The sequence below is a fragment of the Rana temporaria genome, chromosome 12, assembly GCF_905171775.1.
Source record: "Rana temporaria chromosome 12, aRanTem1.1, whole genome shotgun sequence".
NCBI lineage: Eukaryota > Metazoa > Chordata > Amphibia > Anura > Ranidae > Rana > Rana temporaria.
The window spans coordinates 51,523,627-51,586,879 of NC_053500.1; the positions used below are offsets into that span (position 1 = coordinate 51,523,627).

At 44.7% G+C, this 63,253-nt stretch overlaps 1 protein-coding gene across 1 annotated transcript; it reads left to right on the forward strand.

Moving 5' to 3' along the window:
• Nucleotides 1–27,782: 27,782 nt before the first annotated feature.
• On the forward strand, nt 27,783–60,426 carry SP6 (Sp6 transcription factor). The gene is made up of 3 exons (XM_040331637.1): nt 27,783–28,331; nt 29,773–29,807; nt 57,666–60,426. The coding sequence occupies exon 3, from the start codon at nt 57,696–57,698 to the stop codon at nt 58,704–58,706; it is 1,011 nt and encodes a 336-aa protein (XP_040187571.1). The 5' UTR covers nt 27,783–28,331; nt 29,773–29,807; nt 57,666–57,695; the 3' UTR covers nt 58,707–60,426.
• The last annotated feature ends 2,827 nt before the right edge of the window (nt 60,427–63,253 follow it).

The following is a 63,253-nucleotide window of genomic DNA, read 5'->3' on the forward strand; positions in this document are numbered from 1 at the left end:
CCAGGACATGTACTTTCATCTCTCTGTCCTGCCCCAGTAAACCCCAGGGAGGGTTCAATCCAATCCAATTGCATGTGGTGTGAGCTGTATGAGATTATCTCTCAGCCATTGTTTTTTTCAGGCTGATTGACTATTTTTGTTAGGGGTCCATATAGAGAATAGCCTACCTCTGATTCCACTATTTTTAGGCGACTTAGGCAACTCATCATTCATGCCTTGGGAGTTAAAGTGGTTGTAAAGGCAAACATTTTTTTTAATCTAAATCCTGTGTGCAGCAGCCCTCCTCAGCCCTCTTAATACTTACCCGAGCCCAATCTCGATCCAGTGATGTTGCACGAGAGACTCGACTGTCTCGCCCTCCTCATTGGCTGAGACAGCAACGAAGCACCATTGGCTCCCGCTGCTGTCAATCAAGTCAATGAGCCAAAGAGGAGAGATGGGGGGCCGGGCCGCGGCTCTGTGTCTGAATGGACACACGGAGCTGCGGCTCAGGGTGCCTCTATAACAAGCTGCCTGCTTTGGGGGCACTCAACAGGAGGGAGGGCCAGGGGTGCCAAAAAGAGAACAGAGAAGAGGAGGATTGGGGCTTCTCTGTGCAAAACCAGTACACAGAGCTGGTAAGTATAACATTTTTTTATTTTTAACAAAAAAAACGAGACTTTAGTATTACTTTAACCACTTCCCGCCCGGACAATAGACATTTGACGTCCGTGAAGTGGTTGTGATATCCTGACTGGACGTCTATTGACGTCCAGCAGGATAACATGCCGGCGCGCGCCTGTGGGGGTGCGCAGCATGGCGATCGTTGATGCGAGCTGTCGGTCTGATACCCTGCATCTCCGATATCGCTAAAGAGCCTTCGGCTGATCACGATGTAAACAAGAAGAGCCGTTGATCGGCTCTTTCTCACTCGCGTCTGACAGACGCGAGTAGAGGAGAGCCGATCGGCGGCTCTCCTGACAGGGGGGGTTCGCGCTGATTGTTTATTAGCGCAGCCCCCCCTCGGATGCCCACACTGGACCACCAGGGAAGGGGGCAACAATAAAAAAATTAGCACAATAGATGCCAATCAGTGCCCACAAATGGGCACTGACTGGCACAAACTAGTAAATAAACAAGTGATGCCCAGCAATGCCATCAGTGCCACCCCCTCTGTGTCCATCAGTGCCACCCCTCAGTGTCCATCAGTGCCACCTCTCAGTGCCCATCCATGCCCAGTGCCCACCTATCAGTGCCCATCTGTGCCGCCCATAAGTACCCATCAGTGCCGCCTATGAGTGCCCATCAGTGCCGCCTATGAGTGCTGATCAGTGCCGCCTATGAGTGCCCAGTAAAGCCTATGAGTGCCCATCAGTGCCGCCTATGAGTGCCCATCAGTGCCACATACCAGCGGCGCCTTTCAGTGCCGCCTATCGGTGCCCATCAGTGCCACCTCATCAGTGCCCGTAATTGAAGAAGAAAACTTACTTATTTACAAAAAAATTAACAGAAAAAAATAAAAACTTTATTTTTTTCAACATTTTCGGTCTTTTTTTAGTTGTTGCACAAAAAATAAAATCTCAGAGGTGATCAAATACCACCAAAAGAAAGCTCTATTTGTGGGAACAAAATTATTTTGAGTACAGTGTAGCATGCCCGCGAAATTGTCATTTAAAGTGCGACAGCGCTGAAAGCTGAAAATTGGCTTGGGCAGGAAGGTGTGTAAGTGCCTGGTATGGAAGTTAAGGACAAGGTTATGCCTTTCCCTGTCAAGGCGCACTCTAGATCAGTAAGCGCTTCTTGGGCTTTTCATCATCAAGCATCAATTTACCAGAGTGCAAGGCTGCCAGCTGGTCTTCCATTCACATATTCTTTAAGTTTTACCAGGTGGACATATAGGCCATAGTTTGTGCAATAAGGACCTTCAGGCAGCTCTTTGAGCTGCAAGTAGCTCCTGGGGGCTTGCTGTCATTTTTAATGTTGTGTTTCTCACTCCTTGGATTTCTTTCGGACATCCCATAAATCTCAGAATTACATTTACCCTAAACGTATTAAACAAAAACATGGATTTTTGACCTAGAAATCCTTTTCTTAGATTTTAATAAAGGACACGTGTCCCACCCCTCTGTCCTATGATCACTCCTTCTATTACATTTTCACAAAACTAAGGCACAATGCGGAAGGTAACAGATTTGTTTGCTGCTGTCAAATCTCCTATAGGTGGCAGTATAACCCATACTTCTCAGAATTGCTTCTTTCCTGTGTGTCCCTTAATGAACGCCTAGAAAAGGATTTTATTGTAAATCAAAAATCCTGTTTCTTGCTAGAACATAATTTGGTATTCAGAGGAAACTGCTTCATCTTATTTACTCATTTTCAGCAACCACTAAGTAATTCAATCCCTGTATTTACAAATCAGTAGTTTTGACTTCACTGACTGCATGCTTGTTCCAGGTCAGTTAGTATTAGAATCAACCAGTATCTATAGACTAATGCTAGCCATACATGGCTTAAATCCTCTTGTTCAGCCCCGCGGGCATCTGATGCTACTGGAATTGCTGAATGCTGAGGAGTCTGACTGACGGTGAAGCGCTTGAATGGAGACAATGGGCCAGATTCAAGAAGCAATTGCGCCTGTGTAACCATAGGTTACACGGCGCAATTGCTTACTTGCTCCGGTGTAGCGAAGGCTCCTGATTCAGGAACATCGCTACGCTGACTGCAGCCTAAAATCTGCACGGCATAAGGCTCTTATGCCACGCAGATTTTAGGCTGCATTCTAGCGAAAAACCGCTAGGGGGCGCTCCCATTGTGATCTGTGTATAGTATGCAAATTGCATACTAACACCGATTCACAAACTTGCGCGGGCCCTGCGTACGCAAATTACGTAATTTGCGTACGTCGGGTTTCACGTAACGTTACACATCCTAATAGCAGGCGCAGCCAATGCTATAGGATGGCCACGTTCCCGCGTCGCGACGTTCAAATTTTACGCCGTTTGCGTAAGTGGATCGTGAATGGCGCTGGACGCCATTCACATTCACTTTGAAGCAAATGACGTCCTTGTGACGTCATTTGCCCCAATGCACGTCGGGAAAGTTTCCCGACGGAGCATGCGCTCTACGCTCGGCGCGGGAGCGCCCTTAATTTAAATGATTCGGGATCATTTACATTAGGCGCCCTTACGCCGGGCAAGTTAACACAGCGCCCCCGCAATTTACTGAGCTTCTGCTCCGTGAATCGCGGGCAGCGCAGAAAATTTGCGCTGGCGCAGGGCAAAAACGCTGCCCTGTGCCTGCGTAAGAAAGGCGCAGATTCTTACTGAATCTGGGCCAATGTAAGAGACACTTGGGCACTTGCTCTCCGATAGGTGCGCAATATAGCTCTTCTATTGCAGGGACCTTTCGTCTGGATTATTTCTTAGCTTTACAAGTCATTTACGCATAGGCTCACACCTATGCGGTGCAGCAAACGCAGCGATCCCATTGCGTTTGTGATCCGACGCGGGTGTCAATACAAAGCTAACAACACTGCAAATGCATTGCAAACGCAGTACCGTTTGCCTGCACTGGATCGCATTTTACAAAATGACCGTGCAATCAGGTTGCAGTGCGGCTCCAAGAAAAAAGGTGCCTGCTCTTCTTTATGCGATGCAGCGTGATTTTAGCCTATATAAGGGCTCAAATTGCACTGCTCTTAATCGCATGCAAATTGCACAGGAATGCGGTGTGATTTATGTGCAATTCACATGTAAGTTATATAGTGTAACCCAGTGCCATGTAATATTGGCAAGTTTGTATCAGAGGTCTCTGATTTTTTACTCTGGTGATTTGTAGCTGGATACAGTGTTACTGCTGTAGCTTGTTTACTGTAGGCAGATACATATTACTGGCGTGGCATGGTCATCAGCATATGTAGCTTCTGAAGTTGGCAATTCTGTATCTGGATAAAAAAACTTTGCAAAAATCACTTGAAATGTCTTCAACAGAAATTTTTCATTAACTTTTAGGCCCCTTTCACAAATGCGGACTGTTCAGGTCAGCCTGTCAGTTTTTTAGGCGGACCTGAATGGACCCTCCATACAGTTCTATGGAGCGATGGATGTCAGCGGTGACATGTCCGCTGACATCCAATCCGCTACGCTAAATTCACATGGATAGAAAACCCTATTTTCCATCCATCTGGCGGATCGGATGAAAATGGACAGGCGGATTCGTTTTCATCCGATCCCCCATAGAGGAGATCTGACAGGTCCATCTCTCCACAATGAGCAGAGACATACCTGTCATCCTCTGGCTCAGCGGGGATCAATGGAGCAATACCCGCTGAGCAAATGGAGTCTGCCAAAAACAGACATTGGCCCAGATTCAGAGAGCAATTGCGTCTGCGTAACCATAGTTACGCAGCGCAATTGCTTACTTGCCCCGGCGTAACGAGTTCTCCTGATTCAGAGAGCTCGTTACGCCGACTGCAGCCTAAGATATGCGTGGCATAAGGCTCTTATGCCCTCATATCTTAGGCTGCATTCTTACGTTGGCCGCTAGGTGGCGTTCCCGTTGTGGTCAGCGTATAGTATGCAAATTGCATACTAACGCCGATTCACAACGTTACGCGAGCCCTGCGTACGCAGTTTACGTCGTTTGCGTACGTCGGGTTTCGCGTAAGGCTGCACATGCTAAAAGCAGGGGCAGCCAATGCTAAGGATACCCGTCGTTCCCGCGTCGCGAGGTTTGAAATTTACGTAGTTTACGTAAGTGAATCGTGAATGGCGCTGGACGCCGTTCACTTTGAAGCAAATGACGTCCTTGCGACGTCATTTACCGCAATGCACGTCGGGAAAGTTTCCAGACGGAGCATGCGCTCTACGCTCGGCGCGGGAACGCGCCTAATTTAAATGATTCCCGCCCCCTACGGGATCATTTACATTAGGCGCCCTTACGCAGGGCATTTTTGAAGAGCGCCCACGCAAATTACGTGGCTACTGCTTCATGAATGAAGCGTAGCGCAAATAATTTGCGTAGGCGCAGGGTAAAAAGGGTACACTGCGCCTCCGTAAGGAGCGCGCAGCTGTACCTGAATCTACCCCATTATCTGTGAAAGAGCCCTAATTCATTTTTTTTCTTCCCTTAAAGCGGGGGTTCACCCTAAAAAAAAAAAAATTCTTTATGTACCATCCCATCAAGCATACTTGTGTCAGCTATAGTATGTTTTTAATTTTTTTTTTTTTTTGCCGCTGCATTTACCGTTTAATCGTCCCGTTTCGTTTCAGACTCCGGCGGGGAAATAGGCGTTCCTATGAAGAGGGGAACATGTTTGACGTCCGGCTATGGCGCGTCACACGTTCCGAAAATAGCCGAAATAGGACTCAGATATATACGGCGCCTGCGCAGTCAGCTCCTAGTCTGTGCGCCGTATAGCGCCGCGAAGAGCCGAGTCCTACTCCGGCTATTTTCGGAGCGCGTGACGCGCCATAGCCGGACATCAATCATGTTCCCCTCTTCATAGGAACACCTACTCCCCGCGGGAGTCTGAAACGAAAGTGAAGGATTAAAACGGTAAATACAGCGGAAAAAAAAAAACATACTATGGCTAACGCTAGTATGCTGTATGGGATGGTTCATAGATGTTTTTTAGGGTGAACCTCCGCTTTAAGGAGAGATATTTTGAAGCAGCTAGAAGTTACTGCAATAGAATCACCAGTGCGACAAAGGCCTGAGTTCTGCAGTGATGTCACAAGCTAGCTCCGCCCAACATGTCAACAAAGGCCTGAGTTCTGCAGGCCTTGGATGGTGCCTACTATGAACATATCAGGTCAGTTCATGCAATTTGTTGTTTAAATCTGACCTCCAGACAAAAAAACGTTAATTTAAATATATGGTATAAATCTACTTTGTGTGCATCAAATGCCATCGCAAACCTGAATGTTACAGTGTTAAAGTAGCAGTGACATAATCTATCTCTGTGCTGCACATAGCCTGTGCAGAGAGCAGAGCTGTGGGAGGGACCCAGCAGACTCCACCCACTACAGGCACCCTGCAGAAAACTACAGGAGGGGGGTGGAGACCAGACCAGTCACCCTGCATAAGGAGAGAGGCCAGCAGTGCCTGGTCTATATTACAGGAAGCTCCTGCACCAGCAAACGTTTCACACTGCATTGCTGTACAAATATGGAAGAAATACAGCTCTCGTAATTAGGCAAAATGGAAATTATCTATAGTTCAGTGTTAGAGGGTTGTTCACCTTTAACCAAAATCTGCCTATTCAGATAAGGGATGTCTGTAGATAAAAACAAACTGTGCAGCTCTGACTAAAGTTGAATAATGGCCTTATTATAGGTGTAGGTTATTCATTTACATACTCCATGAAGCCTGAATGGAAAACTCCCAGGATGTTACTAAGAGAGGACCAGCTGTTACTGTTCACCCTCACCTTCACAGGAGTGAGCTCTCAAACACTGAGCTCTGCATCAGGGGAGAGGACGAGCATGTGAGGGGGTTTGAATTAGAGGACAAGCTCACTCCTGTGGTGGTGAAAGTGAACAGTAACAGCTAGGAGTTCCCTGATGGTGTGCTTTACCAGGAAACATGTTGGGCGGAGCTAGCTTGTGACATCACTGCAAACGCCACCAGCTGAACGGTGTTGGCTGTTACATGCTGTTTTTACATGGGATGTAGGTGAGTAAATTTTTGTCTTTAATAAATCCTGCTGAAAATCAAGTATTTCTCACAGAAAAGTATTGCAGTAACACATGTTTTGCTATACATTGAAGGTGGTGGTTCACAGTGAAGATTCACAGCCCTGTGTCATTATATACAAGATTTCTTAAAGCGGAGTTCCAGTCCCCCTAATAATTTTCTTTTAAAGCTCCTCCATGTTTGTGAGCACATTAACCGTTTAAGGACCGCCGCACACAGATTTACGTAGACAGAATGGCACCTCGCCTTTAATTTGCCGCCATGTGGTCACGTGCGGCGAGGGGGTCGCGTTTGCGACCCTGTCGCAAACTCCGTGCCCGTGGGACCCACGGACTTGTTGTCTGCCGGTGTCCCGCGATCGTGTCACGGAGCTGAAGAAATGGGAGATGTCAATGTAAACACAACATCTCCCCGTTCTTCCTAGAGACATGTCACTGATCAAACGCTCCCTCTCATCAGGATCAGTGACGTGTTACTCATAGCCACCCCCCTAACAGTTAGAAACACTCCCTAGGACACACTTAACCCTTTCAGTGCCCCTACAGGTTTACCCCTTCACTGCCAGTTTTGTCACAGTCACGATAAAAATCGCTGATCGCCGCCATCACTAGTAAAAAAAAAAAAGATTAATAAAAATGCCATAAAACTATCCCCTATGTTGTAGACACTATAACATTTGCGCAAACCAATCAATAAACGCTTAGTGCATTTTTTTTTACCAAAAATATGTAGAAGAATACGTATCGGCCTAAACTGAGGAAACATTTTTTTTTTTATATATTTTTTGGGGATATTTATTATAGCAAAAAGTAAAAAATATTAATTTTTTTTTTAAATTGTCGCTCTATTTTTGTTTATAGCGAAAAATCTAAAAACCGCAGAGGTGATCAAATACCACCAAAAGAAAGCTCGATTTTGGGAAAAAAAGGACGCCAATTTTGTTTGGGAGCCACGTCGCACGACTGCGCAATTGTCTAACTGACAGTTGCGCAGTCATGCGACGTGGCTCCCAAACAAAAACAAAGCAACACAATGTCGAATCGCAAAAAGTGGCCTGGCCTTTGGCCAGTCAAATGGTCCCGGGCTTAAGTTGTTAATATTGCATACTGCCCTAACTGTCTCCTGTAGTCCCTTGGACTACAGGAGAGTCAGGATGCCCACTAACACACAGCTCCTTTCTCTATCTGCAACGTAGAGAGAGTCCTGACTCTCCTGTAATCCAAGGGAGGGGGCGAGCACAACACTCCACACCAGGGAGAAAGCCTTGCATTACTGTGTGGAGTTACAGTTCTGTGTGGACAGAAGAACAGGAAGTGAGAATTTCTCAGAGAAATAAGGACATTTAAAAGCAAAATGGAAGGATGAGGTAAGTGAAGGAGGACTGCACTAAGGTAAAGGAAGCTATTTAGAAAAAATTACCTTTACAACCCTTTAACTTTGTATTGAAGGGCAGTGTGAACTGCCTGTGGGGAAATGCGTTGCGGTAACCGGCACTAGAATCGCACTGGTTCCCGTATCGCATATGTGTGACTCCAGGCTAGGTTCACACATGTGTTTTTTTTGCAGTTTGAAGAAACGCACTACAGTCCATTTAGCATGGAATGTCTTCTGGTACAGGCATTAGGCCCCTGGGTCTTGGAGAGGAGAAGAATGCAGAGTGTTAGGGACTGAGGCTAATAATAGTTTTGTAGAATCCCCTTCTTCTCTCCAGGGACAGGAAAGAGATAACTGTCTAGGGAGCTTTCTCTGTTAAAGGAAGCTATTTAGGAAAAAAAATTGTACCTTTACAACCCCTTTAATGCTAGTTACTTTTATATTAGTAATATCTTACATGTTCTTGGAAGCAGGCAGAGGCCATCTTGTGTGTCATTCCGGGATTGGGTGCAACTGGCTACCCAGCATGCATCTTCCGATCTCGCACTTGCGCAGTAATCCATGGTGTCCAGAAAACAGGCTGCACTTCCAGGAGATCCGAATCTTCCAAAATTCTAAATTCCATCCCGGTCACATTATTTCCCGTCAGCAAATACTGCAAGATATCGTTATTAGGCTTCCCGAAGACTCCTGTGATAGATGACACTGATATCAATGGGCATCGCCTAATGATATAATCGCCTAGGCAGCTGGGACAGGAAGTGCCGCCTGAAGATATGAATAAAAAAAAAAAAAAAAAGGTATCTAGAGACCCCAAAAAATTAAAAACGTTTTAAAGACTTGAACTCATAATTAATTAATTTGTGTTGCACATGAGCCCTTTATGGATTGGTTACAAATGCACATTGGCACTTTGTTTAAAAGGAGAGTCCACCTTTAGACCCCTTTCACACTGGGGCGCCTCCCATTCATTCAAGGGTGACCTTTCACACTTGGGCGGTGCGCTTGCGGGACGTTTCAAAAAGTCCTGCAAGCAGCATCTTTGGGGTGGTTTGGGAGCGCTGTATTTAGCGCTGCCCATTGGAATGACTGGGGAACACTTCCGAAGCGACTGAAAATCGTTTCGAAAGTACCGCAACACAGAAGTTTTTAACCCCTTCTTTGGGGTTAAATGCACCCCGCTAGCGGCCGAAAAGCACTAAAACAAGCAGCGCTTCAGCGCTAATGTGGCCGCGGCCCGCGTGTAAAAGGGGTCTTACTTCAAAATTGCCTATGTGGATAAGGGGCATCTGTAGATAAAAACAAACTGGGCAGCTCTGACTAAAGTTGACTAATGCCCTTTCTATAGGTGTAGGCCATTTATGTACCTTATGAAGCCTGACTGGAATACTCCCTGAACGTTGCTTAGTACTCCCAGAACATTGCTAAGTGAGGCCTAGTCATCACTATTCACCTCCACCATCACAGGAGTGAGCTCTCAAATGCTGAGCTCAGAGCTACTGCATCAGGGGAGAGAAAGAGCATGTGAGGGGGGATTGAATCAGAGAAAGAGCTTGTTTCTATAATGGTGGAGGTGAGCAGTAATGACTAGGTCTCACTTGGCAACATCCTGGGAGTACTTTGCAACGTCCTGGGAGTATTCCAGTCAGGCTTCATAAGTTATGTAAAGGCCTATACCTATAGCAAGAACAGTATTTATCTTTAGTCAGGGCAGCACAGTTTGTTTTAATCTACAAACATCCCTTTTGTAGATTGTAAAAGTGAACTATCATTTTAAGTAGACATATCTGAATTTAGTATTGCACATGAGCACTTTGTTTTGTGAAATGTTTGTTTATTCATATGTTTGAATTTAGGCACTTTATGGTTGAATTTAAAGGGACAGCGCCTCCTGTTTGCACAACAGCTGAGAGTGTCTTAGCAATGTTCTGGGAGTTTTCCAGTCAGGCTTAATGAAGTACTGTATGTAAATGGCCTTTACCTATAGTAGGGGCATTATACAATTTTGATCAAAGTTTGTTATTATCTACAGACGCCCCTTATCAGCATAGGCAGTTTTTTTGGAAAAAGTGAACTATGCCTTTATCCATTTACCGCCCGCCATATAGCAGAATGACTGCGGCAAAGTAGTTTAGTTATCCTGATCGGACGCGGCGATCTGAGGTGCTGTGTCTGACACACAGAAACTCCGATTGTGGTATGACGGCTCTATCAGAGGCTTCTTACCACGTGATCAGCTGTGACCAATCACAGCTGATCATCGTGTGAACCAGGAAGTGGTTTTATCAGCATATTTATTATCAGCACAGCCCCCATCAAAAAGTGCCAAAAATGCCAAAATTATGGGGACACCTGCCAGCCTGTCCCCATAATAAATGGAGGCCAGTACTGATCAGTGCCCAGAAAAGTGCCAATCAGTGCCCCATCAGTAATGCCTGTCAGTGCCACATCAATGTGCCAATCAGTGCCACTCACTAATGCCTGTCAGTGCTGCCTATCCAGCGCCACCTATCAGTGCCGCCTTTTTTTGTTTATAGAGCAAAAATTATAAAACCAAAGAGGTGATCACCAAAATAAAGCTCTATATGGGAAGAAAGTGATAAAAATGTAGTTTAGGTACAGTATTGCCTGACCGCGCAATTGTCATTCAAACTGCGACAGCACTGAAAACTAAAAATTGTCCAGGGCAGGAAGGGGGGAAAGCGCCTGGTATTAAAGTGGTTAAAGGACACCTCTAGGAAAATATAACACTCCATACCTATTCTATATATTTTTTATTTAAATAAATCTACCCATAAGCCCCAGTTTGTAAACCTTACCTCAGGGTCCCGGATCTTCTTTTTTTCTGGTTTATAGTGTGGGAGATTCCCGACCACAGTGCCACATCAACTTCTGTTAACATGGATGCTACCCATTGACTGCCACAAGCATCCAGCACAGAGTGCTCACAGGGTCTTGTAGATTGCCAGCACAATGCCATGACAAGGGGTGGACACAAGACCAGTTGGCAGAGTAGCGGAGGAACCTCTGATCACGGGTCACTACTCCTGTAAGAGGTGGGTCCATAAATTCAGGATTAAAAATCAATTGAAAGGGTGCAGATGGGGTGGTAACAGGAGATGTGTTTTGACCGACTGCAAATATTTCAGTTTGTGTACCCAGGCGAGTACTTTTATATGCATAGTTGTGAGTTTTATGGGTGTTTTATTACCAAATGAAAGATAATGGGTTTCTTTGGAATAGTGGTCCTTCCAAACCAGTTTAGACAGTCAAGTCCTAAAACATGGAGCCAGTGCTTTCTGGCCTTTATTTCCTGGGCATCCATGTGAATGTACCATCACAACAGTTAATGCACTCTTATCATGTCTCATTACTCAAACTCGCACACTTAGTAATAAAAAAGTTCTTGCCAGACGTGACGTTTTTCCAGCAATGGGCAGTGATGGATTATATTATACGTCTATGATGTTTGCTAACTGTATTGACTAATACTGAGTATACATACCATAAAATGGCAATAGATGGATAGTCAATATTGAATTGGCCCCTCCAGTAGTGAAAGAGCTCTTATCACCACTAGGGACGATTTATTTCTGTAATACCAAATACATTCTAGTATGGGAGGGACACATAATGATTAAAGCTTAAGGAATTCAGCTCCTTTGTAAAAAGTGAAGGCACACCATGAGTTAAAGGAGACGTTTAGCCAAAGCTCATAGCAGTTCCTTCTGTGCTCCTGTGACCCGTTTTCAGCCAAGGAAAGGGATAGTCGGCATTCAGGACGACATCCAAAATAATATTTCTTTATTAAATGCATGTACAAAGCTGTAAAACAGCCTACGCGTTTCGGACGCTAGTCCTTAGTCATGGCTGGACGTCACAGAGCCGGTTCAGGTTTTGAAAAGATCCCAACCAAATGGTTGGAATTCGTCCAGAAGCCTGGACCGATAGCTGGCTCAGCCTCTCGGCAATCTGCTCCCACCCCCTCCACAGCTCAGCGCTCCAGTGAGCACTGGAGGGGAGAGCAGAGAGTCGCTGACTGACGTTCACCATCTGTCAGGGATCGGATGGGAGACTGAATTGATGAGGTCGGCCTCTCTTATATCTCCTGTCCTGGCTCCGCTGAAGGTGAAACAGAGGAAGCCGAAGGACAGGAGGGACACGAGTGCCTGGAGCCGGGGGTCCCGGGAGAACAGCTTGGCAGGGTTCAGCGGCCTGGAGTAGTCCGTGATGAGTTGCTTATGAACAGGTGAAAGCCAGGCAGGTAACCGAGGGTTAACAGTGACCAGGGGCATAGACAGGAGCAAGGTCTCAGGGTTAGCCAGGTTCGTCAGCAAGCGGGCAGTGAGGTACCGAATCGTAGACAGAGCCAGAGTCAGGAACGGAGCCGGGTCAGAATACTGGGAAAACATACAGGATCAAGCAGGATTACAGAAACAAGCTGAAGATCAGTCAGCAAGGGCACAAGAGCCCAGACACCCTTTAAATAGGCTGTCTGGCGCCAAACTGAATTAGGCTCGTACGTGTGCGCGCGTGCCCGTATCTGTGCGCATGCGTGCCCGCAATTGCGAGCTCTGGCGCGCATGCGCGCATCTGTGAGCCATTCTATGGCAAAGACTATGCGCTTGCGCACGTCTATGTGCAAAGCGTCTTACGGGAATTCCCTGACATTGCCCCCCCCTTAGGGGCAGCCTCCGGATGCCCACAAGAGACCGTTTTTCAGGATGAAGCTGGAGGTAGGCCTGTATCAACCGGGGAGCATGAACATTGGAGGCTGGTTCCCAGGAATTATCCTCAGGACCATAACCTTTCCATTTAATGAGGAACTGAGTCCGACCTCCCCTCTTCCTACAGTCCAGAACAGCCTCAACCTCATATTCTTCACTTCCTTCAACCAGTAGTGGGGCAGGGGCTTCGGTGCCACGATTTGGGAAGGGGTTAGAGACCGTAGGCTTGAGCAGCGAAATGTGGAACACAGGATGGATCTTTAAACTGCTTGGCAAGGATAATTCAAAAGCCACAGAATTGATCCGTTTTTTTATTGGAAAAGGACCCAAAAATTTTGGCCCAAGTTTCTTTGAAGGGCATTTCAGTTTTAGGTTAGCTGTGGACAGAAAAACCCTGTCTCCTGGCTTCAAGTTCAGGTTCCCTCTTCTCTTCCTATCAAAAAACTTCTTATTAGTCGCCTGTGACTTTAGGATCGTTTCTCGCAAGAGTTGATTATTGGTGGAAAAAAAGTCTAGTCTCTCTTGCACAGCTGGTACAGAAGTCTCCATGGGTACATCGGGTAGAAAGGAAGGGTGATACCCATAATTAACATAGAAGGGTGACTGTTTGATAGCAGAATGAACAGAATTATTGTACGCAAATTCCGCCAAGGGGAGTAGGGACACCCAATCATCCTGAGAGAAGGATGAGAAACACCTCAAGTATTGCTCTAGGGACTGATTAGTCCTCTCAGTCTGACCATTGGTCTGCGGGTGATAAGCAGATGAAAGACATAGTTCAATCCTCAAGGCTTTACATAGGGCCCTCCAAAATTTGGAGGTGAACTGTACCCCACGATCTGAGGTTATACTTGCTGGAATGCCATGCAGTCTCACGATCTCCTTGATAAATACAGAAGCGGTTTCAGAGGCAGAGGGGGTTCCTTTCAGAGGTACAAAATGGGCCATCTTTGAAAAACGATCCACTATAACAAAGATGGTGGTGAATCCTTCGGACGGGGGGAGTTCCACAATAAAATCCAAGGAAATCATGTTCCAAGGTTTTTCAGGTACAGGAAGGGATTCTAGCAACCCCCAGGTCTTGGCACGATCAGACTTGTTTCTGAGACATACGGAGCAGGACCTGACATAATCTCTACAATCTTTCAATAAATCAGGCCACCAAAAGGAACGGGACACTAGGTCAGAGGTTTTGTGAATTCCAAAGTGACCGGCAAGTGGATGGTCATGGCATTTCTTGAGGATGTGAACTCTAAACTGCTCAGGAATAAAAATTTGCTCCTTGTGGAAGAAGAGCCCATCCTTTGGTTGAAGGTGCAGATCCAGAGGAGGGGGATGATTAGCAAATGCCTCCTTGATTTGGGACATCACATCTGCCTGCAGGAGTAGAAAGTTTTTGGCAGGTAATATAGTGTCAGGTTCAGGAGATGAGGCCGGCTCGGAGAACATGCGCGAGAGCGCATCGGGTTTACCGTTCTTGGATCCGGGGCGGAAGGTAAGATGAAAAGTGAAGCGTGAAAAGAATAGTGCCCACCTGGCCTGTCGGGGTCTTAGGCGTTTGGCAGTTCTTAAATATTCCAAATTCTTATGATCGGTAAAAATAAGGATAGGATGCGCAGCCCCTTCCAACAGATAGCGCCATTCCTCTAGGGCGGCTTTGATGGCTAATAGTTCACGATCCCCCACGTCATAATTCTTTTCAGAAGAGTTCAGTTTCCTAGAGAAGAAGGCAATTGGATGGAGTAAAGATTTAGCCCCCTGTCTTTGGGATAGTATAGCCCCAACTGCGGTTTCAGAGGCATCTACCTCGAGCACATAGGCCAGAGCAGGATCAGGGTGTCTTAGAATGGGGGCAGAAGTAAACAAAGTCTTTAATTTTTCAAAGGCATCCTGTGCCTCGGAAGTCCATTTGAAAGAAGTATGTTGTTTAGTCAACTGGGTGACAGGAGCAATGATACCGGAAAAGTTTTTAATAAATTTTCTATAAAAATTGGCAAAGCCTACAAAACGTTGAATGGCTTTCTTGTCTTCAGGAGCAGGCCAATCAAGCACAGCAGCAACTTTTTGCGGATCCATAGAGATGCCTTCTGCAGAAATAACAAGTCCCAAGAATTGGATAGAAGGTCTTTCAAAGTCGCATTTTTCGGCTTTAGCGTAAAGATGGTGTTGTCGCAGTCTTTCAAGCACTTTCTTTACATGACACCTGTGAAGATCAAGAGAACTGGAAAATATAAGAATATCGTCCAGGTAGACGACAATGAACAAGTCTAAGTAGTCCCGGAAGATGTCATTCACCAGATGTTGGAATGTGGCAGGGGCATTGCAGAGGCCAAATGGCATGACAAGGTATTCATAGTGTCCAAAGCGTGTTCGGAATGCAGTTTTCCATTCGTCCCCGTTACGAATTCTGACTAAGTTGTATGCACCCCTCAGATCTAACTTAGAGAACACTTGTGCCCCTCGCAATCTTTGAAAGAGTTCTGGAATCAGAGGAAGTGGGTACCGATTCTTAACCGTTATCTTGTTAAGATCTCGATAATCCACACAGGGTCTGAGGGTATGATCCTTTTTTTCGACAAAAAAGATGCCTGCCCCTGCAGGGGATGTGGAATGTCGGATGAAGCCTTTCTCCAAATTTTCGTTGATGTAGTGACGAAGGGCTTCTAATTCGGGCTCAGAAAGAGGATAGATGCGGCCAAACGGAATCTCAGCTCCGGGCAACAGTTCTATGGGGCAATCATAGGCCCGGTGAGGAGGTAGAGAGTCTGCATTCTTCTTGTTGAAGACATCGAGAAATTCGTGATAGACTGCAGGAACAAGTTTTGAGGTTTCTGGATCAGGCTGGATGGCCAGGAGAGGTGTAGTGGTGCGTACTTCGTGCGAAATACAGTGTACCAGGCAGTAAGGTGAAGAGAAAAGGACCTCCCCTGTAAGCCAATTGATGCTGGGATTATGTGCCCTCAGCCAGGGCATACCCAAGATAATAGGGAATAATGGTGACGAGATGACATCTAGACGTAGGAACTCATGATGACTGGTAGAAGAAAGGCAGAGGATGGGGACCGTTTCCTGTGTTACTGGGCCAGATTTTATATCAGAGCCATCAGCAAGGTGTACCACGAACCCTTGTTTTTTGGTATTAAGAGGGAGATTGTGTTGAGCTGCGAAACTAGAGTCCACAAAGCAGCTGCAGGCACCAGAGTCTATGATTGCAGAGACAGAAATTGTTTTCTCAGCGAGCTGTAGATGGAAAGGAAGGTTTAGGTGAACCCGGTCAGGTCCGGGTGGATGCAGCGTGTGGATCCAGTTAATAGGGGATTTGTGTGGCCATACAGGACAGCTGCGCAAATAGTGACCGGCATCACCACAGTAGAGGCACAGGTCAGAGTGCTGGCGATGAAGGCGTTCGGCTGCGGACAGAGGCGACCTCAAAAAACTCTTCCGAGAAGGAGCTCGGGGTGAGCTAGTCGTGTCACTGGAGAGACAGGTAATGGCATTCTTGGATCTGCGATGGGGAAAGTCTCTGTGGGTCTTCTCAGACTGGCGTTCCCGTAACCGTCGGTCAATCAAAATGACAAGTTTAATCAGGTCCTCCAGAACAGGGGGTACTTCCACTCTGGCAAGTTCATCCTTAATAGCATCAGATAACCCACAGCGAAACTGGTGACGAAGGGCTGATTGGTTCCACTCTGTATCAGTACTCCAGAGGCGAAAGTCTGTTACGTAATCCTCCACAGGTCTCTGGCCCTGCTGTAGTTTGCTGAGTTCTTGTTCGGCAGTCTGCCTACAAAAGGGGTCAGCGTACAGCTGTGACATGGCGGAGAAAAAAGCGTCCATAGAGGCTAGGGCTGGATCAAGCTGCTCACGAAGCTGAAAGGCCCAGGATTGGGGCTCATCCAGAAGGAGGGAGATAACAAATCCCACTCTGACATCTTGCGTGGAGAAAGTTCTTGGGAGGAGAGAAAAATAAAGTTTGCATGCATTACGAAAATTCCGGAATTTCCTGCGATCTCCAGAAAAGCGTTCGGGGATAGGCACTCGGGGTTCAGGGATAGGGTAGGTTCCACTGAATATGTAGGCCTCCGTCTGAGTAGCAACATCTGTAGCATCAGAAGGACCTAAAAGTGGCAAAGTCTCTGCGTTAGTTGGTAACTGATTTTCCATGCGACTTAGATCTGCTTGCAACTTTTGCACGATGTGCGTTAATGCAGCGATTGATTGCAAAAAGTCCTTGGGTGGAGAGGCCTCCCTTTCAGACTCCATTATTGGCTGACTGATACTGTCAGGGATCGGATGGGAGACTGAATTGATGAGGTCGGCCTCTCTTATATCTCCTGTCCTGGCTCCGCTGAAGGTGAAACAGAGGAAGCCGAAGGACAGGAGGGACACGAGTGCCTGGAGCCGGGGGTCCCGGGAGAACAGCTTGGCAGGGTTCAGCGGCCTGGAGTAGTCCGTGATGAGTTGCTTATGAACAGGTGAAAGCCAGGCAGGTAACCGAGGGTTAACAGTGACCAGGGGCATAGACAGGAGCAAGGTCTCAGGGTTAGCCAGGTTCGTCAGCAAGCGGGCAGTGAGGTACCGAATCGTAGACAGAGCCAGAGTCAGGAACGGAGCCGGGTCAGAATACTGGGAAAACATACAGGATCAAGCAGGATTACAGAAACAAGCTGAAGATCAGTCAGCAAGGGCACAAGAGCCCAGACACCCTTTAAATAGGCTGTCTGGCGCCAAACTGAATTAGGCTCGTACGTGTGCGCGCGTGCCCGTATCTGTGCGCATGCGTGCCCGCAATTGCGAGCTCTGGCGCGCATGCGCGCATCTGTGAGCCATTCTATGGCAAAGACTATGCGCTTGCGCACGTCTACAGGGAGTGCAGAATTATTAGGCAAGTTGTATTTTTGAGGATTCATTTTATTATTGAACAACAACCATGTTCTCAATGAACCCAAAAAACTCATTAATATCAAAGCTGAATATTTTTGGAAGTAGTTTTTAGTTTGTTTTTAGTTTTAGCTATTTTAGGGGGATATCTGTGTGTGCAGGTGACTATTACTGTGCATAATTATTAGGCAACTTAACAAAAAAAAAATATATACCCATTTCAATTATTTATTTTTACCAGTGAAACCAATATAACATCTCAACATTCACAAATATACATTTCTGACATTCAAAACAAAAACAAATCAGTGACCAATATAGCCACCTTTCTTTGCAAGGACACTCAAAAGCCTGCCATCCATGGATTCTATCAGTGTTTTGATCTGTTCGCCATCAACATTGCGTGAAGCAGCAACCACAGCCTCCCAGACACTGTTCAGAGAGGTGTACTGTTTTCCCTCCTTGTAAATCTCACATTTGATGATGGACCACAGGTTCTCAATGGGGTTCAGATCAGGTGAACAAGGAGGCCATGTCATTAGTTTTTCTTCTTTTATACCCTTTCTTGCCAGCCACGCTGTGGAGTACTTGGACGCGTGTGATGGAGCATTATCCTGCATGAAAATCATGTTTTTCTTGAAGGATGCAGACTTCTTCCTGTACCACTGCTTGAAGAAGGTGTCTTCCAGAAACTGGCAGTAGGACTGGGCGTTGAGCTTGACTCCATCCTCAACCCGAAAAGGCCCCACAAGCTCATCTTTGATGATACCAGCCCAAACCAGTACTCCACCTCCACCTTGCTGGCGTCTGAGTCGGACTGGAGCTCTCTGCCCTTTACCAATCCAGCCACGGGCCCATCCATCTGGCCCATCAAGACTCACTCTCATTTCAGCAGTCCATAAAACCTTAGAAAAATCAGTCTTGAGATATTTCTTGGCCCAGTCTTGATGTTTCAGCTTGTGTCTTGTTCAGTGGTGGTCGTCTTTCAGCCTTTCTTACCTTGGCCATGTCTCTGAGTATTGCACACCTTGTGCTTTTGGGCACTCCAGTGATGTTGCAGCTCTGAAATATGGCCAAACTGGTGGCAAGTGGCATCTTGGCAGCTGCACGCTTGACTTTTCTCAGTTCATGGGCAGTTATTTTGCGCCTTGGTTTTTCCACACGCTTCTTGCGACCCTGTTGACTATTTTGAATGAAACGCTTGATTGTTCGATGATCACGCTTCAGAAGCTTTGCAATTTTAAGAGTGCTGCATCCCTCTGCAAGATATCTCACTATTTTTGACTTTTCTGAGCCTGTCAAGTCCTGACTAGTGTAGTCCAGATATGACACAATAACCTTCGACCATTGAGACCCCATGTACTCCACCCCTTAATTGTCCCCCACTTACTATATAGTAAAGAGACCACACCTTTGCTTTGGAGTAAACTGGCCACAACAGCCTATTTTATTAAACATAAATTGCAATAAAACTCCAACTTAAATGAAACAGTAAATATCCAACGTCAAATGACATACAGTAAACCCCCACTCTGTTGGTCCTTTCTGGCAGCACACCCATTCTCCACCATTTTACCATATACCAGATGAACAATGCACTGCGAGCAAACATTAAACTTTTTAGGCCTCCAGTCCGTGTAGTACGCTCGGAGACAACCCCCGCCCGCAGTGCAAACGTTACAGTATCCCAACTAACCTTTCGCTGGGATACACTTTAAGGGGCCCATATATTGATGAGCCCCCCACCCCCGTTTTCACACGTTTTCTACTGCCACCATAAAGGACCAACAGAACTAACCGCCAACCCAGCTGTCGTGACGACCGTCCAACACCGTACCTGTAAAAGAAAAAACACCGGCAACAACTGGTAATGCAATAAGGGAGGGAGGGTGGGAAAAGCTGCTTCCTCGTTGCTCTCCTGACTGCAAGTGCCCGCCTGGCCCCGCCCCACCCTTTTATAGGGTAACTCCCCTGACACCAGCAGCCAATCCTGCTCCTCCTCTGAACTTGCTAATACTAACTCCCCCGCCCCTCTCTACACCAATCCTGCTCTTCCTACCTCCAACCCCCCTAAGCTTAACCCTTCCTGTGTCACTAGACACTCTGTCATGCCCGGCCCTCTGCTAGTCTTTGCTGTCTTTTGCTCCGGGCCTCCCTTGACTAGTGTAGTCCAGATATGACACAATAACCTTCGACCATTGAGACCCCATGTACTCCACCCCTTAATTGTCCCCCACTTACTATATAGTAAAGAGACCACACCTTTGCTTTGGAGTAAACTGGCCACAACAGCCTATTTTATTAAACATAAATTGCAATAAAACTCCAACTTAAATGAAACAGTAAATATCCAACGTCAAATGACATACAGTAAACCCCCACTCTGTTGGTCCTTTCTGGCAGCACACCCATTCTCCACCATTTTACCATATACCAGATGAACAATGCACTGCGAGCAAACATTAAACTTTTTAGGCCTCCAGTCCGTGTAGTACGCTCGGAGACAACCCCCGCCCGCAGTGCAAACGTTACAGTATCCCAACTAACCTTTCGCTGGGATACACTTTAAGGGGCCCATATATTGATGAGCCCCCCACCCCCGTTTTCACACGTTTTCTACTGCCACCATAAAGGACCAACAGAACTAACCGCCACAGCCCGAAAGGATGACACCTCCACCTTTAAGGGCCCCCACCCAACCTCAACGCTCTCTGGATCCCTTCTTGAATCCCCATCGACCACAGCGCAATCCCCACATCAGTCAGGTGGACCCCGTCCCTCCTCAGATACATGCCTACATTAGTCTCCAATTCCTGATGGCGTACCACTAGCCCCCCAAGGCGTGCCAAAAATTTACCCACCACCCGGTTAACCCGAGTCCTGGCTCTGTTGAGCTTTGTAACTGACCGAGCCTTGCGCCACTGTGTGCGGGCGACAATCTCCGACCACACCAGCACCGTCCCCGGAAAAGCCGCACGCAGCCGCTCAAAGTCCGCTTTGATGTCCGTAATCAGAGCCCTGATTTTCCGCACACCAAAATCATTCCCCCCCGCGTGTATAACCAGAACATCGGGGGGCCTGTCCAGTCGGGCGTACCTCTCGACCTCTGGTAGCACCCTACCCCACATCATCCCAGGTATCCCCAACCACCTCAAAACCGCTTCCTTCCTGGAAATACCCAGCTGCCTGCCTTCCGGCTTCTCATCAGCCCTTCTTGCCCCCCAGCAAACGTACGAATGTCCGAAAATCCAGACGAGGCGTGTAGTCCCTCCATCTGAAATGAAATAACAATCCACAATGCTCACCAAACAGACACCAACCCTAGCAAAAACCCCCCCCCATTTCATCACTCCCTTCCCCATCAACCAACCACCAACTGAGGCCGCACGTATGACCGGAACCTCCGTGATTCCCACCTCCCGATCTTCCGTACTGCCGCCTCGTTCATCCCGCACCTGGCAGCTTCGGTAGCCGCCCCGATACGGAAGGAGTGAGACGAAAACTCGGACTTGTCCAAGCCCATTTCTTGTAAGCAACTACGAAAAACCGCCACAAATTGGAACTTTGACAAGAAAGACCCATCTTCGTGCCTAAGCAACGGCCCGCCCCCTTCCGGCCTGACCCCCAAAAATGCCTTGAGCGATGCCACCGGACATACTCTGGCCCCCGGCAGGGAAAAAAGAACCACGTCCACCCCCCTGCCACTCTGGTCGGTTTTTGATCTGCGCAATCGAATACCCACCTTATCCTCCGATATCCACACATCTTCCCTCATCAGCCCCCCAGCCCTCATGCGAGAAGGGCTAACCAATTCACTGATGCGGAACGCGCCGTAAAATGCCAGCGAGAAAGCCGCCGCGAATAACAGGCATTCATACTGCCCCGTGCACACCCCGTCCAAGGCCTCCCTGATACTTACCAAATTGGCAAAAGAGACAGGCCTCCTGGCATCCTGCACCTTACGACCTTTCCTGTAGCCCTTCACTGCCTGTCTGACCCAGAAGTCCTTGGTCCAATCCACCCCACCCATAAGTTTAAAAAAGAACGCTAAACCCGCCAACTTTTTCTCAATGGAGGACACAGACACACCTAGCTCCATGTTCCTAGATACAAAATAAATCACCTGCAACCGCTCCTCTGGCCCCCCGCTCACGACCCCAGCTTCGGCACCCAACTCCAACCATTCCTTCCATACCTTGGCGTAGGCCGACCATGTGGCCGTGCAAACGGACCGCTTAATCCACGAGGCGGCTAATCCAGCGCCAGCTCCCAAATCCAGCCTGGGCACGGAACCCCGACCGCCTCCGCGGCCGGGGCCAGCTCTCTGAACTTGTCCCACTGAAAACGAGACAATGAATCAGCCAGCGTGTTCTCGACGCCCGGGATATGCACGGCATAAATGAAAATGTTCAGTTGCAAACACCTCAACACTAAATGCCGCATGAGCCGAATGACCGGTTGTGACGACGCGGACATGCGGTTCACTACCTGAACCACTCCCATGTTGTCACAGTTCAGCCGGAGTTTCAGGTTGCTGCAGGCCTCCCCCCAAAGCTCAATGGCTAACACCACCGGAAAAAGCTCCAGCAGCACCAGGTTCCGGAGAAAGCCTGCCTCCACCCAAGACTTCGGCCAAGGCTCTGCGCTCCACCGCCCCTTGAAGAAAGCCCCATAGCCCGTGGACCCCGCTGCGTCCGTTACCAGTTCCACGTCGAAGTTACTCACCGGACTGGACTGCCACATCGACCTGCCATTGTAGGATGACAGGAACTCATACCATACCTTCAAGTCCTCCCGATGCTCCTTAGACAGACGAATGAAATGATTGGGGGCCTTTGCCCCCGCCGTAGCCGCCGACAGCCGCCGGCAAAATATTCTGCCCATGGGAATGATCCTACAGGCAAAATTAAGTTTTCCCAGCAGTGACTGTAAAGTCCTCAGCTGCACCTTCCGCAAGCCCTGAAACTCTCTAACTTCCGCTTTCAAGGCCTCGAGCTTATCCCTGGGAAGACGGCACTCCATTACTTCCGAATCGATCACTATACCCAGAAAACTAATCTCCGTCGTGGGGCCTTCCGTCTTGTCAGCCGCCAAGGGCACGCCAAAACGTCCCGCAATGTGCTGCAACGTTGACAGTAGAGTCGCACACACACCAGAGGAAGGCGGCCCCACGCAGAGGTAGTCATCCAGATAGTGAATGATCGAGTCCAGGCCCGACACATCCCTGACCACCCATTCCAAAAAGGAACTGAATGTCTCAAACAGTGCGCAGGAAATAGAGCAGCCCATGGGTAGGCACTGGTCAACATAGTATTGGCCCTGCCAGCAACATCCCAGCAGCCTAAAACAGTCAGGATGCACCGGCAACAACCGGAAGGCGGATTCGATGTCCGCCTTCGCCATTAAGGCCCCACGTCCGTACCGCCGTACCCACCGTACCGCCGCGTCAAACGACGTGTAGGACACCGTGCAAGCCTCCGGATCGATAAAGTCGTTGACCGAACCCCCTTTTGGGAATGACAGGTGGTGAATAAGACGGAATTTGTTCGGTTCCTTCTTAGGCACCACCCCCAATGGAGACACCACCAGCTCCGGCAAGGGCGGGGCCGAAAACGGCCCGCCCATCCGTCCTAGTGCCACTTCCTTGCCCAACTTTTCCCCCACCACCCCCGGATTAAGGAGAGCCGATTTCAAATTTCGTGCCACCGGCGGCACCACCACCAGCGAACACGGTATCTTGAAACCGTCCCTGAACCCCGAGGACAATAGTTCTGCCGCTGCCTTGTCCGGGTACCTACTTAGGAAAGGTAGCATCCTTTCCCCCTTCACCGGAGTCGTCCCTTTTTTGAGCAGCGTCACCGGCACGCTTTCCTTTTTTGAAACACTTGGCCGCGGGGTGGGAGCCCCCACACCCTGAGCACTCGTGCTTGAATTTACATGATCCTCCGAATTTGCAGGCGTTCTCATTGAACTGCCAGCAAACTCCCCACTTCTTACCGGCCGACGGTCCTGAGGAGGATGTACCCCCGGCCCCCCCGTGAAAAGACTGCGCCGGGGCCTTAGCCGCCGACATGAGCCGCATCCAGAGGCTGATATCTTTCTGATCCCAGCGCAGAGAGGGCCTAACTGCCCGCCGTTGCCGAAACTGCTCATCGTACCTGAGCCAAGCCGACCCCCCGTACACCCGATGCGCCTCCCCAATTGAATCCATGTACCCGAACAACGCCGAGCAATGTTCTGGGTTCTTTTCCCCAACGACGCTAGCCATAATGGCGAACGCCTGGAGCCAGTTCACGAAAGTGCGCGGAATCAACCTATACCGCCTCTTCTCCTCATCCTCCTTTTTAGAATCATCCGGCTTCACCCTGTCGAGGTTGAATTTCTCCAACGGCAACAGGGAGAATATCTCTACATATTCGCTCTTATAAATTTTTTCCTTCACCTCCTGCTTTAAATGACCCCCCAGAGGACACTCGTAGCATATATAAACCTCGCCCCTTGCCGCATCCGCAATACGTACCAGATCGGAACGAGTCACCACCTCCGGGGCCCCCCCTGACTTGTCTTTTCCCGTCCCCACCTGTCCTGCCACTGGGGCCACCGGGGGAAGCTGCGAAACCGCAACCCCCCCTCCGGCCGTAGCATCACCCCCAGTCGCGCCCACAGCCGCAGGTGCCCACGGAGCCACCTGTGGCGAAGGGCCCTGTACAGCAGCCACCCGGCCCAAAAGCTCCTTGAGGCCTCCCACCAATTCCGTCAACAGGGCGTCAGCCCCAGAGGCGGCAGGCGCAACGCCCGCCACCACCGGTGCAGCCACCGCCACTGGCGGCGGAGGTGCTGGAACCCCCCCCCCTCCCCACTCCCAACAATTCACACAATGCGTCAGCTAAAGAGGATACATGTAAAGTAGTGGACTTACCAGGCCTGCCGGGAGACGCCCCCGCTGCCGTAGATTGGATTTCCACCGCTGCCTCCCTCTCTGGTTCCCCATCTTCTTCTTCCGATGGCACACCTTCTGACCTGTCCTCCCCGACTGGGATCGGTGCGGCCGACAGTCCCCCAGGAGAAGATGACCTGGAGGCCCCGGAGTCCCCCCTCCGATCCGGCCGGCCTTTTTCTGATCCTCTGCCCCGCGTTGCTGCAGCAGGCAGACCACCCGACGATGACTCCGCGTTGACCGATGCCCCCCGCTCCGAGCCCCGCCCACCCGCGGAACCGCCGGCCCCACGTGTAGAGGGCCCCGCGGCCGTGCCAGGTGGGTCTGAGGCCTTCTTTTTCCCCTTTGCCGCTCCCGTTCCTGCCGCAGGTGGAGAAGGTGCCCCCCCCCCGCCGCCCGCATTTGGGGAAGCGGCGCCAGTACGGCCCGTGGCCCCGCCCACCGACGGAGGTCGGCGGCGTGAGTCCTGCTCTGTCCCCCCCGTTCCGCTTCTGGTAACCCGCTTCGGCGGGGGGGCAGACCGCCCCCCCGGGGGGCTCCGGGCCCCCCTTGCAGTCCTGGATGAGGGCCCCGGGGAATAGCGGGCCGGAGGCCGCGACCTCCGCCCGCGTGGGGTCAACTCACCGCCGCCCGATCCTCCCGATCCGCCCGCCTGCTCCGCGACCCATTCTGCAGCGCGCCTCTCCAGCCAATCCGTGCCCCGATGAGCTGCCTCGGCCCGCAAGCGTGCGAGCACGAGGTCGATGGACGCCATCTTGTCTGTGTGAGAGCAGGAGGAAAAGCTGCTTCCTCGTTGCTCTCCTGACTGCAAGTGCCCGCCTGGCCCCGCCCCACCCTTTTATAGGGTAACTCCCCTGACACCAGCAGCCAATCCTGCTCCTCCTCTGAACTTGCTAATACTAACTCCCCCGCCCCTCTCTACACCAATCCTGCTCTTCCTACCTCCAACCCCCCTAAGCTTAACCCTTCCTGTGTCACTAGACACTCTGTCATGCCCGGCCCTCTGCTAGTCTTTGCTGTCTTTTGCTCCGGGCCTCCCTTTCTTTTGACCCATTTTGCCAAAGGAAAGGAAGTTGACTAATAATTATGCACACCTGATATAGGGTGTTGATGTCATTAGACCACACACCTTCTCATTACAGAGATGCACATCACCTAATATGCTTAATTGGTAGTAGGCTTTCGAGCCTATACAGCTTGGAGTAAGACAACATGCATAAAGAGGATGATGTGGTCAAAATACTCATTTGCCTAATAATTCTGCACTCCCTGTATGTGCAAAGCGTCTTACGGGAATTCCCTGACAATCTCTGTAACGACAGGTCAGCAATGATAGCCCATGTATCCCTGTAAAGACGAGTCGGCCATCATAGCTCACATTTCTCCAAAGACGGGTTAGCTATGATAGCCCATGTATCTCTGTAAAGACAGGTCAGCCATTATAGCCCATGTATCTCTGTAAAGACAGGTCAGCCATGATAGCCCATGTATCACTGTAAAGACAGGTCAGCCATTATAGCCCATGTATCTCTGTAAAGACAGGTCAGCCATGATAGCCCATGTATCACTGTAAAGACAGGTCAGCCATGATAGTCCGTGTATCTCTGTAAAGACAGGTCAGCTACGATAGCCCATGTATCCCTCTAAAGACAGGGCAGCCATGATAGCACATGTATTTCTCTAAAGACAGGTCAGCCATGATAGCCCACATATCTCTGTAAAGACAGGTTGGCCATGATAGCCCATGTATTTCCCTAAAGACAGATCAACCATGATAGCCCATGTATTTCCCTAAAGACAGATCAACCATGATAGCCCATGCATTTCCCTAAAGACAGGTCAGCCATGATAGCCCATGTATTTCCCTAAAGGCAGATCAGCCATGATAGCCCATGCATATCTCCAAAGACAGGTCAGCCATGATAGCCCATGTATCTCTGTAAAGACAGGTCAGCCATGATAGCCCATGTATCTCTGTAAAGACAGGTCAGCCATGATAGCACATGCATATCTCCAAAGACAGGTCAGCCATGATAGCACATGCATATCTCCAAAGACAGGTCAGCCATGATAGCACATGCATATCTCCAAAGACAGGTCAGCCATGATAACCCATGTATCTCTCCAAAGACAGGTCAGCCATGATAGCCCATGTATCTCTGTAAAGACAGGTCAGCCATGATAGTCCATGTATCTCTGTAAAGACAGGTCAGCCATGATAGCACATGCATATCTCCAAAGACAGGTCAGCCATGATAGCCCATGCATTTCTCTAAAGACAGGTCAGCAATGATAGCCCATGTATTTCTCTAAGCAGTAGTAACGGTTACATTTTCAACACACGCTTTCTATACCCCCCTCTTCTCATGTACCCATCGGACTTTAGAAGAAGGGGGTATACTCTGAAAGCTTGGCCTGAAAGTTAAAATGTAAGGCCCCACTCACAGCTAGGGTAGAGTTTTTTATTTATTTTTTTTGGTGTAGAGCTTTGTGAACTTTTTTCTTACAGCATGTGTGTTGTGTTTTTTTGCCACACACGTCTGCATCTGCTGGCCACGTTTAGGGTGTAATTAAAAAAACGTCTTTCTGCACGCTTTCCCAGTATGCGCAAATGTGAATGCAGCCAGTTTCATTCATACTTGGTGTAGCAGTGCTGCATGCATTTTGTGCATTTTTTTTTTTACACGTTTTTGTGCGTCATTTGAATGGGCTGCCTTACGCAGTTATGTACGGCACATTTAAAAAGAAAGGGTCAGGGGCTTCTTTCTTTACATTTCTCGTGGGTACAACAGCGAATTCAAATGAATGAGCCGCTGCACAAATGTGCATGCACAAGTGTGAACCTAGGCTAGGCGCAAATAAAAAAGTATCACGGACAGTACTGTGTTGTGGATTTCGGTAGCCTGACTTGATCGGGTATCTTTCAGGTTATTAAAAGAACCTATATTATATATGTGGTATTGTGTTTGATAGAAGTCTTTATTCCTTCCTGAGGTCTACATCCTGCAGACTGTCAGGCGCTTGTGACTTCCTCCACTAATGTACATCTCCCAGGTAATCCCACAAATCCCTCTTCCTTTCTTGTGTGCTTGAGCTGTCTGCCGGCTGACACACCCCTCCTTTTAACAAGTAACTTCACAGGGTGAAGCCATGCCAGCTGGGCTGTTTCCTCCGCTTCAAAGGGTTAAAGTTATCAGAGGAGGAGCTGGCTGGGAAATAAGGCAGAGGTGCAGACAGGAAAAACTTTAGGTGTGTGAGAGGAGCAGTCTGGGGCTGAAGACATTACAGGAGCTCCATGAGGAGAGACCAGATGCTGCTTTGTGGAGGTGTCAAGTGGACAGCACAGATAGCACAAGCTCCCTTCATCACTGCTAATCAGTGGATGGCCTAAGGCTGCCTGTCATTAAGGCTAGATTACGCTTGGCTGTCAATGTCTCTAAGGAAGATGGACCTAAGTAAATAGCTACTCTCTTAACTTGAAGAAGGAGATCAGGGAGTTGTTGAGATCAGGAAATCCTGTCTTTTGTGTTTACGTTTTTTTTGGACATCTTCCAGCTGTCAAGTTCAATTCACCAGGTGGACCTCAGATCTGATCACAGATGGACTTTTCCCAACAGTGATGGACACCAATGTTCAGGTCCCCAATGATGTGACCATCTAGAAAGGACCATCCTGCTGACCTCTCAACATCTTCTGGATAAACCTTTTATGGGCAGTGTCCAGATTGGATTGTGAAGGTATGTACTCTACTATGGTGTAAGCATGCCTTTCTAGCTAAGGTAAAAGGAAAAGGCTTAAATTGTGGTACTACTACTTAACCTTCTTTGCGATAAATGAAGATATTTTTTTTTTTTCCCTTGCATGCATACTGGTCTACTCCAATTTTGGGTTGCTGGACTCTCAAATGTATTGATTTTAAAATCAAAGAATGAGGGACGTGTGCTCAAGACCCCATAAACACTTTACTTTTTGTTGTCTGATTTCCTTTTAGATTTACCAAAACCATGTGCAGGCATACCCCACTTTTAAGTACACAATGGGGCTTATTTACTAACGCTGGAAAGCACAAAATCAGGCTCACTTCTGCACAGAAACCAATGAGCTTCTATCTCCAGCTTGTTCAATTAAGCTTTGGTAATAAAACCTGGAAGCTCATTGGTTTCCAAGCAGAAGTGAGCCTGATTTTGCACTTTCCAGATTTGGTAAATAAACCCCAATGAGCACTTAAAAGTGGGGTATGCCTGTAGTGCAGGGGCCTGCCTGATTGCATACAAATTGAGACGCTAAAGGTTTTGGTTTTGGTAAATCTGAAGGAAAAAATCTACAGAAAATTGTATAGTGGGTGTATCCAGCTTAAGTTTTTGTATCTAAGGCCCCTTTTCACATGTACGGATCCTGTGAGGGTCCGTACATGTCTCATCCGCTTGCTCAGCGGGGATCGCTCCGTTGATCCCCGCTGAGCCGGCAGATGACAGGGCGGTCCCCGCACACTGTGCAGGGACTGCCCTGTCAGATCTCCGCTCTCCCCTATAGGGGGGTCAGATGAACACAGACCGTCTGTCCGTTTTCACCTGATCCGCTCTGCAGACGGATGGCAAAATAGGATTTTCCTCCTGTCTGAAGAATCGAAGCATTGCGGACACCCGCTATCCCATAGGGACACATGTATGTCCATATTTCATCCGTAAACGGATGGATGAAATGCGGACATACGGTCCGCTGGTGTGAAAGGGCCCTAAGTCTAATCACCGTAAAGATTGACATCGCAAAATGTAGATGTGACTCTTAATTTGTTAAAAGAAAGGCGAAAACAAATGAGGGCAAAATGGAAGCTGTTGCTCATAGTGGCCATAAAAAAAAAAAAAAAAAGTTTGTCTCTCACAAATGGTAAGTAAAAAAACCTACGTGGTTGCTATTGGTAACAAATTTTAATTTGTATTCTACAGATTACACACTACTCAGCCGGGTGTGCTAATACAGTCATGCATCAATTCTATAACCACAAAAGTATAACAAAGCATTTGGCTAAAATAAAAACTTAATATAATAATAATAATAATTATTATTATTATTATTATTATTATTATTATTATTATTATTATTATTATTATTTTTTTTTTTTTTTTCTTACAACTTTACAAATCCAGTAAGTGAATTTTTGTGTTTCTTTTCTTCCAGAATCTGCTTCATTGAATTCTACATCAATTCATAAGGTAAAGTAAAGCTGACCTCACATGTTACACTCTGACTGTACAATCTCCAGTGAACATCATCTATGTAGTAGGAGAATCAACCTAAATAGTCCAATTAATATATATCCAGTCTGATGGCACCATGCTGTCTTTTAAATTCCAAAAATTTGCTACAATGAGGCTTTGTGCACACCAGCTTTTTTTTCTGCTCATAGAAGCTAATAAAGTTTTATTCCATGTGTTGATGTACACTATTCGATGATAGACCAAAATAGAGGACACAGAAAATGGGACTCTTTTGGCACTGTAGTGAACAACCAAAATCGTATGTATATGTAAATATGTCTTCTATTAGAAAGTGGATTAAAAACTAATTTGAAAACCATTAGATAGGGGTGTGTGTGTGTGTGTGTGTGTGTGTGTGTGTGTGTTAATGGGGGGCAGGTTCGGCTATCTGTGGGGGAATACATCGCCTCCCACTAGGCTGCTCAGCACTGTCTGTCTAGTGTGAGGCGATGCATCCCTCCACAGAGATGGCCAAACCCGCCCCCCAATTGTTGTCCTTGGTGATTGTATTTGTTTCATTACATATGTGCCAGTGTCAATACTTTGGAGGGGGCTCACACACTAGTTGTGGGTTAATGCTATACTATTAATACTATCTAATGGTTTTAATTTTATTTTTCTTTATCCATTTTGGAATAAAAGACAATATTTACATATACATATGATTTTGGGTGTTCGCTACGGTGCCCAAAAAGTAACATTTTCTGTGGTCTCTATTTTGTTCTGTATTATTTAGGGGTGAGGCATAGTGTATCTCTTTTTATGTCCATGATAGCCATGTCATGGTGACATCATTGCTTTTAAATTTGTTCGATGCGTTTTTTTTTTGTTTTTTTTTTTAAAGCTTCAGCGCAGAAACAAAATTTTGTTCTTGAGAGCCTTTCTCTGGGAGAAAAAACACTACTTCTAATACCATGTTGGGTTTTTTTTTTTTTCTTCTTCTTCTTCTCTCACACACTTTTTTGCTAGTGTGCACGAACCCTAAAAAAAATTTTTTTATAAAAGGAAGTCAAAACGACACACAAAAAACATTTAAGATGGTCTAATACAATAATTTATAACATCATTGGGGCATTTAATGAAGTGAAAAGGACTTTTTACGGGTTTAAAAGAAGATCCTACTTTGGATCCGTTTGAAAATAAAGTTTTGTTACATAAATATCATTGAAGAATAAAATTCTCAAATTTGTTTTTGGGGGGGGGGGGGGGGGGGGAAGAGAGAAGAGGGAGGTGAGGTGATGGTTGCTTGGTACTAACATTTATAATATCTTAACCTAGGCAACAACTTCTAAGGTTAATAATAATAATACAGTCATAAGGCCAAGGATTCTAATCATGGTTCATGTTCAGTTTTCCTTTTTAACATGCTTACAATCAGTTGTTGAACTTCACCACTACTTACTTCGGCCATTGCTAATATACAAAACATTTTTTTTTTTAGTCTATAATTTCGTGTGTGTGTGCTTTTTTTTTTTTTTTAAATAGCTGGAAAAACTATTTTAAATGGGGGGGTTTATGACCGATTGGCTAATTTGATATGAACCCAATGTCTGCACTAACAGCCTTGACACCAATACAAAAGTGGACAGATCGGCATCTCTTGCAGGTGCATAGAGGAAGACACATGGCAGGGTTCCCTGCTAATTGCTCTTATGGTATCTAGCCAGCCTTGCTTTGCAGAACAAGATTTACTGGCCATTGCACCACCAGGTATGTAAAGTAGCTGTCGGCTCCTAACAAATAGGGCATATCCTATATAAGATAAGTGGCCTTCTGTAGTGCCTCACAAAGTCATTACTGACTCCTGGTAGTTTTTAGACTAGTCATTTTATTGGGGTGTTGGTATGTAAGAAGGCAGGTACTTTGATGTTCACATATTTGGCTTGGTGAAGAGTGTGTTTGTTGAATAACTAAGCCTTGGATTTAAAACCATTTTTCTTTTGGTTACTTCCTTAGCTCTGTCTCCCTTTTTGTTTTGAGTTCTATAACTTTTTTTTTTTTTTTAATAGTAATGTAGATAACATGGCTATGGATTAGGCCCCTTTCACACTTGTACGACCTGAAAGTTGCGCAACTTTGATGCGACTTGAAGCAATGCCTGTGTAATCTTGAGGTCTGTGGTGTTTCTTCAACTTTAAGTCGCACAGATATGAACTTGGAAATCATGGACTTGACATGCGACTTTGCAGTCCCAAGTAGCAGGACAAGTTGCACAAGTGTGAAAGGGGCCTTAAAGTGGAGGTTCACCCGGAAATAACATTTTTTAACCTTAGATTCCTGCTCATTTTGTCTAGGGGAATCGGCTAGTTTTTTTTTAAAATCAAAGCTGTACTTACCGTTTTAGAGAGCGATCTTCTCCGACGCTTCCGGGTATGGGCTGCGGGACTGGGCGTTCCTATTTTGATTGACAGGCTTCTCGACGGTCGCATCCATCGCGTCGCGGTTTTTCGAAAGTAGCCGAACGTCGGTGCGCAGGCGCAGTATAGAGCCGCACCGACGTTCGGCTTCTTTCGGCTACTCGTGACGCGATGGATGCGACCGTCCGAAGCCTGTCGGAAGACTGTCAATCAAAATAGGAACGCCCAGTCCCGAAGACCCGGAAGCGGCGAAGAAGATTGCTCTCTAAAACGGTAAGTACAGCTTCGCTTATAAAACAACTAGCCGATTCCCCTAGACAAAATGAGCATCAATCTAAGGGTAAAAAAAAATTTATGGGTGAATTCCCGCTTTAATGGCTAGCAGATCAACAACCTTATTGGTTATACAGATGTAACATATAGAGTATAACATATAATTCAAGATCATAAAATCAGTCCTAAATACCCCCCCCCCCCCTTATTTTTTATATATTTTTTTTATTGGGACTGCGACATTATGGCGGACACTTTTGACACATTTTTGGCACCATTTATACTGTGATCAGTGCTATAAATATGCACTAATTACTGTATAAATGTGACTAGCAGGGAAGGGGTTAACACTAGGGGGTGAGGAAGGGGTTAAATGTGTACCCTGCATAGTGTTTCTAACTGTGGGGGAAGGGGACTGACTGGGGGAGGTGACCGATCTGTGTCTCTTGTACATAGGGACACAGATCGGTCACCTCCCCACGTACAAGGGACACAGATCGGTCTCCTCTCTCCCTGATAGGACGTGGATCTGTGTGTTTACACACACACAGATCCACGTCCTTGTCTGTGTAACCGCCGATCGCGGCCGCCAGGCACGTGCATCGGCATCTCAGTGATGCGGCGGGCACGCCGCCGTCAGCGCCGCTCGCACGCCCCCCAGTGGCTGGAGGCCATATATAGATGGAAGTGGTTAAAGGGAGATCAGAATATAGTTAAACTCTGATCCAAATTGTCAAGTGCAAAACAGGGTCCCTGTCTCAGCTTGGCTGTGCTGTAGACCAGTGGTCATCAACCTTGTCCTGCAGGGCCCACTAACAGGCCAGGTTTGCAAGATAACTGAAATACATCACAGCTGATATCATTTGCTCCTCAGTGATTGCAGTATTCTAGATTGCATCTCCCCAAGGTAATACATAAAACCTGGCCTGTTAGTGGGCCCTGCAGGACAGGGTTGATGACCACTGCTGTAGACTATTCTGTTGCGCTGGGGTGTTCCAACCCCGGTGCTGCAGGTGGCAGCAGTGGAGTTAAGGTTTGGGTGCTTTTTTTCCAGCAGCCAATCAGGAGGGTTTGACCTCGCTGTGCATGCTGGGGAGGGGTATTTATGAGGCAGGCGCCATTGGTTCTGGGTCTTCTTTTTCCAGTGTGGCACCCACCTTTAGGGTGACCACATTAAAACCCCCCCTGGCGATATGGCCTACCTGGCCGGGGCATGCGTACCACGCAGTGTTCCTGGTTCCGGGACCATGTTGGTCTAGAGCATCTGAACAGCGATGGGGACCCAGCGAGCGACTGGGTTCCCACCTTTTGAGGATCCCAAGCTGTATTTGCTGTTTGGTGGAGAGTCCATCTGAGGAGCACCATTGAGAGGCTGGCGATTCAAAAGGGCCTCGACAAACCACCGGGGATCAAGGTAGCCGCAAACTGAAGGATTGATCACCTGTCAGTCGGTTCCTGGGCGACAAATTGAAGGAGATCCAGGCATAACTCATCTAAGGAGGATTATCTCCGTAACTACCAAATCGGAGAGAGCCTGTAGCAGGGGTGTCTCTTCTTCAATTACTCACTACAAGTTTATTGTTTTTACCCGGCTGGGTAATAAAGAGCAGAGCAAAGAGCACCTGTTGTAGACATTCCTTTACTTCTACTAAATGCAATGCGCATCATTCACCCCTAGGAATTCGGGGGAGCCATGAGGTAATGTGCGGCCCAAAACAACCAGCAGCTTCTCCGGGGGTAATGCTACATAAGTAAACCTTAACTGCTAAATACCTTTTCTCATCAGCAGTCTTATGACTTCAATTGGTGTCTGGCTGAGTACTGGTTAAAGCTTGTAGGAGTCTTCATTCTCCTCTGACTGTCCTATGAGGCTGCATGACCCCTAACCCTCTGTCTGGACAGTGCTGATTGGCCCTGTGTTGATCACATGCACCCTCCCAAGCCAGGAAAAAAACTTTAGCAATACACACCAAACTGAGCATGTGCAGAATGCCCCCCCCAAGGTTTTGTTCTATCAGGAGATGGATTGGGGATTTGTAGGTTTAGTAACACTTTAAAACTAATATTGTAAATGTAATGTTGTAAATGAGGAAAGGTTATTCACTTTGATGCAACTTACCCTGCAGTTCCTCCATGAATTGCTAGGTATTCTTTAAACAATTGATTTCTTGCCTGATGGGGCCTGCAAACCTCTGGTACGGATGTGCCTTAACCACTTGCAACCTGTACATTTACGTGGGCAGAATGGCACAAAAGGACGTACCTGTACATCCACCCTGCTGCGTACTCCGTGACCGTGCCTGTGGGTCCCTCTATGTCCGCTGGGGGCCCGCGATCGTGACATGGAGCTGCAGAACAGGGATATGACTATGTAAACAAGTCATTTCCCAGTTCTGCCTGGCAACATGATGGGGATCTACTGCTCCCTGTCATCAGGAGCAGTAATCACTGTCGTGTCGCTTGTAGCCCAGCCCCCACACAGTTGGAATCACTCCCTAAGACACACTTAACCCCTTCATTGCCCCCTAGTGTTTAACCCTTTCCCTGCCAGTTTTATTTACACAGTAATCGGTGCATTTTTATAGCACTGGTCGCTGTATAAATGACAATGGTCCAAAAAATAGCGTCAAAAGTGTCCGATGTGTCCGCCATAATGTCGCAGTCACGACTGATCGTGGGTGTGGGGGAAATAATAAAAAAAATACCCTAAAACTATCCCCTTATTTTGTAGAAATAAAAAATACTTATCGGCATAAACTGAGGGGAACTTTTTTTTTTTTTTTTAATATTTTTGGGGGGACATTTATTATAGCAAAAAGTAAAACTGTTTGTTTGTTTTTTTTTTTTTTTATTTATAGCGCAAAAAATAAAAACCGCAAAGGTGATCAAATGCCACCAAAAGAAGGCTCTATTTGTGGGGGGGAATGGATGCAAATTTAGTCTGGGTGCAACGTCTCACGACCACACAATTGTCAGTTAAAGCGACGCAGTGCCGAATCACAAGAAATGGCCCGGTCATTGGGCAGCCAAATCCTCTAGGGCTGAAGTGGTTAAATTGGCTATACACTAGTAGATTTTCGAATGAAAGCTCCCATGAACAGTAGTACAAAAATGTGTAAAAAAAATAAAAAGGAAATTCTCTACATTTGACTTGAGGAATGTTTTTTGAAAGTACTACTAAATTTTGTTTGCTTTCGGCATTCGATTTTTGAAATGAATTGAATTTCCTGAAAGAGAACTTCATTCACTATCAGACATTTGCTTTGAATTATCTGTACACTTAAACAAACATTGCTTTGACCCTACTAAAAATTAGAAAATTTACCTAACTTTCTTTTAAAATGAAAATTTCCAATAAAGTTCAACTAGTTTATGGCTAGTCTTTGCAGCGGCCACTATACTGACTACCAGCATAACAGGGCTTTCAATGTAAAGGGACACTAATTTTCATTGCCTGTTTACTGGCTCTTTGTTTTCTTTTCATTATACTAAAAACTATTTTGTATTTAGGCGAGGGTGTTAAAGGTGCGTTTTTTTTTTTTTTTTTTTTTATCTATGCAGCTTGCTGATTTTAATCTAATGTATCATGAGCTGTAGATATGAACGTTTTAACTGAGCAGGTTATGGAGAACAAGTTCCCACAATCCGTGGCGGGAGATCTGAAATGTAGGAAATTCCATAGAGGAGTATTCATATGTCTGCCAATATTTTCTGAAATTGTAAAGTGATTTGTAAAGGCAGAAGGTGGGTGTGGTGTGTGTGTGTGTGTTGGTTTTTTTTTTTTTTTTTTTATATCTTCATACATTCTATGCATTGGGATAAAAAAAACCTGTGTGCAGGAACCCCCCCCCCCTAATACGTACATGAGCTCCATCTCTCTATCCAGCGATGGGCATGAGTGCCTGGGACTCCCCTCCTTATTGGCTAAGACACAGCGGCACTATTAGAGCAGTTGGCCAACCCGGAGAGATGGAGGGGGCAGAGACAAACCGGCGCTCCATGTCTGAATAGACACACAATGAGCTGCGGCTCGGCTTGGGTGCCCCCATAGCAAGCTGCTTGATATGGGGACATGCCAGGAGGGAGGAGCCAGGAGTGCCGAAGAGGAGGATCTGGGCTGCTCTGTGCAAAACCATTACAGAGAGGAGGTAAGTATAAAAGGTTTATTAAAACAAACAAGACTTTAGTATCACTTTAAGGCAGTGTTTCTCAATTCCAGTCCTCAGGCCCCCCCCCAACAGGTCAGGTTTTCAGGATTTCCATTATTTTGCACAGGTGATTTGATCAGTTTCACTGCCTTAGTAATCACCACAGCCTTTTTATCTGAGGGAAATCCTGAAAACCTGACCTGTTGGGGGGGCCTGAGGACTGGAATTGAGAAACACTGCTTTAAGGACACGCATTGAGGGAGGTTTACTAAAACTGGAGCACACAGAATATATATATATATATATATATATATATATATATATATATATATATATATATTCCCCCCCCCCCCCAGTTCTTATGGTTTGTGTTTTGAAAGTACACGTTGCAAATGCTAAAGAGAGCTGGCAATATGTGATCTGGGTATTGTAGTGATGCAGAAACCAGTTGTATTGTTAGCAATACTTCAGCATAACTTGGAAACCTAGTGTGTGTGTGTGTGTGTGTGTGTGTGTGTGTGTGTGTGTGGTTAGTTAAGGAGTATGCAAAGCAGACACACACTGTGGTGTCATATCAAGGTAGTAAGTAATTATCACAGTAGTACAAGGATATTGTGAGCATTTATGGAAAATCTTAAAGTCTCTTGGGTATTCTGTCTATCTATGTATAATTGTCTGTGTAAATATTTTTCACTTGCTCTTGCAGGCCTAGAATGTTTTCAGGCAACGATGGTTTAACCACCTCCCACCAGACGTATAGGGAAATGACGGCTGCAGGGTGGCTCTACTGTTCTGGGACAACGTCATGACGTTGCCCCACTCTCGGGTGCGCAGCGCGGTGATCGGTGGCACGCTGTGTTCCTGGGACACTGCGCATCCCCAATCTCGGTAAAGAGCCGACGGCGTGGCTCTTTACCCATGTGATCAGCGGTGTCCAATCACAGCTGATCACATGTAAACCAAGAAAATTATGTTCCTCTCCTCGCACTGACAGCATGAGAGGTAAGGAGAGCCGATTGGCAGCATCTTCTCACAGGGGAGACCTGTACAAATCGGGGCACTGATCATCAGTGCAGCCCCAACAGTGCCCATCAGTGCCACCCATCGGTGTCCAAAAGTGCAGCAGAAAAATTACTTATTTACAAAATTTTCTACCAGAAACGTAAAAAAAAGTGTTTTTCTACCAAAAATATAAAAAAAAACAGCTGCGATTGAATATCCCCAAAAGAAAGCTCTATCTGTCTCAAATATAAAAATTGTGTTTGGGTACAGTGCTGCATGACCTCATTGTCATCATTTTAAAGTGTGACAGCACTGAAAGCTGAAAATTGGTTAGGAAATGGGTAAAAGTGCCCAGTATTAACCATTTAGCAACCGGCCCATAGCCGAATGACGGCTACAGGGCGGTTTGTTAACTCTGGGAGGGCGTCCATTGACGTCATCTCCAAAATCACGCCCCCTGGGGCGCGCACACGGGAGTGTCCGTGACCATCGGGTCCTCTGGATCACGGTAAATGGCCACTTATAGCGGCCCTTTACCACGTGAGCGATCCGTCAAATGACCGAGCGATCACTTGTAAACAAACCGGTGTCATGTCATGATGCCGGGTTCCTCTCTCCCTTCTCTGTACTGATCGGTACAGTGGGAGAGATCCATCCTCTGCCTCTGTATGTGGCCAGGCTGTGGAAGTCTCACACGTGGTATCGCCGCACTCGGGAGTAGGACAATCTATTTTGGGGTGTTATTTTTGGTATGTACATGCTATATGTTAGAAATATTGTATAAATGGACAACTTTGTGTTAAAAAATAAATGCATTTAAACCACTTCCCGGCCGTCATATGACGTCCTTGACTTTGTGCAGGGATATCTGAATGATGCCTTTTTCAGCCGGCGATTCCCTACACCATGGGTCTTCAAACTACGGCCCTCCAGTATTTCAGAAACTACAATTCCATCATGCCCAGTCATGTCTGTGAATGTCAGTGTGTTAAAATGCCTCATGGGATGTGTAGTTCTACAACAGCTGGAGGGTCATAGTTTGAGGATTCCTGCCCTACACCATAAGAACAATCATAGCGGCTGTTCCGCCGCTTGATCGTTCTTATGGGAGGCGAGAGGGGACAACCCAGTGCTTCTACCGACTCGCTTATCGAAGCCAGGATCGTGTGTATGTGTATGTGTATGTGTGTGTGTGTGTGTGTGTGTGTGTGTGTGTGACAAAAATTTCATATGGGTACAGTGTTGTATGAGTAATTTGTCATTCAAATGTGAGAGCACTGAAAGCTAAAAATTGGGCTGGTTAGGAAGGGGGTTTAAGTGCCCAGTCGTTAAAGCAGTTGGATGTCTTAAAGCAGACCTATTTAAAAAAAAAAAAAATTACGTGATTTACATTTATGGTATTAGAAAAATGTTATACCCTACACCAGGCATCTTCAAACTTTGGCCCTCCAGCTGTTGCGGAATTACACATCCCATGAGGCATTGTACAACTTTGACATTCACAGACATGACTAGGCATGATGGGAATTGTAGTTCCTGAACAACTGGAGGGCCAAAGTTTGAAGATCCCCTGTGCTACACCATAATGATATTAACCACTTCAGCTCCGGAAAGGTTTACCCCCTTCCTGACCAGGCTATTTTTTGCGATGCCGCACTGCGTTACTTCAACTGACAATCACGATTCTGTACCCAAAGTTTTTTTTTTTTTTTAACAAATGGATCTCTTTTGGTGGTATTGGATCACCTCTGCAGTTTTTATTTTTTACGCTAGACACAAACAAAGTCCAACAATTTTGAAACTAGAACAATATTTTTTACTTTTCTGCTATAAAACGCATCCAATAAAAAAAAATATATATATATATATATATATATATATATATATATATATATATATATATATATATATATATATATATATATATATATATATATATATATATATATATATATATATATATATATATATATATAATTTTCTACATTAATTTAGATCAATAATTATTATTCATATTTTTGGTAAAACACATCCCAATAACTGAAATATTGATTAGTTATAGCTTCTACAAACAATGGGATATATATTTTTTGGGGAACAGTACATTGATCAGTGCTACAAAATATATACTGTCACCGTACTAATGACATTTGGCAGGCAAGGGGCGGTCAAAGGGCTAAATGTGTTCTTAGAGAGTCCTTGCTAACTGAGGGGGGGTGCAAGAATACAGGGTCACAGAACGGCGATCTGTCTTGTGTACTGCCTGTCTCCCAAACAATCGCTGGGCGACATCACCGCGTTCGCCGGACTTGCTGATTGGCTCCAACTATGTCCAATCACAGCGGGACACTGACGGCACGTGGTAGGGGGGGGCTGTTTAAATATATCTATGTGTATTCCTAATGATACAAACAATAGTGCATCCTGTGAAAGATAAATGAATATTGGTTGAATAATGTCCCATTGGCAATCAATGCCAGTGTGTGTGTGTGTGTGTGTGTGTGTGTGTGTGTGTGTGTGTGTGTTGTGTGTGTGTTTTATTTTTTTTTTTTTTGTTTTTTTTTTGGACCTCCTTTACTTAAAAAGATGGTCACAACCGCTTAGGCAGGATAGTGCCTGCACACATATCAATAGACAAGAGTGAAATGCAATGACCTCTTTCCTCAGATATCAAGGATGAGACATGGAACACAAATAAAAAAACTTCCATAGTGCAATCCATTTATTTATATAAAAATTGGTTAAAAAGAACGTTGTCCAAATGGCCGCTTACATTAAAAAGTGCCCATCCAGGTTTGTCAGTATAGCACAGGCTCTGACCGGATGGGACGTTGGGCATAGAGCACGTGACCAGGCTACGCCGCCGACGTATGTTTCGTTTTCGGTTAATTTCAATGTTTTTTTTATTGTTGTTTGCATATAAAAAGATATAATACGTACGAGGATGTAACACTTTTTGTAACAATACACAACCAAACGTTTTTCCCTATTTTCCCCTTATCTTTTCCTACCCTCGTTCTTTATAATATTGTGAATAAATGAAAGACCACTTGTTTCTGAACTATAGCTCACCTCCCACCCCGCAAACCTTCACCCGCCCTCCCACCCTCCCATCACACCCTGTGCAGGTTTTTGAAGTTAATCTACTTCGTTAAATACGTCTTCCCCATAAAGGAATGCCCGATAGCGGGTTAAGATATTTATTGAATTTGAATGGCGATTTTTATATAGAACATCCTGTTTCGTCTAGCCAGGGTTTCCACATCCTCACGAACTTACTATAATTCCCCTGTCGAGTAAGTGTCACTCTCTCACTCCAAATCATTGTGTTAATAGTTTCAACCCAAGATTTGACAGTGGGTGGCATCTGGGCCTGCCACCTCAACGCAATTAACTTCCTCGCCTGGAAGAGGCATCTCAGTACCACTTCAAGGGAACTGGCTGGCACTCTATTTTCCTCTATGCTCGTTAGGTTAACATCTTCAGGGCACCCTGTAGTTCCGGGCTGGGCACTTTTTATTGTATCCATTTGTTGTATCATTAGGAATATAGATATATTTAAATAGCCACTTGCGCTATCTATCTATCTATCTATCTATCTCTCTATCTCTCTATCTCTCTATCTCTCTTCATTAAATAGGGGAGCAGCTTAACACGAAGGTATCACTATTTTAGTTTGAATTGCATATATTTAGTTTGGCGTGGAATTGTTTCCACATTCACTGACGGCATGTGTGCGCACTCCAAACACGGAAGTGCAAAATTACTTTTGCACTCAAAAACCCAGCCAAGCCCCTTTTCCATCCAGGGAGACTTTAAATTGAAGATAAGGAAATACACCACTTTTTAAGAAGACTGTCCATAGGAGATCCCCAAGCAAGATGCAAACTTGCCATAGCATAAAATCATTTTATATACATAAATATTTATTCTATCTATAAAAAAATTGCATCTACGGAAACAAACTTTTAAACAAGCATAAAGTGTAGCAGCCTGTCCTTCTGGGAACTGTGTATGTGGCGACTTCAGTATGTTGTTTTTTTTTAATATTAAGCGCAACTCTAAGTACAGTAAATATCATGTAGTATGGAAATGGCACAGTTATCTTTTGTTAGTGTCAACGTTCTGCTTTAAACTCTGGGAAACATTCCCTTGCATGCAAAGCTCAACTGCCCTTTAGTCTGGATTCACACCTATTCATTTTCCTTTTCCTTTTTTTTTTTTTTTTTTTGTGCATTTTGCAGATTACTACACTACATTCCATTTAACATGGTTTCCTATGGAACACGTTCTGTAGTGCAAATCTGCAAAAAGCACTAAAAATGCCAAAGGTGTGAATCCAGCCTTACAAAGTGAACAGCCTGTTTGCCATTAGTAAAAGCAACCATTATGGGTTCATCAACTCAAATGCCCCTGAGGATGATGCATTATGGAACCTTTTTTTTTATCTGTGCCCTAATTATGAGAATGAAGGCCATACACAGATAATATTTTTTATTCTAAAAGCCGCCCCCTGTTTTCATTTGATCAGTCAGTTGATCATTAGATTGACTCTGTTGAGTGGGAACGTCCATGCATGGATTAAAAATTGGCTGGTAGCTGCTGAATTTCAATATAGAAATGGCCATCTTAACACCTAGCAGCATTTTATCGTGGGACTTTAGATCTGATTTAATTCACAATAGGAGCACATTAGGAGGCCTGTTTAGATGGAACTACTTTTTTATGAAGGTTCTTAGAAATACTTCCCTCTGCTTTGCAAAGTCAGGCAAATTGATACATTTGAGAGGCTGAAGTTACGAATGTTCTTGGTGGGTTTTTTTTTTTTTCCATCACTTCTGTGGTTAATTGCAGTTAATGGACTGAACACAACAAGGGATGTGGTCTGAAAATTAACACATAAAGAAATTCTAAGAACTTGAAAAAGGCAGCTACATGTGTCAGTCTGCAGCAAACTTTTACAAGGAACTCTAAAACTAAGCAGAAGTACATATCTCTATGCAGCAAGTTATTCCATCATGCGTACAATGCCTCGAAAAAGTATTCGTACCTCTTGAAATTTTGGCATGTTACAACCAACCAAAAACATAAATGTATTTTATGTGATAGACCAACACATAGTGACACATAATTGTGAAGCGAAAAGTAAATTATATTTTTACAAATATGTGAAAAGTGTCGTGTGCATTTATATTCAGCCCCCTTTACTCTGATACTCCTAACTAAAATCTAGTGGAATCCATTGCCTTCAGAAGTCACCTAATTAGTGCATAGAGTCCACCTGTTAGTATTTAAATTTTAGTATAAATATAGCGGTTCTGTGAAGCCCTCAGAGGTTTGTTAGAGAACCTTGGTGAACAAACGGCATCATGAAGGTCGAGCAACACGCCAGACAGGTCAGGGATAAAGTTGTGGAGAAGTTTAAAGGAAAAGTTCAGCCAAAGCTCATTGGCTGGGCTTCTCCTATGGGTCCTGAAGTTCGCTCTCTGCTAACGTCACAGAAATCGGCCCAGTCATTGCCACAAAGTCTGGATCTGCCAGATGCCTAGACTGATGTCCGTCTCGGCAAGCTGCTAAGAGCCTGAGATGGCCACTCCCCACCCCTCCACAGCTCGGAGCTCCATTGAGCGGGGGGGGGGGGGTTGCAAAGAGCTGCTGACAGTCAGCAGCTCTCTGAGCTGAGAGAACCGAGCCATCAGCAATGTTTGTTCACTTGGTTCTCAGTGCAGAGGCGCAGGGGGACCGCTGCTGCATCCACCTAGTTAAGTATGATTCTGTAAAAAAAAATGTTTAAAACTTTAATTACCCAATCTTTGAACATCTCGCACAGCACTGTTCAATCCATCATCCGACAATGGAAAGACTATAGCTGTCAGTCTAAACTGACAGGCTGGGCAAGGAGAGCATTAATCAGAAAAGCAGCCAATAGGTCCATGGTAACTCTGGAGGAGCTGCAGAGATCCACAGCTCAGGTGGGAGAATCTGTCCACAGGACAACTATTAGTCGTGCACTCCACAAATCTCATCTTTTATGGAAGAGTGGCAAGAAGAAAGACATTGTTGAAAGAAAGCCATAAGAAGTCCTGTTTTCAGTTTGCGAAAAGCCATGTGGGGGACACGGCAAACATGTGGAAGAAGGTGCTCTGGTCAGATGAGACCAAAATTTACTTTTTGGCCTAAAAGCAAGACACGTGTGGTTTAACTCTGCACATCGCCCTGAACACATCACCCCCCACCGTGAAACATGGTGGTGGCAGCATCAAGTTGTGGGGATGCTTTTCCTCAGCAGGACCAGGGACACTCAGAGTTGATGGATGGAGCAAAATACAGGACAATTTTAGAGGAAAACCTGTTAGTCTGCAAAAGACTTGAGACTGGTCGGAGGTTCACCTTCCAGAAGGACAACGACCCTAAACATACAGCCAGAGCTACAATGGAATGGTTTAGATCAAAGCATATTCATGTGTTGGAATGGCCCAATCAAAGTCCAGACCTAAATCCAATTGAGAATCTGTTGCAAGACTTGAAAATTTCTGTTCAGACGCTCTCCATCTAATCTGACAGAGCTTGAGCTAGTTTGCAAAGAATGGGCAAAAATGTCACTCTCTCTAGATGTGCAAAGCTGGTAGAGACATCCCCAAAAAGACTTGTAGCTGTAATTGCAGTGAAAGGAGGTTCTACAAAGTATTGACTCAGGGGGGCGCTATACAAATGTACCCCACACTTTTCACACATTTATTTGTAAAAAAAAAAAAAAAAATTGAAAACCATTTCACTTTCCTTCCACTTTAAAATTATGCGCCACTTTATGTTGGTGTATGAATACTTTTTCAAGGCACTGTGTATACTGTACAGGCATAGGTCCGAGACATATATTTATACAGCGGCTCATAATTTCTAGATAAAAGTTAAATGTTTAGGGACTGTGCCAGAACGCTGCTTAAATTGCCATGAATCATTTTAAAATCTCTTGCGCTTTTTTTTTTTTTTTTTTTTTTTTTTTTTATTGAAATCCTATATTAAAATAAGTTTTTAGAATTCCCCTTTTACATATACAGTTAAAATGTTAAGTGGCTGCATAGTCATTTTTTCCACTTTTAGGTAAGGCTATAATAAGGCTTACCTGTAGGTAAAAAAACCTCTCCTAAACCTTTACGGTTTAAGAGATATTCCCCTTGCAATGAGCCGCTGACTGCAGCGGCGCATGCACATGGGGGATCCTCGGCCACTCACAGCGCTGCAGCCGTGATACCCGGAAGACGCACCAAGGCAACATGTCAGCTACCTCGGCGTGGACCAGGTAAGTTACCGACGCCTCGTTCTAAGGTAAGCATTTCATAATGAGCTAGTATGCAGTGCATACTAGCTCATTATGCCTTTTGCCTTACAGGTGGCCCCAAAAAAATAAAAATTTTAAATTGCTATGGGACTATACAACCGATTTAACTTTGGCCACCTCTAAGCTTAAAATATATATATATATAATTAGTTTCTGCAATATACTTTTTCTCGCGTCCTCACTTGCTTAAGACCTATTTTATACAATGTATCACTTTCAGATTACAGCAGATATGAAAACTCAACGCATTTCATCGGTATGAATGCCAACCTCTTCAGGAGTGTAGAGGTGGTACCCATTCTAAAATTTTGTCAAAACAATCCAGTTTTGACAATAAAATTACTTCTTGCATAAAGATAATTTCTTGGTATTTCATCAATTCTGACTTATTTTGATGGCTGTGTGTGAGCTTCCACTTGTGGACAAACATATTGTGGTCACAAAGGGTAATGGGGGGGGGGGGGAACACGCCTACTCTGTATACAGCTAGAAAATGTTATTGCCAACATATGTTGCTGTTTAATCAAGTTTCTCCTGAAACCCTAAAATTATCCGCATCTGCTTACCTTGAGTGTCGCAATTGGATTCTCTGTCCTAGGGATTTATGATATTCCTGTTGGCACCAAACTCTTCTACTATATCTTTAATGTTAGCCTGCCACAATTATCTACCGACTCATCAATAACTGAGAGGGTAATTTAGTGCTTTGTACCACCATTTTTTTTTAAACATAAGTGATTAGCGTTTATATAAGACACCTACCACTTAATCCATTAGCTGGGTGTCTACCTGGCTTGTGCATGTGCCTCTAATTGCCAAGGGTAGTCCGAGTAATCTGTAATGGATCAATCATACTGGCAGCTGTTTATTAGGCAAACAAATGATTGGTTGTTCTCTCCAATTATCTATTTCTCAGGTATCTATATATTAATTGCACTTACAGATAATGAGTAAAAAAAGATCCCCACTTAGGTCATCAATGACTGTCTAACAGCAGTTTGATGGCCAAAGTTAACAGGCCTTTTGACTATGCTGGAAATTTTGCAATGCATGGACTAAATCCAGCCATCATTTACATAAAGCACAAGTATATGCATACATTAAAAATATAAAACGGTATAATGAATAGTCAACAGATTAAGACTCAGGGCTGGGTCTCACTATATGCAGTCTAGTGCATTTTTATTCTGCATCAGGTTCACACCAGTGCAGTGCGTTCCAATGCAGTCAACAAAAGTAGAACATGTTGTCATTTTCTGTATGGTGCATTTTACCACGTTCCAGATGCACACCAAATTCCTCAAACGCATAAGAATGCGCCAGCAGTATGCAAAAATTGTGGTGTGAACCAGCCCTCAAACAAAAAGCGTTAATTTCACGATAGACAACTGGGACGTGAAGTTTAGATTGGTGAAATTTAATGAAGAGGTGGGCTGAGTTTAGGGCAGTGGAAATCCTGACAAATGTGAAATTATCCTGAGTTACTAGGCTTTGAGTTCACTTTGGACCCAGCAGTTGGAGTGTTTCTAACAGAGGGCAGAGCCTTGGGCCCCTTTCACAGGGGCGCCTCCAAAGCGGAACATGCTTGCTCAGCAGGGAATCTCTCTGCTGATATCGCTGAGCTGGTGGATGACAGGTTCCACTCTCCTCTATGGGGGCAATCGGATGGAAATGGACCACCTGTTCGTTTTTCCCATCTGATACAAACTGCCAGACAGATGGGTAATAGGACAGGATCGGGTCAGATGGCAGCGGGTGTTGGCGGACATGTGTCTAACATCTTCTCCATAGAAGAGATTGGAGGGTCCGATCAGGTCAGTCTGAAAAACTGACAAGCAGACCTGATTGGATCGCCTGTTTGAAAGTGGCCTTTAAGTTGGCTGGACACGGCTAGATCTTTTGTCAGAACATTCTTTCCTGCCATCATTGAGTAATCAGTGGCGGCTGGTGCTACATTTTAGAAGGGGGGGCAAACAATCCTTTTAGGCCAATTACAGCCTGAGACTCTAATCATGTGCTGCTAAAAAAAAAAAAAAAAATCCATTGAATACATGCGTCTGGCACCTTGCATGTATGCCCCACATGGATGGGCTGCCACTGGAGTCAACAATTTATTTTTTTATATTTTTTTTTTCCCAAATTTCTATCTGTAAAATGTGTATTTCGCTTAGGGAAAAAAACATACATATTATTATAATAAGGCCTGTTTAATACATCTAGGATTCCATTTACTTTGCAGGTCTGCATGAAATTTAAGGATGTTCAGGTGGAGGGGAAAAGCACAATTTTTGACCCCCACTAACCGTTTAAAAAAAAATGAACATTTTGAAAAATCAAGTAGTGTGAACACACAATACAAAATACCAACCCTAGTGCATGTATAGAACACTCACCAAGTGTCTACACATATACGCGCCCGTTTACACTGCCTAAGTAGCAAGTGCCGCCAGCCGCGAAACCCAAAAATTTGCCTCAGGAGCGGCGCCGCCCCTTCACCCACTGCCGCCCCGAGGCCTGGCCTTGGTGGCCTTGTGGGAAATCCGGCCCTGTGTGTACATTAATAGTCTGATCACTGAGCCAGCTCTACCAAATGTGGAAAAGGGAGACCAAAGCTGTCCATACAATATTTTTTTTTTGGTATCAAGATTTTCAGTTAAATGTCTAATTGTTGGGTCAAACTGTTCATTTTTTTTTCATCGTTGCAGTCCAAAATTAAGACACCGGATGGAAAATGTTTCACGTCTAACAGCAAATGTAGTTTTTGTTCAGGAAAGTCCATACATTCCAAAATTAAATATTAGAAGCAAGCACATTTTTTAAAGTCCCTTTGAGTGACAGTCATCCAAGTCACTGGATGTACTGAGAATTTTTGCATGAATATGCCTAAAAAAAAATTCTTCGTTTTTTTGTTTGTTAACCTACTAGTGTATGGGCAACTTGTATCTGGGCAAGCTTTTAAATATTATTTTATTTTTATTTTTTTAATGCACTGATTTTCTACATTTTTTGGGATGTTCCTCATTTGTGCCTTGGTCTGTTGAATCTTGCATGATAAATATTTGACTTCTATCTAGTACTTGGATAAGAATGCAGTAAATTGCATAGGAAAGCTGCATCCCTGACAGATGAATGGCAGACGGTTTCATCCTTTCATTGATGTCTGTATTAATAAAGTAGAGATATATCAAGAGTGGAATTCCAATCGCATTCCCTTCACATCCTGACACTCCCACAAAATGAGTTACTATCATTAAAAAGGTACACTTTTCAGTTGTTTCCGAGCAGTAGGAGAAATATTCATAGCTTCAAGCTGTCCCATTGGGCTTCTGTCCCTCCTTTATTGTACAAACCAATGTACTATATAATAACGGCAAATGGATTTTTCTTTAAGTTAATCATTAAAGAGAAGCTCCTACTCCAATAATAAAATAAACACAACCCCGTGATCTCAAGGCCCAGGCCTATCTTTTTTATTTTTTTGCTAGAAAATTACTTGGTATCTATAGCATAAATTACAATTTTATTTTTATTTTTTTCCCAGACACTAGAGAATAAAATGGAGATCGTTGCAATACTTTGTTACACCACATTTGCGCAGCGGTCTTACAAATGCAATTTTTTTTGGGGGGGGGGAATACTTATATTAAAAAATAAAACGGTAATGTTGGCCCAATTTTTTTTTTTTTTCTATATTTGTGAAAGATAATGTTATGCTGAGTAAATTGATACCCAACAACAACATGTCATGCTTCAAAATTGCACCCGCTCGTGGAATGGCGACAAACTTTGGTACTTTAAAAATCTCTTGGCCTTGAATTATTGCTCTCGCAATTGCATTGATACCTCACATGTGTGGTTTGAACACAGTTTACATATGTGGGCATGACTTGCGTTGGCTTCTGCACATAGGCTGGGAGGGAGGGAGGGGGCACCTTAACTTTTTTTTATTTTTTTATATAAACCTTCATTGTAATAGAAATAAGCAGGACAGAGCCTCTTTTAATGTTGAGGTCTGGGGTCAAAAATACCTTGGCTCTGACAATTACACTTAGAAGCAATTAAATAAAGTGTGTGTGTTTGTTATTTTTTTTTTTTTAATAGTACATTGTATATTCCTGTATGTTGTGATCATTAAGGTACCCATCTAATAATGTGTGTGTGTGTGTGGGGGGGGGGGGGGGGTTTAACTATGCTTCCCGCTGATACCACCGCCTGTGGAAGAGCATTCCACATCCAAATTGCTCTTACAGTAAATAACCCTCTACGTAGCTTAAAGTTAAACTGCTTCTCTTCTAATTTTAGTGAATGTCCGAGTCCTTTTTTTAAATTCCTTTTCACTGAAAAGTTGGTTTCCTATGCTAGGGTCACAGTAAAGTATTTGTACATTGATATCATATGCCCTCTCAAGTGTCTCTTCTCCAGAGAAAATAAGTTAAATGCTTGCAGTCTTTCCCCATAGCTGAGATCCTCCAGGCCCTTAATTGGCTTTGCTGTCCTTCTCTGGACTCTGTCCATTTCCAGTACATCCTTCCTGAGGACTGGTGCCCAGAACTGGACAGCATACTCCAGGTGCGGCCGGAGTCTTGTATATTTGTTTTTATAACATAGACCTTGGGGAATAAAATGGTGGTCGTTTTTTTGATATCGCACTGTATTTGCGCAGCAATTTTTCAAATGCAATGAATTTATTTTCCTCCTTCAATTCATGTTGTTGTTGTTGTTGTTGTTGTTGTTGTTGTTATTAAAATATATCTCTCTATCAATTTGTGTATGATGTGAAATGTGTGTAGTTTGAACACCGTTTAAATATGCAGGCACAACCTACGTATGCGTTTCGTTTCTGCTTGCAAGCATGTGGGGACAGGTGCAGTTATACGGCGGCAGGTCGGCTCTGCTGGGTGTAATCACGTAGATCTACGCCATCTCGCCGTTCAGCCAATAGGGGCACGGGCACCCGCGATTGCTCGTTACAGAGCGAGAATCGGGAACTGTGTGTGTGTGTGTGTGTGTGTGTGTGTGTGTGTGTGTGTGTGTAAACACACAGCTCCCGGTCCTGTCAGGGGGAGAAATGACTTATCGTCTGTTCATACAATGTATGAACGGCGATCTGTCATTTCCCCATGTCGGTCCCACCCCCCCTTCAGTTAGAACACACCCAGGGAACATAATTAACCCCTTCCTCGCCCCCTAGTGTTAACCCCTTCCCTGTCAGTGTAATTTTTATAGTAATCAATGCATTTTTATAGCACTCTATAAAAATGCCAATGGTCCCAAAAATGTGTCCACCATAATGTCGCAGTACCGATTAAAAATCGCTAATCGCCGCGATTACTAGTAAAAAAAAATATTAATAAAAATGCCATAAAACTATCCCCTATTTTGTAAACGCTATAACTTTTGCGCAAACCAATCAAACGCTTATTGCGTTATTTTTTGTAAAAAAAGAATAAAAAATGTAGGATACGTATCGGCCTAAACTGAGGAAAAAAATTGTTTATATATTTTGGGGGATATTTATTATAGATAGATAGATAGATAGATAGATAGAGATATATATCTCTATCTAATTTGTCGCTCTATTTTTGTTTATAGCGCAAAAACTAAAAACCGCAGAGGTGATCAAATGCCACCAAAAAGCTGTATTTGTGGGGAAAAAAAGGACACCAATTTTGTTTGGGAGCCACGTCGCACAACCGCGCAATTGTCATTTAAAGCGACGCAGTGCCGAATCGCAAAAAGTGGCTGGGCATTGACCAGCAATATGGTCCGGGGCTTAAGTGGTTAATATAAATATATAAATTTTTTTATCCCCCCCCCCCCCCCCTTTTTTTTTTTTTTTTTTTTTTTTTTTTTTTTTTTTTTTTTTTTTTTGCCCCTGTCCCCGCATGCTTGCAAAAGCGAACGCATAGGTAGGTTGTGCCTGCAGATTTAAATGGTGTTCAAACGACACATTTCATATCGTACAAAAAAATTGGGATAACTTTTTTTTATTTTTATTTTTTTCCAGGAATTGAAGGAGGAAACAAAAAAAAATCCATTCATTGCGTTTGTAAAATTGCTGCATAAATACAGGGTGACGTCAAATTGCAACGACCACCATTTTATTCCCTAGGGTCTATGCTATAAAAACGTTGTCTCATTAGGAGCATGCCCTGATGTTGTCAGGCATGCATACAAGCACTTGGCGGCCATACAAACTACTGAGGACCATTTTGAGTTGTTGCAATGAAATTTCAGCAAAATGGACTAGCTTGCTGCATAATTTTTTCACTTTGATTTTCGGGGTGTCTTTGAATTCAGCCTTCTGTAGGTGGATAATATTAATTTCCACTCTTTCATTCCTAACACATTACCCGGTCCATACCAGTATAGATATCCAGCATGAGATTTTTGCCCGTTGAGATCTGATATGTTTTTAAACTGTGTGTGTGTGTGTGTGTGTGTGTGTATATGTATATGTATATGTATATATGTATATATATATATATATATATATATATATATATATATATATATATATTAGGGCTGTTACTGATTAAAATTTTGTGTGTTCGATTAATCGATTTTATTTTCTAATTGATCGACTAATTTCGATTAATTATAACGCACATACAGATCCAACTACTTTTAGCTGATCTCCTTGCATTGCAACTCTGCATTAGTCAGTGGTAAATGTGGTATACACTATATACAATCACCCAACACTAGTTAGTTTCCACAATCCATGACTTAACTTCACAGTTCACACAAATACGTTTTAAATTCAAACTGTAGCACTGACGTAAGTAATGTTTTCTTATTAAACTTTAAGAAAAACGTAGAAAGTTAGTTTAACTTTAATTATAAAACTTATCTAGTATATTGACTGTCAGTCACTTTATAGTAGGCATCACTTTAGTCAGTCACCCAGACATACCAGAGTGTTCACATTTTCTGGAAGCAGATGTGATCGCATTTTATTGACAATATACCCTGAAGAACCGAACAGTCTTTCGCACGGAACAGATGTTGCCGATACACAAAGAATTGTCTGCACAAAACTGCTTAGGACAGGAAAACGATGGTTATTTTTGCCCCCTTCCCCTGATGGAGCCTGATGAATCCTCCTGCTCCACAGATGCAAAGGTACCTCAATCCAATGGGTGCAGTTTGCTCGCATCCAGCAGGGTAATGCCCTGTACACACGATCGGTCCATCAGTTATCCGATGAAGCTGACTGATGATCAGTCGTGCCTACACACCATCAATTAAAAAAATGATCGTGTCAGAATGCGGTAAAATAAAACACAACGACGTGCTGAAAAAAATGAAGTGCAATGCGTGGATTTTTAACCGATGGACGTGCCTACAGACGATTTTTTTTTTTTTTTTTTTTTTTTCTATAGGTTTTTTTTATCCATCCAGATAATTTTTAAAACAAGTTCCAAATTTTTTAACCAATGGATAAATAACAAATGGGGCCCCCACACGATCGGTTTAATCTGATAAACGGTCCATCAGACCGTTTTCATCAGACAAACCGATCGTGTGTACGCGACATTAGTCTCACTGTCCAGGCTGTCCGGTGACGTCAAGAATTTTGATCGATCAAAAAAATTAATCGAGGAGAAAATATATATATATATATATATTACATATTACACACTTGCAAGTCTTTTTTTTACATACAAGTTTTTTTTTTTGGCAGTGCATGGGTTAATTCTCTGCTCCCCAGACTTTCTGACCCTAATATCCTTGGGGTCTCTTGTCAGCCTCCATCTAGTTGGAGCTCAGACAATAATTACTGTAATTTGCATCCTGCAGCCCTTTATTACAGTTGCTGGCTCCTGGGATATTTAGAAATGAAAGATAAACTATATTTACATTTCCTCCTGTATGTTTGAAAACATCTAATCAGGGTGGGTGACGTGGGCTGCAAGTCTGGCAGTTTACAGCCTGCAAGTATCGGCTCCACAATGGTGGCAACAGACTTTAGAATGAGTGAGTGAATTTAATGGCAGCATGTTTAGCATAGAAAGTGAAGAATGAAATGCATCCCATATGGAAAAAGTTCAGGTGCTTATACATGAAAGTTGAGAGATCTCAAGTGTAAATTCTAGAGTTCACAGCATCAGAGAGAAGCAGTGATTCTAGCACAAACTGACAGAAAAACAAAATGGGGGGGGGGGGGGTTTAAATGGTGGAGAGTAATATTCTAGTATAAACATGACTAATGGAAGGCGGTATGATTCTGCAACGTACAGCGCTATAGAAAAGTGACGGCAGAAAAAGTAGTCTATCGACTATATATGAATCTGGACCTCTTGATGTTGATAACTAAAGATTTATATAGAGCAGGCATGTCCAAAGTCTGGCCCGGGGGCCAATTGCGGCCCCCGTTACAGTTTAATGTGGCCCCCCCTGGTAATTTAGATATATATATATATATATTTATCGGCGCTGCCTCGGAGGGGACGGGGGGGAATGAGTGCTGTCAAATTGCATACAGGAGAATCTCCGGTTTACTCAGTGACATCTGTAATAGGAGGTCCCGTCTCCTGGGCTGCCATTGGACGACTCCTCTGTCTATCATAGGAGGTGGGAGAAATTGTATTAAAGAGGCTGCTGTGTAAACAGATTCTCCTGTATGTAATCTGTTGGTGCTCATCCTGGCCCCCCATTCTCTCCGAGGCTGCAGATGGACATCGATCAGGCTGCATTCATGGCAAGGGAGAGTCTGCATTCGTGGCAATGGTGAGGCTGCAGATGGGCACTGATTAATGCTGCATTGATGGGCAATGACCCTTTTTTTTTTGCTTCAGTTTTTTTATTTACTTTTTTCCCCTGAAACTTCACTCCTCAATGAAGGTGAGTGTTATACGCTGATAAATACGGTATATCCAAATAACACGCCCACGCTCATCTCTTCACCACACACACATCCACAAAGGCAAGAGAATTTGTGTTGGGCAGTGTATTTAGTGCTCGAACGAACACACTTAGACCAAATTTTAATGGTTCAAAGAATGTCAGGCAAAATGGTCGGCCCTTGCGCATGTTCAGTTCATCAAATCTGGCCCTCTTTGAAAAAAGTTTGGACACCCCTGATATAGAGGAATCGGGACCTTCTTCCTCCTGCTGGTGACCCCTCTAGTGAAGCATCAGTGGCGTCACTAGGGTTGGTGTCACCCCCCCCCTCTGTCTAGGCTGCCCAGCACCAAGCAGGCAGGGCACGGGGCGCACCCCAAACCAGTCCCTGTAAATGATAGTATAGGGCAGTATAGTGTTAGGGTAGTATAGAGTGGTATAGTGGCAGGTTGGTGTAGTGGGTGGTATAGGACAGGTTAAGGTGGCATAGGGCATGTTGGGGTGATATATGATAGTTTGGGGTGGTATAGGGCAAGTTGGGGTGGTACAGGGCAGGGTGGTATAGGGCAAGTTAGGGTGGTACAGGGCAGGTTGGGGTGGCATAGGGCAAGTTGGGATGGCACGGGAAAGGTTAGGGGTGGCACAGGGCAAGTTAGGGGTGGTACAGGGCAGGCTGTGGTGGTACATGGCAGGCTGTTTGGGGTGGTACAGGGCTGGCTGGGGTGGTACAGGGCTGGCTGGGGTGGTATAGGGCTGTTTGGGGTGGTACAGGGCAGCCTGGGGTGGTACAGGGCAGCCTGGGATTGCACAGGGCAGGCTGGGCATGTCAGCTAAAAAAAAAAAAAAACGGGATGGTGTCACCCCTCTAGCGGGTGTCGCCTGGTGCAGACCGCACCCCCCTAGCAACGCCACTGTGAAGCATCATGGCATTCTATACACTTTCCCACTGCCTGGTCAGTTTGCTCATTTTGCAATCATCTGAAATAAGCCATGCATACTTCCCACCGGTCAGCAGATAAAACGCAAAATGAACAAGCTATACCTTGTTTAAATATACACAAGTTTCAGAGGCCTTGAGCCACCTGTCCCATAATTTTTTGTATTTCGAGGGACATCTTATATGGGAGTATGTCAATTTCTTATAGGGCATGACTGCACTGACCTCCGCAATCCAGTGCGAGACATTTGGAGGATTGGGTCTCATCCACACTCTAGCAATAACTTTCCGTGCAGAGAAAATCGCTTCATGTAGAAATAGTTTGGTGAATTTATTGAAGTCTGGGTCCGGGAGGATTCCCAGAAGACAGTTTAGGCTGAAGTGTTATGGGGGATCCCATCGTGTCGTGTAGGAACCTTACCACTTGGGACCAGAAGGTCTGTATTTTGGGGCATTTCCACAAAAGGTGGGGAAAAAAGTGCCCGCTTCTTGATTGCACATGGGGCAAGCACTGGAGTTGTTGCTTTTTATATTTTGAAATTCTTAGTGGCGTGAGACATATTCTGTGCGTTATAAAAATTTGGGTTAATCGGTCAGACAGTTTGGGAGAGACCAGTTTGTACGTGTCAAGGGCATCGCTCCTGCAGAGGTGGATTCTAGTGTAAACCTGACCAAAGGAAAGTGGTATGATTCTGCTACAGAGTACCCTAGGAGAAACTTAAGGGTTCAAGGGCACACAGGAGCCAAGTACGCCCCCCCACGCCACATAAAGGTGAATTGTACAAAAAAAAATTGTTAAACCCCAAAAAGGGCTTTTTTTACCACTACTATTGGCTTTTGGACTTTACAAATGCAGGAATTTTAGAAATTGGATGAAAGGTTTTAGCACTGTAAAAACTTGTGTTAATAATTTATTTTTCAAATGAGGGACAGCCCCTCAAAATTAGGGACAGTTGGGAGCTATGCAAGTAGGAGTTTTGATGCAGAGGTGAGGAGTAATATTGTAGTGTAAATACAGCCAAGGAAGTTGGTACAATTCTGCTACACGCACAACCATATGAGGAACATAATGTTTCAAAAGTATACAGGGACCAAGTAGGAGTTTAAATTCGGTATGCTATTGGGGTGATTATACTCATGTGGCAGATGCTTTTTTCCAATGTGTTTTGCCAGATCAAACTGTCTTTTTTTAGGGCATGGCAGCCCACTTTTATTAAACAAAATAGAAAGTTCACATAAACATCAGTTGCCCATACAGGGGTTCTTCCACATTAACATGATTAGTCAACTAAAAATACAGAGCCACCTGGCTCCCTTGTCGGTAGCGCCACTGCTCTTCTTACCAGCCCCTCTGCTTTGCATTGTCCAGCTCTCCTTGTTCACTTGGCTGGCTTGGACTTTAGTCGGAGCCCTGCTGCATGGCCCTCTCCTGGTCTCTGGATAGGGGGTTCTCCTTACACCCTGATAGGAGCCCAAGACCTTCTCTCTCCTGGCTGGGGCACCTCTGACCCCCAGATTGAGATCTCCTGTCTCCAATATGGCGTTGTCTCCTGAGCTATCCTCAGGCTTGAGTGTGTGTATATAATGTCCCTGCACACCTGTGTACGCACACAATCTGCAGGCACCTAGTAAGATCTGGGCACGGGATTGAGATTTCCATCCTACCCAACACACTTTGGGGCCTTCAAGTTCAGGCCCAATCCGGGACTACAGAATCCGAAGCAAAACCAAAAAACTGTTTCTTTGCTTGGAAAGATAGTCTTGAACTTTGCATTAAGCCTTAATGTGAATCCTGAGTCATTTTTTTCTAACCTACATTTCCAGTTGAATTTGGGAAATGTTAGCAAGGCATACAGTGGGGATCAAAGTTTGGGCACTCCAGGTAAACATTTGTATTAATGTGCATAACGAAGCCAAGGAAAGATGGAAAAATCTCCAAAAGGCATCAAATTACAGATTAGACATTCTTATAATATGTCAAAGTTTAGATTTTATTTCCATTTACACTTTCAAAATTACAGAAAGAAAAAATGGCGTCTGCAAAAGTTTGGGCACCCTGCAAAATTTATAGCATGCACTGCCCCCTTTGGCAAGTATCACAGCTTGTAAACACTTTTTGTAGCCGGCCAAGAGTCTTTCAATTCTTGTTTTGAGGTATCTTTGCCCATACTTCCTTACAAAAGTCTTCCAGTTCTTTGAGCTTCCTGGGCTGTCTGTCACACACTGCTCTTTTAAGGTCTATCCATAGATTTTTAATTATGTTGAGGTCAGGAGATTGTGAAGGCCATGGCAAAACCTTCAGTTTACACCTCTTGATGTAATCCTACATGGATTTTGAGGTGTGTTTAGGATCATTACTTGACACCGAACCCCAATGAAGTCAATGGGGACCCGAACTTTTGAGTACTAAAATGTCTCTAAAAAAGTAATGGAAAGGGCTAGAGGGCTGCAAATGGCAACAAAATCTTGGTAAGAGCATGGCAAGTACTCTGCAAACAAATGTGGATAGGGAAATGACTTAAAATAACATAAAATACCTAAAAATAAAAAACAAATAATCTTGACCTAGGAGGACCTAAAATGTGTGTCTTTGCTGAAAATGTATTGAATGTCTAATCTGATGCCTTTTGGAGATTTTTCCATCTTTCCTTGGCTTCGTTATGCACATTAATACAAATTTTTACCTGGGGTGCCCAAACTTTGATCCCCACTGTATATCCAAAAGTAGATATTTTAAGCATGTGTTTTCTTTACAGTGTATGATCTAATACATACTATGCACTTGGAGTCTAGTGAACAGAATATTCAACAAAATGTTCAGAATTCTTTTTTTATTTAGATTAATTTTGTATATATACCTGTACTTTATTTATAACTGTTTTTTTTTTTTTTTTTTTTTTTTTTTTACAGAGCTCCCTTGGCTGCACAACCTTCTCTGCAATGCTGACTGCTGTATGTAGCTCTCTGGGAAACCAACCATCAGAGGCTCCTAGATCTCCATCCACCTCTGAACTGCCCTTAAAACAATATACCATCCCTTCAGAAGCCGATTCCGGTTTGCCTCTTCACGAGGACACTGCTCAAGACTCCCCCTATTCTTCTGAGCGCTATACATCACTGTCCTCTGTACGACTGCCATATCAAACTTTTGCAGGAAGAGACTCCTCAGAGACCACATCATTCACCAAATTTCTGCACCCACAACTTGAGATGTCTCATCCATACGAGTCCTGGATGAGACCTCCAGCCCCTGGGGGCCATGGGGAGGAGAGTGGTATTCCTTCATGGTGGGATCTTCATGCTGGATCCAGCTGGATGGATATGCAACCTAGTTCAGGAGGCTTTACAGCTCCCTCACCCCACCAAGCCTCTTTAGGATATGGTTCTGACCTTTGCATTCCTCCTACACACATGCTGACTCCTGCACCTCATCTAATGGGAAATATGGATGCAACAATGGAATCTCATGCTGCCGATCCCAGTTCAGATGCTTCTCCTCGTCCAAAGGGTGCCAGGCGAGCAATGCCACGCAGTGCTGCTCAGACTGCTTGCCGTTGCCCCAACTGCCAAGAGGCAGAACGAGTTGGCTCAACTAATGATATAACAAAGCGTAAAATTATGCATAACTGCCACATACCTGGCTGTGGAAAGGCATATGCCAAGACGTCTCACCTGAAAGCTCACTTGCGCTGGCACAGTGGAGATCGCCCCTTTGTCTGCAACTGGCTGTTCTGTGGGAAGAGATTCACTAGAAGCGATGAGCTACAAAGGCATCTACAGACCCATACTGGGGCAAAAAAATATCCTTGTTCTTCCTGTAGTCGTGTCTTCATGCGAAGTGATCATCTGACCAAGCACATGAAGACCCATGAAGGCGAAACCAGGGGAAACTCAGAGACCGCTGTCAAGACCAAAAGAGAGCCAGATGAGAGCAGTAGTAGCCATTCTTGAAGATTTTTAGTAGGACAGGGCTTCACCCCTGCAATGATATCCTCCACATTCAAGAAACAGTAGTGTGGAATAGGTCAGTGGTGCTCAACTTCAGCATTCAAGGGCCCTTTTAAGGTACATAATAGTTTGCGTTGCTTGTTTTTATAAAAGGCAGGCTTTACCATGTGTTCTGCAAAACACATTGGAATATGTGCATTGCTGTGTACTGCATTTGGCAGCCCAACACACATATACAGCAACAGAAATATGCATATTCACCACCCAGTTGTCAAAAATAATGCATAGGGAGCTCTCTAAAATGAACGGGCTACCTTTAACACAATGCACCTGCGTCAACGCACATGGATTTCCATATGCAAAATTATGAATGAACCCAAAAAGAGTACATGCATTTTAGTTCTTTTCAGACTTGTAGGTGTAAAAAGTTGCTATACTAACTAATGCAGCTCTGCCCTCACCTGAAAGTGAGCAAAATATGCACTATTTAGTAGGCCGTGGTTAGTGAAGTTGAGCACCAATGGATTAGGTTATTTTATGTATTAATTTATTTGTAGATAGACAATTGCCTCTAGCACATACTGTGGTGTAGTAATGGAACAAGAAATGGGAAGATGGGCCAGTAAATGCAGAAGAGTCTGACTATAAAAGTAATGGACAATTAATTGTGGAAAAAGAGACTTAATGGCATTAAAAAGTTAGATCTGCTAGAAAGGGGTGTTTCATTGATGGGTGACTGCTGTAAAAAAAAAAAAGTGGCCTGCTTCTATCTCTCTGGGATCCAAGCAGCGGATCTCAAAGCTTGAAACTTTCGCAAAACCAACCCATCCATGAACAATTCTGTTGTCCTTATCTTTAAGCTTTTCAAGATAGTCCAGCGCTCTCCCGTTGCATTTTCTATATGTGGAAGGCAAATTCATTAATGGGTCCTGACTATCTGGTGGACAGGGTCAGGATTTCGGCGAGTCCTGGAGGCATATAGGTAGCCAACAGTGACTCATTTGACCACAGTCCAACCAGGTTTGGCTAGTCTTGGCACAAAACTTCCACTGATTTCAGGTTTATCATGTATGTACCCGTCATGGAAAAGGGTTACCTGAAAGCAAGAGACCATCTAGAGTTCAACCATTCTCACAGATTATGCCATTTATTGCAAAGTCACGGCATGACAAAAGCATGCAGTGTTTCAGGGTGTGGCTCGTTCTCAGGTCTAATGAAGGGCCATGCCCTAAAACGTATTTCTGTTATGTCTTGACTTTAACTAGTCTTATCCAAGAAAGGTGTGTATTGGGAGGGGGTTGGTATAGGGTGCCCTGCTATAGTTTGGAGCTCAAGTGATTCAGGATATACAGTAGAAATGCAGTCCTGAAGGCTCGTATATTGCATTTTTGTGTTCTTATGTGCACTTATTAAAGTTCACTATTTTATATTGAGGTTTTCTGCCTTTTGTAATGGGAGATATGATTTACATTTTGCATATGTGTTGCCATTCAATACTTTTTATAATTCCACAAATGGCACCCAAAGGCTCGAAGGATTTAGCACCCACTTAAAGGGATTTTGCCATCAGATCAAAGTTTCTGAATTACTCCATGTAAACAAACATAAATGAGTAAATACCTGCTGCCCCACATATTTAGTACATTTTTTAAATCGGTGCTCAAAATGTAATACGTGCCCATCACTTCTGATAGTCAGACGCCCCTTCGCACCTAATCCCGCGTACACACGATCATTTTTCGGCATGAAAAAATGTTTTAAAACATTTAATTCAAAATGATTGTGTGTGGGCTCCCCACCTTTTTTCGGCTTCTGAAAAACTAAATTTTTTTTCGAGCGTGCTGCATTTTTTTTACTATGTTGTTTTTCGGGTTGTAAAAAATGATCGTGTGTGTGTGTGTGGGCTAAAACGTTAAAAACCCGCGCATGCTCAGAAGCAAGTTATGAGACGGGAGCGCTCGTTCTGGTAAAACTAACGTTCATAATGGAGTAAGCACATTCATCACGCTGTAACAGACAGAAAAGCGCGAATCGTCTTTTACTAACATGGAATCAGCTAAAGCAGCCCCGAGGGTGGCGTCATCCGCATGGAACTTCCCCTTTATGGTGCCGTTGTACGTCGCCACGCTTTGCTAGAGCATTTTTTAAAAACGATGGTGTGTGGGCAACGTCGTTTTAATGATGAAGTTGGGAAAAACATTGTTTTTTTTCTACATGCCGAAAAACGTATTTTTTTGTTTTTCATGCCGAAAAATGATCGTGTGTACGCGGCATAAGGGTAAAACAAATCTAAATGCTTAAGTACAACTTTGAAATGTGCTAGTAAAACTGTACATATCACACTCCTACACTGTGTGCACAATTATTAGGCAAGTTGTATTTTTATTAATTTCGTTATTAAACGGTGCTCTTTGTCAATCCAAAATGTTAATAAACCTGAATATTTAAAAGTGAGGTTTTGGCTTTCTTAGGAGAATATCTATGTGTGCAGAACTATTATGCAGTAAATGAAAAACAAACATTTTCCCATCGGATGTTTTTTCCTCTGTTAACTACTTCAGCCCAGGAAGGTTCACACACTTTTTTTGCTCCTGTCGATGGCAGTGCTATAACATGTGTATGTTGGTTGTTGTATGTACCTGTAGTACAGCCCAAAAACAATAGTTGCCTAAAACACACCCTAAATGATACTAAAACAAAGAAGAAAATACTGATCTTGACCCAAACACTAGCTTAGATCAAACCTTGAGCTAGGGTTGTTTATTTTTTTCATTTATTTTCTCTGCAAGGAAAGATACATTTTTTTTTTTTTTTTTTTTTTTTTTTTTACACACTTTGTATCTCTCTCCTCCATTTGCAGAGAAAGAAAACGGGGTGGGTTTCATGGTGACTAATCTGTGATAACCAATCAGAGGCTATTGCAGCAATCAGGTGACCCAGAATCGGGAGATCCATTTCCCAATCTTTAGTATGGGGCCCAAGGCTCACCGTGAGACTCTGGTCTCTGTGCTAGGAGCGTGCCGAGCACAAAGGGAGATATGTAGCCCCACGGAAAAAAGCCCAGTCTAGTGGGACCTCATGTTTGCATGTGGTCAGTGTGGAGTCTCAATGAATTTGATAGACACAAAAAAAAACAATAAAAATTAAATGATCAATATTTCCTGCTGAACGACACATCTGCGGTAGCAAAGGCCACTATATGGGAAGCCCATAAGGCCTATATTAGGGGGGAAATGATCACTATGGGGGGCTAGAAAAAGAGGGAGAACAAGAAATATGGAAAATACAATTGAGGAAATATATGAGCTGGAACAGATGCATAAAAAGAAATTCGATGTTAAAATACAACAGACGCCAATAATGAAAAGAGACCAACTAAAAGGTCTAATGGAACAAGAAAAGGCTTTAATAAAGTAGCGAAAGACGGGTATAAATGGGGGGGGGGGGGAACAAACCAGGGAAACTAACAAAAAAGCATTAAATTGCATAGAGAGACCTTCCAAACATATTATAGTGTCCTACACATGGTAAGAAATAATATTTAGGAAACGACCAATACCAAAAATATGTAAATATATGAATAAATTGGGAGCGGAAGAAGAGATGAGAAGAGAATCATTGTTGGCATATATTATGGGAATTCCTAAATAAGGAAAGAACATAACAATCTGTTCTAATTGTAGACCAATAGCACTGTTTGAATGCAGATACAAAGCTATATCCAAAAGTCTTAGAATAAAGGAATTGATGTCAGAATGGATCTATGTAGATCAAACTGGGTTTATACCAGGTAGAGAAGGAAAAGATAATGATGTAAGAACCTTAAAGTGGAGTTCCACCCATTTTTTTATGTTTGTCTGTGTTGCATGCCCTAATCTCATAGTGTTCAGAATGGACAATTTTTATTTATTTTGTTGCTTGTAAATACAGTAGGTGTTTGTGATATTGTGTTTTTAGCACGACAGCATCGCGCTGATTCCCGGCGACATGGTGCCGAGATCTCGCCGACATCGCACTCACTCGAATAGTGACAGCACATCCCAGCAAGCGCGTCATAGAAGCGACAGGAGATCCGACTTGGATTCCCGCCAATTCTACACGTGTGCGGCGTTTGTTATGAATCCTGAGGGGGAAGTCCCCGCCGGATTATAAAAAAAAATCCGGCATGGGTTCCCCCCTCAGGAGCATACCGGGCCCTTAGGTCTGGTATGGGTTGTAAGGAGACCCCCCCCCCCTACGCCGAAAAAAACGGCGTAGGGGGTCCCCCTACAATCCATACCAGACCCGTATCCAAAGCACGCTACCCGGCCAGCCAGGAAGGGAGTGGGGACGAGCGAGCGCCCCCCCCCCCCCCCTCCTGAGCCGTACCAGGCTGCATGCCCTCAACATGGGGGGGGTTGGGTGCTCTGGGGCAGGGGGGCGCACTGCGGCCCCCCCACCTCAGAGCATCCTGTCCCCATGTTGATGAGGACAGGGCCCCTTCCCGACAACCCTGGCCGTTGGTTGTCGGGGTATGCGGGCGGGAGGCTTATCGGAATCTGGGAGCCCCC

What these genes read in the sequence shown, in the direction of transcription:
- SP6 (XM_040331637.1), top strand. Translation starts at nt 57,696, where the DNA reads ATGCTGACTGCTGTATGTAGCTCTCTGGGAAACCAACCATCAGAGGCT.